We start from the raw sequence: 72,089 nt of genomic DNA, 5'->3' as shown, positions 1-72,089 counted from the left end.
TCAGTTTTATTGGCATAACGTCAGGGTTATTAGACTGTAGTCTTTAGGCAAACACACCCTCAGACTTTCCAATCAAATACATGTACATTATTTTACCTTAACTCAACAATTATTTGTATGAGGTTTGCATTTTCACTCTTCTGCTTTATCTATCATACCATATCTGCTCTATCGCCCAGGCCATGGCTGTAATCTGACCCAACGCCCAGACCATGGCTCTAATCTGACCTAACACCCAAGTTGTGATTAAAACTTTTCAGAAGTGAGAGTAAACCTTATCTGCTTTTTTGTAAGGGTTTGCAAAAACACTCATTTCTACATGAAGCTGAGATAGACAGTTTTGTTAGTGTGCACACATCTCATATACATATATTAAACTAGCATCTTGTATTAGTGTATACAAAATGGATTCAGCTATATTCCATTTAATCCTTTCAGTCCCCTCTTTTATCACATAGTGATAACACTTTTCATTGACTTACTCTCCCTATCATCTCAATCCCATGCATTTCCTCATATTGTTGAAGCAAAAACATTTCCTCCCTTTCCTTCTCATTAATTCTCATTTTGATACACATGATCATTCGGTATAACAGATATCCCATAAAAATCAATAAGAAAAACATAATCATGAGGGAGATCAATTTTCTAAAGCTGCTGAATATGTTCCTAAACCAAGAACCATCTCCTATGCCCTTAAAGGGATTCCACCCATCCTCAGCTATAGCTCTAGCTTCAGCTTGGAGATCCTCCACCTTTACCCTATGCTTATTAATCATTTCATAGTAATCTGGTATTTCAGCGGTTGTATTGTGTACCCAGGTACAGCACTTATAATCAGTGGTGGATTCACAAAGCCCAGTCAGTGCTGCACCAATTTGTTCTACCTTCATCTCATTAATAAGCACTTGTTTTCTTAAGGCCCGTAATTCTACATTAATAAGACTTATTTCAGCTTGTGTTTCATTTATTATTTGATCCATAATAAGTGAGTAGTTATTAAGTCTCCTCATTAATTCTATTCCCCATCCAGTCCATGTAGGAAACCATGACCAAGCCTGGTCTTCTACCTTGAACAAATCTCTCTTATATCTATGTTTCAGAGGATACCAGGGATGATTACTGGCCAATAGGGCATCACTATGTTTTCCTCCTATAACATCCATCACTGGTACCAAAGTGGCCAAATAGCACCAACCCTCCTGATCCCGGGGAATCCATGGGTAACAAACTTTCCCACAGCACACCTGGACTCCCTGAGTAAAAGCTACTGATTGGCTTTTCCATCCTTTGCTTACATTGGAGTCAGGGTAACCCACTAGGGCTAAATTAATAAAAACTCGTCCTAATCCGTAATGTTTCGGGTGATCTTTTTGGTCAATTATTTTTTTAATATAATTCTCCCATTCTCCCTCAGTTGTATTTATTTGTATAAAATGACCACCTGTAGGTTCCTTCCCAGTAATATTTAATTCAGATTTACTGCAAAACTCTTCCCCTTCTCTCGACCCCTTACCCAGATGAAAACACCATTTGGGTTTCATAACAACCCCCAATACCTCAAATTTAGGTTGGGTGGTAACATTAGTTAATATAATACTCAGGTTACCCTCCAACATAGTTGTGACATTTAGGGGTACTGCATATATGGGTATGCTCATAGTTTCAGGGTGGAGCATGCTACAAACCCAACAACTTTTAAACCCTGAGAATTTAGCATACTTATATTTAAACTTCAGTAATGACATATTTTCAGTTGTAGACCTCTTCTGTCTTTTTACAGGCATGGTACACTCAAAATTAGCAACCACTTTGCTTCCCTTCTGAACATATAACAGAAAACCTTCATTCCATTTACAAGTTAGTGCCTGACTACACTCATCCATAACGCAACATGTAAAGTTATGTGTAGTACTAATGTCTATTTTACATTGACCTTTAAAAGGTATCAGATGGGTATATGTTTGGTTAGCTCCTTTTACCATATGTGATTCAGATGGGCTATTCCATATTAATGTAGTACATGACTTATTCTCATTTGGTTGTGATAAGGTACAATCCCCCACCCATCCTGAACTCCCAGAGGGTTTTTGAACCACTGGCCCCTTTCTATCATATGAATTCTCCAATAGAAACCAGAGTGGGACGATGATAATAGTCACTATTGATAAGATAATAATCAAGTTCATCCAGTCCTCATGGGGATCCAATAGGTTGGGTAGCAAAGTTCTTGGCTCCTTCTTCTGTTGGTTGATCAGCTTGCTTGTGTCTCTCATCTTGGGAAATCCTTTTGACTCTTGATGCATGGATCCAGGTGCCTGATCCTTCAGTAAGAACAGCTGTACGTGTAATGGCCACGATCACTGTAGGTTCTCTAAACCGGGGTCTCACCCTTGGATCCAGTCTTCGGATCACCACTTGATCACCTACCTCGAAGGGGTGGGTTGGTTGATCTGCAGGTAAAGGAAAAGAGGCGGCAACATCACAATATTCCCTATTCAGCTTTTCACACAATGCTTTTACATATTCTGCCTGTATCACCTCTAAATCTCCTTTCTGCCACAGAGGGGGTTGCTGTCTAGTCCAAGGGGTAGGGAATGGTCTGCCCATTAGTATCTCAAAGGGAGACAACTTACTCCGTTTATGAGGTGTCATCCTTATTTCAGCTAGTATAGCAGGTAACACAGCTGGCCAATTCTTCAGAGTCCCTCCTGTGGCTTTCACTAATTTATCCTTAAGTGTTCTATTCATTCTTTCCACTACTCCAGAACTCTGAGGGTGATAAGGAATATGGAGCTTCCATTGAATACTCAAAGCCTTTGAGACTCCCTGAGTCACTGCTGCAGTAAAAGCTGGTCCCTGATCGCTTTCTATGAACAAAGGACAACCCCATCTAGGGATGATTTCCTTACACAAAACCTTGACCACTGTCTCTGCTGTTTCATTCCTACATGGGAAAGCTTCTGGCCAACCTGAAAATCTGTCTACTACCACCAACAACTTATCTCCTTCTTTTGATTTAGGGAGATGTGTAAAATCTATCTGTAGATGTGTGAATGGTGCCTCAGGGGGTGTTAAATGTTCATGTTTCCCATGCTGGCCATGCCCAGGGTTGTTTTGTAAACAAGTAAGGCACCTTCCCAATGTTTCCTCCACCAAATCATGGAGAAACCATACACAAAACTGTTTGCGCATTTCTTTCTCCACTAACTGTTTTCCCTTATGACCTACATCATGAAAATTTTGAATGAATAATACAGCAGCTGCCTGTGGAAGTCCTACAATCCCCTCTTTTGACATAAGACCATGTTTGTCTTGTGTCAAACCTCTGCTAGCCCAAAAATCAACTTCACTCTCAGAGGCTTGTGCCTGCAGTGTACCTAAAAGCTCATTTGACAGTAGGGATGGAGTGGACAACATTACCATAGATAGATCTGCTCGATTATGCAGTTGCCCTGCAGTTTTTGCAGCTGCATCTGCCATAGCATTGCCTTTTGTGACTGGGTCTTTGGCATTAGTATGTGCCCGCACTTTAATGACCGCTATCCTTCTTGGAAGTTGGAGTGCAGCAAGCAAATCCTGGATCAAAGAATGATGGGATATTGACTTGCCATCGGCCGTAGTAAAACCACGGCGTTGCCAAATACGGCCAAAATCATGTACAACCCCAAAGACATACTTAGAATCTGTGTATATGTTAACATCTCGATCTTGATAAAGAGTGCAAGCTCGTGTTAGGGCCACTAATTCAGCTGCTTGTGCACTGGGGTAGGGGATGGAACCTGTTTCAATAATAAGAGGTGGTTCTACTACTGCATAGCCTGTGATATATGTAGCATCACTAGGGCGTGTACAAGATCCATCGACAAACACATCAGGGGCTCCAGGAATCGGAGTCTCCAACATATCTAGTCGCGGAGAAGTGTCAGCTTGGATAACATCCAGGCAATTGTGTTCCTCCTGCAATTCTAGTGACCTTGTGTTGTGAAGATTAAGCAGGGAGGACAATAAAAGAGATGGTCCTGATGTAGATGGGCTGTATTTAACTGTGAGATTATTGGTGGATGTCAAAATTACTTCACATCCCGCCAGGCGTTGTGCTGACATGTGTTGAGTGTTAATGTTTTTCAGTACATGTAGGACATGATGAGATGTGTGTAATATCAATGGGTTTCCCAAAACTATGATAGATGCCATTTCCACAGCCAAGGCACACACAGACAAAGCTTGGAGACACCCCGGCATGCCCTGGACCGGGATGGGCATTGTTTTTGATAAATATGCTACCGGCCTCATGGCACCTCCGTGCTCTTGAGCTAGTACTGCAGCCATGGTTTTACATGCAGATTGACAATACAAATGAAAGGATTTAGTATAATCCGGTAACCCTAATGCGGCAGACGAGACCAGTGCTGTCTTCAAATATTCAAATGCCTGCACCAATGGCAGCGTCCATTCAATACGGTCTGGCTGATCTTTCAGTGTCACTTGGCGTAATACATTGTCATAATAAGAACAGTCAGGAATCCACTGTCTACAATAGTTTACCATACCTAAGAAGGATTGCATCTGAACCTTAGTTTCTGGTTTTGGTTGTTGACATATTGCTGCCACTCTCCTTGGGCTCAGCCCCCTCTGGCCCTCAGACAATACAAATCCTAGGTACTCAACTTGTGGTGCCACAAACTGCATCTTTTTGCGAGAGACTTTCTGTCCCTGATCAGCCAGAAACCGTAACAATGATAATGAATCAGCCTGACACGCCTTCTCGCTCACAGAACTAATCAGTAAATCATCCACGTATTGGATAAGTACTGAACCATGGGTGGGTACCCAGTCATTGAGCATGGATCTACTGGCCATGGTATATGCTGCCGGCGAGTCTACATAGCCCTGAGGGAGACGGGTCCAGGTGAGCCTCTCCCCTTGAAAACAAAAAGTAAACAATACCTGTGTCTCCGGGTCAACTGGGACACTAAAAAATGCATTAGACAGATCAATTACTGTAAAATGTGTGGCGTTGGCAGGTATAGCATTTACCAAAGTTGTTATATCTGGGACTACAGGGGCAATAGGAATGACCAGATCGTTAATCGCCCTGAGATCTTGTACTATTCTCCACTCACCATTGGGCTTTTTTACCGGATTAATGGGAGTATTGTAGGGGGATGCTACCAGCTTCAGTATTCCCCTCCTTTTAAAATCCTCCACAATAGGTTTAAGTCCGTCTATTTTTTCTTTGGACAGTGGGTATTGTTTATGATAAACAGGGTTCCTGGTTTTAAGGGTGGCTTTATACGGTGTGCAGTCAATGAGGCCTGCATCCGTTGTGTTCTTAGTCCATAGGTTTTCAGGGAGCTTATTTAAATCATGATCCATAGCTGGACAGATTAAGAAAGGTGTGTCCAATAGCATACCTTCCTCCGTGATAGACATCACGACTTTAAGGTCAGCTAACAAATCTCGGCCCAATAGGGACACAGGACAATGCGGGAGCACATGAAATTTATGATACCAGACCTGTCCATCTTTTGCTTGTACCGGGAGGGGAGGTGTAATGCAAGTGGGGGTTTCCTTTCCCTCGATCCCTATTGATCGAGTGTTACTCGAGTAAATATCCAGGGGGGTCCCATACTTACAATGCCATTGTTTTAAAAATTCCTTATTTAATGTTGAGGCAGTAGCCCCTGTATCTACTAAAAAAGTGCAGGGGACTTCACCTACTGTAAGTGTAATCATGGGATTTTCCGAAAATGAATCGGAACAACTAAAAGATGGAAACAAAGGCACTGTTGAAGAAGCATGCTCGAGCGGACCCTGGCCTCCCTATTTATTTTTATTAGTCCAGTCCACATTGTACCTGGGGCGTTGTCCCTGAGGATACTGTTGTTGACCTCGCCTATTGGCGGCTGCCTGTTCCCTTCTCACCTCATCAAACTGTCTCTCCTCATCCGTGGGCTCCCTTCTCTGAAACTGTACTCCTGGAGCAGTACACTCCCGACGGAAGTGCCCCTCCTCCCCACAATTGTAACATCGTAGGACCCGTTTAAAGGGCCGGCGCTGGTACTGACGCCGCTCCCTGGGTCTGTCCTCCCAGTCATCCCTATGTGCCAGTGCCTGTACTTGGGGCTTCTTTGTTCCCTTCTCAAAAATTCCTGCTGCATCTTTACTAAGAATCCATTTTTCAAAATCTAGTGCAGATTTATCTTCCCAACCATCATACAATTGTCTAATTGCTAAACTAACATATGGTAGTGCCCCATTCATCCAAGATTGGATAAAAAGTGATCCACACTTTCTACCAATCAGATCCATTCCCCCTTCCTCCAACCAGACTTTCTTAAACCTTTTAATAAAGTCAGTAGCAGTCTCCGTGACATTTTGTCGACATGCTACTATTGGAGCAAATGATTTCCTTTGTTTGTATAGCCTAAACAATTCACATGTCACCTCCTCCCATGCAGCATCCCATTGTGCTCTAGTACGTAAAGGATACTGATCTACTCCCTGTGATGGGTCCCACTTTTTGTAACCAGCTCCATCTTCATTATTAAAAATTTTACAATTTTCCCATTCAAACTCTCCTGTAATATCTCCCAATACTTTCTCAATTATCAACCTGCAATCTTCCATTGTATAGTTCCTTCCTACACATGTCCTTTTTAGCCAGGATACCGCCCCACCCGGGGATTTCCTTGGATTAGGGCATCCCTGTACTATAGCATCCAGCTCCTTGGGATCTATTGCCTTTAAAATCAGCTGCTCCCCAATCATCATGAATGGAAAGGCTGAATTCATCATATCTAGCTCAGCTGTCTCATCTTTAACTTCCCCCTTGTTACTTTCTGCTGACCTAAGAATTCTATCACTCTTTTCTACCTTCTTTGTCTTCCTCTTTACTTTCCCTTTACCCCTCTCAGTATCCCTTTGACTAACACTCCCAGTTTCCCCATCTGAGCTAGATTCTTCTGACTCCCCTGTATATATCTGGGAAGCAGCAATAAGAACCTCTTCATCTTCATCTACTTGTTTTACCTGTGGGAGTGCTGGGTATAATGGGGCTGCATGTGGAGCTGTAGGGGCAGGACGTGCCTCGCTGTGTTTGTATGGCGGTGGTGGTGTGAAATCATTTGCTACAATTAGAGTCTTATAGCCTGGTGCATACTTCAACCAATTCTTACCCCCTTCATACATATAATTCTTGTCCCAATCTGGATTTCCAGTCCCCCAGATACCTACCTGAGGCTGTTCATGCAAACACATTCCTCTAATCATATCCATACACATAGTGTCATTTCCCCCTTCACAAGGAAAACTAGCTCCACCCAGTCTTTTTGACCATCCCACTAAATTATCCACCCAGGGATTAACATAATAAATATCATAAGGGGATACCCTTGCTACATATTCTTTACAAGTTTCATTTAAGGTAGATGTGTTCTTTCCCCTCAGCTTTCTAGTTTTTCTGAACAACTTAATCAACTTTTGTGGCGGCACATGATGAGGTCCTTCCTCCTTACCTGAGGAATTACCCATAGCAGTAAATTAGTAAACTAACAAACAAGACAAAAAAAACAACAATAACACACTTTTTACAAATAATACAAAGTGCTGTGCCAGGTGTGTCCTGGTATTATTCCCCGAGCCGAGAATCCCTTAGTCTCGCTCCTAAAATTCCAACCACCAAATTTCCCTGAAGTTCAGAATAATTACCTCGGTAAAGAAAGCATTAAAAAATAAAACTCTCACTTACCTTGGCAATTATCCCACTTCTGACACCACTGAAAGTAGGTAGGTGGTCTTTTTCCTGTTCCGTGGGGGCCCCCTCAAGATACCAACGGTCACACCTGGACACAGCTACGAGATCTCGGAAAGTGAATGCACTCAAGTCACCTCAGTTGCGATTGCAAACACTTCAGTTTTATTGGCATAACGTCAGGGTTATTAGACTGTAGTCTTTAGGCAAACACACCCTCAGACTTTCCAATCAAATACATGTACATTATTTTACCTTAACTCAACAATTATTTGTATGAGGTTTGCATTTTCACTCTTCTGCTTTATCTATCATACCATATCTGCTCTATCGCCCAGGCCATGGCTGTAATCTGACCCAACGCCCAGACCATGGCTCTAATCTGACCTAACACCCAAGTTGTGATTAAAACTTTTCAGAAGTGAGAGTAAACCTTATCTGCTTTTCTGTAAGGGTTTGCAAAAACACTCATTTCTACATGAAGCTGAGATAGACAGTTTTGTTAGTGTGCACACATCTCATATACATATATATAACTCGCATCTTGTATTAGTGTATACAAAATGGATTCAGCTATATTCCATTTAATCCTTTCAGGGGTGTCCAATTTTTGAGTTGCCTAGGGCAGCACGAAACCTAAATACACCACTGGGTCATGCCAGATCTTTGTGTAATATTAGAATTTTTTTGATTATATGAATCATTTAAGTGTGCCAAATATGCGAAAAAACTTTTTCACAGCACTGTATATATGCATTGACCATCGATAAGCAAACTTAAAAGTCAGAAATATGTACAACTTTACATTCATATAAAGGTTTCTGTCCAGCATAGTAGAAAGGTCAGTTTCTAAATTGATATTTTGTATAAACTTTATTTGAATTAGATCCATATTTTAAAAATAATACATAGGACTTCCATGCTTCAAAATATATATTTACAAGAAATGTTCCTAAATATGGGTCCAAAGTATGACCTGGATGTTAAGATTTTTCTTAAGATTTATTGAATCCAATATAGATATACTGTTGTTGATTCAACTTTTCTGTAGCTAGTAAGAAGTACGCTGGAGCCTGCAGAAAAGGTCTACAAATGCCAACACTTAAGTTTGCTTTATAAATCTGCAATATATTGTTAAAATTTAGAGAAAAAAATATCTGCATCATTACCAGTCAGAAGAATAAGACAGATCAGGATGTTCAAAGGACTTTTGTAGTAGATGAGAACAATCTTCATCTTGTCACAGAGCAGAATATGGGTGGAAAGATATGTTCAATGATGACCTTTCTCTTTTAAGTGCTAGGACTGCCCATTACTGGCTGTCTTTACTGAAAAGGGTTATAAAGGTGGTCTGACAATTTCCGGATGTTTTTGTTCTTTTACAGTAGAATTAGTAGCAAAGAATTATTTAAAGGACGTTCTGGTCATTAAATTACGGTAAGAACTATTAGACAAGCAGCCATTTACAAATTAGTTAGGATTTAATAGAATTCAAGTCAAACAGCTAAATACTGAAAATTTATTTTGGACCCATTCACACCAGTGTGGTGTGGTATGGCATGTTGTTATTCTGAATGGCACCCGATTGCAGCTTTACAGTGCACCTGCATTGCAGCTCAACATGGGATAATGAACTGCCATGCATTGTGGCGCACTGCCATAAGTGCTGGGTGGACAATGTTTAGTCTGTCCAAATAAATGTTTGCGCTGAAGACTGCGCTGGACTTACTGGATCAGTCACATCGTAGGTGGGTGGTTAAGTGGGTGGGTAGGGAGTCAGTTGAACCCAATGGATATTGGTGGTAAACCCACTTAGGGTTTGGGCTGCCGCCTTTCATGTACTGCCTTGAAGTCGTTTCCACATGTAGACTTGGAATAGTAGAAAAGAAGGAGCACCCAATGTCCAAAAGAATGCACTATTGATGGTAGATTAGGAGGCATTTATGGAGAGTAACGACAAGTACATCAAGCCAACGTGTTCCGAAGAGAAAAGACTCTCCCTTCTTCAGGGTTGTTGCTGCATGCTATTAAATGGGAAAAATTCCCACGCTGGTTATATATTTTCCAGGTTTTGGAAGAAAAAATGTCATGCCAGGGGATGCCCCTCTGAAGGAACAGCTGGTTATGATGGATCCTCTCTTTCAGGACTCGACCTTCTCAAAGACCTCAGCCCCTCTGAGACACGAGCCTTTTCTCCCAAAACACGTTGGCTTGATGTACTTGTCGTTACTCTCAATAAATGCCTCCTAATCTAACATCAGAAGTGCATTCTTTTGGACATCGGGGGCTCCATTTCTATTTGTTCAGATAAATGCCCTCTTGCAATGCACGTTAATGCCTGTGCTTTTAATGCACACAATGGACCAGGCTAGTCAGAATTGGTCTCATAGCTTTACTGTCATAAACACTAAAAGATTTGTCATTTTGCATTCTGGGGTTGCAGGTGCAGTGAACACATTAGAATGCATTGGATTATTATAATGCTTCCACAATGAAGGTTTGTCATTCTATGAACACTTTAAACCAGTCTCAGTGTTAAATGTGTTCAGAAAATACTGTACATGATCATACATGCCAAGATTTTAGCAAACTGATTGCCACAGGCACTATGCGCCTCATAGTTTTGAAGAACGCTGTGCCACTTTCAACTGGTGTCCTTAGCATCAATGTATTACCAGCAGGGCTTTGTTTCAGCGAAAACGCAGGGAAGTGCAGTTCCGGCACCTCCAGGAAGCACAGAATTCACATAATGGCAAAGGGGGCTGGGGTGTGCTGAAGGGTCTATTGATGTTGATTTCTGGTGATCTATTGTAGCTGGGGTGTAGTGCTAATGGGGGAGTCAAATGTTTTGGTGGATCTATTGTTGCTGGTGGGGGATCTATTGTTGGGCTGGGGTTCTTATGTTGTTGGGGGAATCTGATGTTGAGGGGGGAGGGTCTATTGATGCTGGCTGCTGAGGTATCTATTGTTGCTCTGGGGTTCTTATGTTGTTGGGGATCTGGTGTTGAGAGGGAGGTTCTATTGATGCTGGCTGCTGGGGTATCTATTGTTGGGCTGGGGTTCTTATGTAGTTGGGGAATCTGCTGTTGAGGGGGAGATTCTATTGATGATGGCTGCTGAGGTATCTATTGTTGCTCTGGGGTTCTTATGTTGTTGGGGGATCTGCTGTTGAGGGGGAGATTCTATTGATGCTGGCTGCTGGGATATCTATTGTTGCTCTGGGGTTCTTATGTTGTTGGGCGATCTACTGTTGAGTTGGGTCTATTGATACTGGCTTCTGGGGGATCAATTGTTGCAAGCAGGCGTTTATTGTTGCTGGGGCAGATCTATTTTCTTTCTGGGTAGGGAGTCTATTGTTGCTGTAAAGGATCTGTTGTTGCTGGGGGTCTATTTTCATTAATCAATTCCATACAAATTACTTAACACCACAAAATGATACTTGGCTCTAGTCTCTAAGGAGCAGTACTAGGATGGTGGATAGAGGGCAGAGACAAGGGGCAGTGCTCAGTGGTAGGTCAGGGGTGGAGACAAGGGGGAAACTGGAGTACCCGCACCTATTCTCTGAGAAAAAAAGCCCTGATTACAAGTAGACCATGACTGACATCACCAAAGCCAATTCCTGCCCTGGATGATCAAAATGTTAGACACTCACTCCAAGAACCACAGGACTGAGCCCATGCCGAGTTCCATACCTATGTGCACGCGCTGCTATAAGGTGCAAAGATCGTCCTGTGCATGCGCAGGTTTGGTTTTTAGCAGGCTCAGTCCTGTGCTGCTGGGATCTAACCTTTGGATCTTCCTCAAATTTGGGCAGGACATTGCTGACCACTTCAGTAGGAGTTTTTGTGGAGGACCTTGGGAATGTCGGTCATGGACTACTCGCACGGCATTACAAATCAGGACACTACTTGAAAACTGCACTGCATTTGTTAACAAACTTGATCAAGTACAATATTCCCATTGCACACGTTCCTGAAAAATTGCTGTAAATGTAAGTGGAACCAAAGACATCCAAAGCAGAAAGTATGTCTCCAGCACACCAAGGATCTCCAAAGCAGGTGCAAAGCTTTATTCAGTGATCACATCGTAATGACAACGTTTCAGAGCCTTGCAGGACCCCTTCATCAGGCAGGTGTTCTGGTGACATGCTCTCTGCTTTATGAACACACTTGAGCCCCTAGATGACATGGTGTATTTAATTCAGCCCTAAATGCATATATAAACCCATAAACATCAATTACAGTTTACCAGTCCTTAGATGAGATGGAGTGCAGTCCTTTTCTTCAAAAAGACTACAAATATGTCTGCCGTCTCCATTGCATGGGGAATGGGGAGACTAGTAGCTAACAAAGTTAGGGTTATTTTTGCCTTCACTGCTTTTTTAGCATGATCTGCATTTTAGAAAGGTCTATAGGTATTTACTGTACTTACTTCATAATTCACCTATTACATACTTCATTTTTAGTAAGTCTAGTATCCCCACTCAGGGCCAGTAGCCCAACATGTTTTATTAGTGCTGGCCCAAGGGATGAATGCCCCCCTACCACAGCCCACTCCTTCCCTGTTCAAGTAGGTAGCATCAGCATGATCTATATCAATCCCGATAAAGACTTTAAAATGTAATAAAGAATTTTTTATACTGCATTGACCCATTGCTTATCCGTTTTCTTTTCCTTTCATGTCTATACCCAAAGCTTCCAAAGTGTACTTAAAATGTTACTAAACCCACAACAGTAAAATCAGTCTGTATATGCAGTAAAGCATGCCTTATATACTGTACTCACTGTGCACCCTAAAGGGTTAATCCTCTGCATTGTGTAAAAACGCTGTTTGATCCTGACTCTCTGATTCTCTCCTTCTCCCAGTGCCCCCCTCTTATCTCCTGATAAGACATATTGTGTGGCGTCACTCTGCACATGCTCAGTTGTGTATTGCTAGAGAGGTCTTTTTTTTTCTTGGGGGAGTGCATGTGATCAGCACTGGGCCAATCAGCACTGTCCAGACCAGGAGCGGACTGACAACTCATGGAGCCCCTGGGCAATAGGGGATCATGGGGCCCCTGTGTCCTTGCCCACACTCGAAGCACACCCAAAGCAGCCTATAAAAAGGTATCGGGGGCATTTAATGGGGCCCGCTACTGACCCGGGGCCCTCGGGGCAGTGCCCGAGTGCTCGAATGATCAGTCCGCCCCTGGTCCAGACAGAGGTCAGGGGTCCTGCATCCTCCTAGAGCATAAAGAAAACTCTTCCTACAATTTAACCAGTGCTCTGCTGGACACTGTTAGAAGCCACAAGACTGCTATATACTGCTGATGATAAAAGGTATTTACTAAAATAATAGTGTACTGTTGGAGACCAGATATAGTGAATGCAGGGTCCAGGGAGACCAGATATAGTGAATGCAGGGTGCGGGGAGACCAGATATAGTGAATGCAGAGCCCAGGGAGACCGGATATAGTGAAAGCAGGGTCCGGGGAGACCGGATATAGTGAGTGCAGGGTCCGGGGAGACCGGATATAGTGAATGCGGAGTCCTGGGAGACCAGATATAGTGAATGCAGGGTCCTGGAAGAATAGATATAGTGAATGCAGGGTCCTGGGAGAACAGATATAGTGAATGCGGGGTCTGGGGAGACCAGATATAGTGAATGCAAGGTCCTGGGAGGACAGATATAGTGAATGCGGGGTCCGGGCAGACCAGACATAGTGAATGTGGGGTCCTGGGAGAACAGATATAGTGAATGCGGGGTCCTGGGAGAACAGATATAGTGAATGCAGGGTCCTGGGAGACCAGATATAGTGAATGCAGGGTCTGGGGAGACCAGATATAGTGAATGCAGGTTCCGGGGAGACCAGATATAGTGAATGCAGGGTCCGGGGAGACCAGATATAGTGAATGCAGGGTCCTGGGAGACCAGATATAGTGAATGCAGGTTCCGGGGAGACCAGATATAGTGAATGCAGGGTCCGGAGAGACCAGATATAGTGAATGCAGGATCTGAGGAGACCGGATATAGTGAATGTGGGGTCCTGGGAGAAAAGATATAGTAAATGCAGGGTCCGGGGAGACCAGATATAGTGAATGCAGGGTCTGGGGAGATCAGATATAGTGATTGCAGGGTCTGGGGAGACCAGATATAGTGAATGCAGGTTCCGGGGAGACCAGATATAGTGAATGCAGGGTCCGGGGAGACCAGATATAGTGAATGCAGGGTCCTGGGAGACCAGATATAGTGAATGCGGGGTCCTGGGAGACCAGATATAGTGAATGCAGGGTCCTGGGAGACCATATATAGTGAATGCAGGGTCCTGGGAGAACAGATATAGTGAATGCAGGGTCCTGGGTTTAGCAACAAATTAATGCTGCTATAGCTTAGCGGGAAGCCAATTCTTAGGATTCAACACTTCAGCAGAATACATTGCAAGATCCAGCATCTCCTCTTTTAGCAGATTTCTAAGTGTTGTATATTTTGCATAGTTACATTGCTCCAGATTGGACCAATGTAATATGCATAGACAATACCTGTTGGATCCCTTTTAGAAGCTGGAAATCACTGCAGTAGAGCCCGCTAGTACAGTGATTTTCACCAACATGCTGAGTGGCTGTCCTGCTGCATTCTGAACACAGGAGGTTACCTGATCAGCACGGCGCCATTCAGAGAATACCTTGGATTTTCACACTGAATGCAAACTGTTGTGTACGAAGTGGAAAGAGGCTGTGGTGAAATAAAATTCTGTACCTCATTCATTTAGAGTATATTTTGCATTCATTAGGTAAATGCAAAGCATTCTCTGAATGGCGTCCATGCTGAGTGGGTGTCAGAGCCTGGAATTGAACCTGGGCCTTCTGCAGTGAGAGACAGTGTTTCTTCTCACTGAGCCACCTGGAATGCTAGACAGCTCTCTTGACAATTCTTTGGATGATCCTGCCTTTGCCCTGTTTTGAACCTTGAACTCCTTGCTCCTCCCATGAACTTCCTATAAAAGCCATGTCTCTGCACTTCCTGGTTGCCAGATTATTGTGCCTTACCAGCCAATATCCCGCTTACTGTTCCTGCTGCTGTCTTCATCTACGCTACCGACCTTTGGCTTGCTACTGACTACGATTCTGCCTCATCCTATCTACTACAATTGGTGACTGACCCTTGGCTTGTGACTGACTCCGCTTCTCTTTGATCCCTGAACTGTTTGATCCGCTTTGGTTTCCAGCCTACTCATTCCCTGGTGGGGTGATCCTGAGATCTGCGACCTGGCATTCACACGCAGCCAAATCCATCTCCACCATTAGGAGCTCTGGGGAAGATCGGTGGATGCTTAGACCCCGCACCTCAGGTGAGCCTGCGTTATTCCCAGGGTGGGCCGCTGGTGTACCAATCCTGCTGGTTTCAGGTAAGCCTTACAACTGCTGTAGCAACTGGTCTCTGAACCTGACCCTGATCGTGACAGAATAATCTGGCCTAAAACATGGAGGCCACTATAGCAAATGCCATGGCTCCTGTCAGGCAGCAAATTTCAGAGCTGCAATCGTTTGGTGTTACCTACCAAGAAAAATTTTCTGAACTGCAAGGTATAGTAAAAAGGCAACAGGGAGAGATTCAGGCTCTGCAGAGACAACTGCTGAACCGAGATGATCCTAGCTCACATATGCCCCAACCATCTAAGTTTAATGGAGACCGCCGCCACTACAGGGGTTTCTTTAATCAATGTCGTGTATATTTCCAAATGTACCCTGCTGCGTTCCCTTCAGAGAAAAAGAAGGTAATGTTTATTATTGGGCTTCTGACTGGGGAAGCTCTAGCTTGGGCCTCCCCTTATATAGAGCAGAACCATAGCATTCTGAATAATTTTGATACCTTTTTGACCGCAATGAATTTTTGATGATCCCAACCGTTGTGCTACTGCCGAAGCAAAATTGCATAGTCTGCGGCAGGGTAGACGCTCGGTCACTGAATATACAGCCGAATTCAGAAGTTGGATGGCAGATACCACTTGGAACCCTGCAGCACAAAAGAGCCAGCTCCGCCAAGGGCTTTCTGAACAGGTAAAGGATGAGCTTGCCAGAGTAGATATTCCTAATGATCTTGAGGAATTTATCCAATTGTGTATCCGAATCGATCAAAGGCTTACAGAAAGGATGAAGGAGAGGTTGGGAATGTTTGGAAGTAATAGGGGCATGCATTTCTCTGCTAGTCCATTTGTTCAGCAGGATTCAAGAGTCTCTCTGGGTTCCAACACTCCTGAGCCTATGCAGGTTGATGCGATCAAGAGATCCATTTCCATCCAGGAGAAAGAGAGAAGACGTTCAGAGAACTTATGTCTTTATTGTGGGGATTCTGTTCATTATGCAATCGATTGTCCTAACAAGGTTAAAATAACTATTGCTGTGACTGATGTGATTGAGCCTGAACACATAAACTCTATAAGCCAGTCTCTCTCCCCACTGATTTCTGAAGAGAATAAAGTGAACTCACTACTTTCTCACTTTGTTATCCCTATTAAACTTGTATCTGAGGGCCGTGAAATCTCCTGCTCAGCTATGCTGGACTCCGGGGCGGGGGGTAACTTTATGGATATAGAGTTTGCCAACAGCAATAATATTGAAGCAAGAGACACATTTACCCCTATTGATATGGAGACAGTTGATGGGTCACCCTTATCTTCAGGACCTGTTACCCATAAAACGGTCCCCCTGAAACTGTTGTTTGAGGCTGACCATTGTGAGACCATCAGCTTTCAGCTGATTACATCACCCAAGTTTCCCATCATCCTGAGCATTCCTTGGTTCTCCACTCACAATCCTTCCATCAACTGGGGAGCACGGACTATAGATTTTACGTCCTACCACTGTGAAAAACATTGCAAAAAACCTTGCCGACCAAGTTCATCACCGACCAAGGAAGCGCAAGGTGATATAGTGGCTACCCAGTCATATGACAACTTGCCCACACATTACCATGAGTTCCGGGACGTCTGTGACAAGAAGAATGCAGATTTATTACCCCCTTATCGCCCATATGATTGCCCCATTGAGCTGCTCCCAGGGGCAGAAATACCTTTTGGCCGCCTCTTCAATCTGTCGGAACCTGAATTAAAAGTACTCAGGGTGTGGATCGATGAGAATTTGGAGAAGGGCTTTATTAGATACTCAACTTCTCCAGCGGGGGCAGCCCTGTTCTTCGTTGAAAAGAGAGACTCCACCTTGCGTCCATGCATTGACTACAGAGACATGAATAAAATTACTATTAAAAACCGCTATCCATTACCTTTGATCTCTGAAATGTTGGAAAGACTTCGCTCTGTCAAGATCTTTACCAAGCTTGATCTACGAGGGGCATATAACCTTGTCCGCATTCGTCAAGGAGACGAATGGAAGACTGCCTTCAGAACTAGGTATGGGCATTTCGAGTCCTTGGTGATGCCGTTTGGACTTTGCGACGCCCCTGCAACATTTCAACACTTTGTCAACGATGTTTTTCGTGATCTGTTGGACCAATTTGTGATTGCCTATCTAGATGATATCCTTATCTTTTCCAATAATTGGGAGGAGCACCGCAAACATGTTTGCACAGTCTTTGAAAGATTAAGGAAGAATAGACTCTACATTAAATTGGAAAAATGTGAGTTTGAACAAACCCAGATCCAGTTCTTAGGCTATATCATTTCTCCAGAGGGCGTGAGCATGGATCCCAAGAAAATCAAAGCAGTGGTAGATTGGTCAGCACCTGGAAATGTTAAGGAAATTCAACGTTTCGTTGGGTTTGCCAACTTTTACAGAAAATTTATAAGAAACTTTTCTAAAGTGATAGCTCCAATCACACAGCTTACAAAGAAAGGGGTACCCTTTGTGTGGACCTCTGAGGCACAAGCTGCATTTGAAAAACTAAAAACTCTTTTCACTTCTGCCCCAATTTTGGTACATCCAGATCCTGAACTACCCTTTACAGTGGACGTGGATGCCTCCAATTCTGCCGTGGGAGCGATCCTGTCTCAGCGAAGTGGTGAAAAGATGCAGCTTCATCCTTGTGCCTTCTTCTCCCGTTTTGATGTCCTCAGCCGAAAGAAATTACGACATTGGGATTAAAGAGCTACTGGCAATTAAGGAAGCCTTTTCTGAATGGAGGCATCTGCTAGAAGGGGCTAATCATCCTGTAACTGTTCTCACGGACCATAAAAATCTGGAATTTATTCTTTCGGCCAAGAGATTGTCTTCTAGACAAGCTCGCTGGTCTCTATTCTTTTCCAGATTTAATTTTGTTATATCATATCGACCGGGATGGAGGAATGGTAAGGCCGATGCCTTATCAAGGATGCTGTCTGAGCCTCCCCTGGAGGGCAACTCCGAATGTTCCATCCTAACACAAAAGAACATCCTAGGTGCCACAAGTGCAAAGACATTCTTGAGTCTTCTCAAAGAGGGGTATGAGAATGACCCACTTCTCAATGATCCTCCTAGGGACATGAACCTGGTGTACAAAAATGGCTTTTGGCTTCAAGGACATCATCTTTATGTACCTGAATCTGTTCGGGTGGAAGCTCTCAAGTTGGTTCATGATTCCAAACTTGCTGGGCATTTTGGCGTTACTAAGACCGAAGAACTGTTGTCACGTTCCTTTTGGTGGCCGGGGTACAAGAAGGATGTCAAATGCTATGTGGCCTCATGCTTGACCTGTGCACGCAATAAAACTCTCCGAGCCTCTCCTTTGGGTCTGCTTCAGCCACTCCCTGTTCCATCGAGACCATGGGGGTCTATTTCTATGGATTTTGTGGTAGATTTACTTCCCACAAAAGAAATGACCACCATTTTGGTGGTGGTTGACCGTCTCACAAAGATGGCCCATTTTGTTCCAGTGAAGGGGGTGCCCACTGCTGAACAGACTGCAGAACTAATGGTTCGAGAAGTGTTTAAACTGCATGGAATCCCTGATGATGTGGTGTCTGACAGAGGTGTGCAGTTTACTTAGAAATTTTGGAAAAGCTTTTGCTCAGCCTTGGGTGTTACAATCAATCTGTCCTCTGCTTTTCATCCCCAGTCTAATGGTCAGACTGAGAGAACTAATCAAACAATGGAGCAGTATCTTTGATGCTTTGTCACTTATCTTCAGGATGACTGGGTGGACTGTCTTCCCACTGCAGAGTTTGCATACAACAATTCTAAACATAGTTCCACCTCTCAAAGTCCCTTTTACTTAAACAACGGTTATCATCCAGTTTTTATTCCTGGTCTCCCTATCACCACTCCAATTCCTGCTGTTACCAACAGACTAACTACATTGCAGGAGATTCAGGAGAAATTGATTGAGACTTTTAGGGAAACTCAGGAATATTACAAAAAGGCTGCTGACAGACACTGGAGAGCACTTCCTACGTTTCATGTGGGTGACAAAGTTTGGTTATCAACAAAGAATCTGAAGGTGCATGTGCCATCTGCTAAGTTGGGTCAAAAGTTTGTTGGTCCTTTTCAGATTTCTGCTCAGATCAACCCAGTTACCTTTCGCTTAAAACTTCCTGACAGTATGAAGATTCACCCGGTTTTTCATGTATCGCTTTTCAAACCATTTCATGAAAATCCTTTCTCTGGAAGAATTCTTCCACCTCCTCCACCTGTTGAGGTACAGGGCGAAGAAGAATATGTGGTGAAGATTCTTGATTCTAGGATGTTTAGAGGAAAATTGCAATATCTGGTCCAATGGGAAGGATATGGGCTAGAAGAAAATTCTTGGGAGCCTGAGGAAAATGTTCATGCTCCTAGACTAACAAGAGAATTCCACCAAAGGTTTCCCCACAAGCCTGGTCCTAAGACATCCAAGGGACGTCCTGTGAGGAGGGGAGTACTGTCAGAGCCTGGAATCGAACCTGGGCCTTCTGCAGTGAGAGACAGTGTTTCTTCTCACTGAGCCACCTGGAATGCTGGACAGCTCCCTTGACAATTCTTTGGATGATCCTGCCTTTGCCCTGTTTTGTCTTGAACCTTGAACTCCTTGCTCCTCCCATGAACTTCCTATAAAAGCCATGTCTCTGCACTTCCTGGTTGCCAGATTATTGTGCCTTACCAGCCAATATCCCGCTTACTGTTCCTGCTGCTGTCTTCATCTACGCTACCGACCTTTGGCTTGCTACTGACTACGATTCTGCCTCATCCTATCTACTACAATTGGTGACTGACCCTTGGCTTGTGACTGACTCCGCTTCTCTTTGATCCCTGAACTGTTTGATCCGCTTTGGTTTCCAGCCTACTCATTCCCTGGTGGGGACCTGGCATTCACACGCAGCCAAATCCATCTCCACCATTAGGAGCTCTGGGGAAGACCGGTGGATGCTTAGACCCCGCACCTCAGGTGAGCCTGCGTTATTCCCAGGGTGGGCCGCTGGTGTACCAATCCTGCTGGTTTCAGGTAAGCCTTACAACTGCTGTAGCAACTGGTCTCTGAACCTGACCCTGATCGTGACAGTGGGTGACCTCCTGTCTTCAGAATGCAGAAAGACAGCCGCTCGGCACGGTGCCCAGAAGCTACTGTAGGAGCTGTGTCTATTACAAGGACTTGCATCTCTTAGAACAGGGGTCTCCAAACTTTCTAAGCAAAGGGCCAGTTTATTGTCCTTTAGGTTTTGGGGGGCCGGACTGTGGGCAGTGTGAGTAGAAAATGCCCTGGCATCAGTGCCTCATCGTTGATTTTAATGGGAAGAATAGTGCCCCATTGTTGGTATCAAATGAAAGAATAGTGCCCCATTGATGGGGCACCATTCCCCCTACTGACACCAAGGGCCAAATGAAGGCAAGCAAAGAGCCACATCCAGCCTCTGGGATGCAGTTTGATGACCCCTGACCTACCTGGATGACATTTACTCTGTTGTGTTACTATGTAGTGGGAGTAGAAAATGTCCCGGCATCAGTGCCTCATCATTGGTTTTAATGGTAGGAATAGTGCCCCATTTTTGGTATCAGTGGGAAGAATAATGCCCCATTGATGGTGTCGGTAGGGGGAATGGTGATCCAAGGGTCAGATAAAGGCATGCAAAGGGACACATCTGGCCCCCGGGCCACAGTTTGGAGACCACTGTTTTAGAGGGATCTCACAAGGATGGTCTATGCATAGTTACATTGGCCAATTCTGGACTAATATGACTGTGTAAAATGATCCACACCTGGAATTCTGCTTTAAGAGAAATTTTAGTCTTTTTTGACAGATTTTAGGTATGTATGTATTTAATGTATTTGTAAAAGAAAATTGGTATTGGCTGTTGTTAATTACAAATTTGCTTTTATTTATAGTTTAAAACATATACTAATACATTATAACATGTCCTCATAGCACATCTCTTGTTAAATGCCTGCAAAAAATGTTAAGCTCCTCAGGTCCAAAGCACATACACACACACATATTATATACTATACATTTGGAGTCCAATAATGAAAGATTCATCTATTGGGCGGGATTAATTTTCCCCATGTGTTTCCTCTTCTTTCAAATTTAATCCTAAAGAAAGAGTTCAATTCCCATAATACCTAAGGAGCCACAATGATCATCACATCTAGCAGTAGCAACAGATTATGCCATCTGATTCCTTGTCTGTAATTTGTCAGCCCTCCTTACTCAACCTTTTGTAGAAATTCAATCTGCTGAAATATTGGCCTCTCTGATTTCTCCTTTCACCCTTCATAAACATGTTAATGAAATTATTACTATAAATCTTTTTTATTTTTAGACCTACTGTTAGCCCAAGTGAGATCATCACTAGGTCTTTGTACTTCTTTATGCAATGCCAGTAGGCCATGTCCAGTGGGAGGGTCCTACAGGGTGCTAAACAAAAAGGTTCAGTAACGCCCAGATGTGATGTTGTAGGTGGAAGCTGCAGCACAGAGAAACTGTGCTATATGTGCCACTACCCCACTACAACGGTAAAGATGTATGTAAGTGTACTACCCTCCCATGGCCATATGTTGAATTATCCTGCCAGGTCCCACACTAGAAGGATCTCACCTCCTCTCCAGCTAGTGTCTCTTCCTACATGTTCCAGCAGTAGACTACAGAGCATTTTGAGTTTAACAGTGAAGAACACCAAATACCCTCCACCATGTCTTAAGCACGGCAAAGTTTTCTTGTTCCAACCTATGGGTTTGAAAAGGAATCACCATAAATTTTCAAGGCTTAGCTTCTTCTGTGGTCCAGGTCCTGTCACTAGGAAAGCTTGGTATTGCAGTGGCCCTACCATAGGGTCACACTGCTGAAAAGAGCATGCTTAGACAGACAGCAAGCCAACCTTCGGACTAGAACCCTCCATCACTGGCCACCACGATCCCCTTCTCAAATTGGCTGCTCTTCTTTCTTTACACTGATGTTACCCAAGCACTTAAATTACTTTTTGTTCCTCTCATTACACACACTGTATTGGCCAAATAAATGAATCTTCATTAAATGATAAGACCAGACTTTGTGGAGTAAATTGACTGATCTACTGGAATTTCTCCTCACGGTACTGGTACATCAATCTTACATAGTTAAGTTTGTGGCTGGAGGTGTTGAATACTGAACAGCTACAGTAACAGTCTCCTTCAAGTAGCTTTGGGATACAGCAATAATAATGTTTAACTCAGGGGCAGACTGACCATTTGGAAACATTTGGGTCAGTAAGGGGCCCCATAAGATGCCCCTGGTACCTTTCATAGGCTTTTTTGGGTGTGGTTTGAGTGTGGGCGAGGACACAGGGGCCCCATGATCCCCTATTGCCCGGGGGCCCCATGAGTTGTCAGTCCCCTGGTTTAACTGGTGCAATGGTTTAAGGTGATGCAGTGGTGCGCATGTCTTTAGATTGATCTACCGCCACATACCCTCCAGGTCATGACTCGGGTAAACTACACCCAACATTGGAATTAAATAACGTAGAGTCCATAGAGATACGTTACTTCCCATGACCTTTTTCCTTGCGTGCTACTTCCTATGCTTATACCCCTCTAACAGGTTGTGACCGAGCCTCCAGCTGGAACACCACTACACACAGTGGACCCTGATGATCCTGGGCATTACCCCACATAAACTGTAGAAAAAGCTCACATTGTGCAGTGAAAATATAATATGCAATTTTAGTACTGTACAACTGAGCAAGATTGAAGGTAATGCTAAAGTTAAACTTTAAGAGCCTCTTGTTGGTCAAGGTATAACTTAAGGCGGCCTTTTTACCCAAGAGGAACCCTTAAAATAATTTTCAAGTCTCAGGGAACCCCTGCTTAAATAAACATATTAGATGTCAGTGGGAAAATGCCCTAACATTGGTGGTCAATGGAAAAAATGCCCCTTATATTGGTGTTCAGTGGGAACAATGCCCCTTACATTGGTGGTCAGTGGGAAGAATGCCACTAAAGAGATCATTGGTGTCATGCTGCTGGCCCTGCCAAATGTGGTTGGCCCCAGATCTATGCAGGCACCATCAGATGGGAGGCCAGTCAGCCTTAGCTCAAGGAACCCCTAGCAATCTCTTGGGGAACCCTAGGATTCCACAGAATCCTATTCAAGTATGGCTGCCTTAATGGGACACCTTAAAATGTATCAAAAGAGCAAAAGTACAATATATTGCAGTGTCTCAGTAATTAGATGTGGTTGCTGCATGTGTTTTTTGCAGGCTTTTTTCCTTTATGTTCACCTGGTAATCCTGCAAATAACACACTTCCTCTCGCAGGGTGACAACTACACTGAATTTACAAAGGGAGCCATGATTGTCATCTCAGGGCGTTCTCAAGATTTAAAAAAAGTGTGAAAAAGAATTCACATGAAGAAAGCAGTTGCATTATGGACAGAAAGCAATACCCAGGAAGTCCTCAAAAATTATGCTTTATTGCAACATTTTCACATATTAGACATTAAGGTAAAGACCACAGTTAGCCGTCACCACAAAATGAGACAATATGAAAAAAAACAACCTAAAACAAAAAATAATAAAATAAAGAAGTCATGACCGGCCATATACGTAGTTGTGCTGTAAAGACAATGACACAAAGTAGGTTCTCAAGATTTAGACTACATTTTCCGCTTTTCATCACTATTACATGGAAGTTAAGAGGATTTGTAGTTTATGGAAGATTGCTTGGAAAGTAGATAAGGTTGTTTGTGATTTCTGTAGGAAGTGACACGGACACTAAATTTCTTGTGAGATGAACAAGTATTTTTTGTACTAATTCTAAAAATGTTCTTAGCCTAGTGTTTAGAAGTCTTCCATAACCTAATATCTAAAATTTACTTATCCAGGGGCGGACTGACAACTCATGGGGCCCCAGGGCGATAGGGGATCTTGGGGCCCCTGTGTCCTTGCCCAAACTCAAAAAAGCCTATGAAAAAGGTACCAGGGGCATCTCATGGGGCCCCCTACTGACCCCGAGCCCTCGGGCACTGCCCGAGTTTCCAAATGGTTAGTCCGCCCCTGTACTTATCAACATTACTAACGTATGTATGAGTGTGTTGGATCTTAATAGAATAATTGAGTTGTTATACAGTTATGTTCAAAAAATAGCAGCCAGACATCACTAACCTGATCAATTACTTTTTTTGATAGAAATGATATTTCTACATGGGAAATAATTTACTAGCAGGTGTAGTAGAGTAATAGAAATCCTACAGACCCAACTGTTATGACATGCATGCTGCTGATTCTGTGTAATTGAATCACTAATTGAAAGGGGCATGTTCAAAATAATAGCAGTGTGGAGTTCTATTAGTGAGGTCATTCATTCTTTGAAAAACAGGTGGCAATTATTGCCCTTATTTAAGGAAGGAAGGCAGCAAATGTTGTACATGCTGGTTACAGTGCATTTCTCTCTGAAATTCTGAGGAAAATGGGTCGTTCCAGACATTGTTCAGAAGAACAGCGTACCTTGATTAAAAAGTTGATTGGAGAGGGGAAAACACATATAAAGAAGTGCAGAAAATGATAGGATGCTCAGCTAAAATGATCGCAAATGCTTTAAAATGGCAACCAAAACCTGAACGACGTGGAAGAAAGCGAAAAACTACCATTCGAATGGATAAAAGAATAGCCAAAATGGCAAGGACTCGGCCAACAATCAGCTCCAGGAAGATCAAAGAAGGTCTAAAGTTACCTGTGAGTACTGTTACAATTAGAAGACGCCTATGTGAAGCCAAGCTATCTGCAAGAAGCCCCCGCAAAGTCCCACTGTTGAAAAAAAGACGTGCTGAAGAGGTTACAATTTGCCAAAGAGCACATTGACTGGCCTAAAGAGAAATGGTGCAACATTTTGTGGACTGATGAAAGTAAGATTGTTCTTTTTGGGTCTAGTGGCCGGAGACAGTTTGTCAGACGACCCCCAAACACTGAATTCAAGCCACAGTTCACTGTGAAGACAGTGAAGCATGGTGGTGCAAGCATCATGATATGGGGATGTTTCTCATACTACGGTGTTGGGCCTATTTATCACATACCAGGGATCATGGATCAGTTTGAATACATCAGAATACTTGAAGAAGTCACGCTGCCTTATGCTGAAGAGGAAATGCCCTTGAAATGGGTGTTCCAACAAGACAACGACCCCAAACACACCAGTAAACGTGCAACATCTTGGTTCCAGACCAACAAGATTGACGTTATGGAGTGGCCAGCCCAATCCCCGAATCTTAATCCAATAGAAAACTTGTGGGGTGACATCAAAAATGCAGTTTCTGAGGCAAAACCAAGAAATAGAGAAGAACTGTGGAATGTCATCCAATCATCCTGGGCTGGAATACCTGTTCACAGGTGCCAGAAGTTGGGTGACTCCATGCAACACAGATGTACAGCAGTTCTCAGAAACAGTGCTTATACAACCAAATATTCATGAAGTGATTCAAAGGAAAGCAAAATCTTCAAACATTTTTCAGTTTATATAGTGAATGTTTGAGTTTGTAAAGAAGAATACAAACACTGCTATTTTTTTGAACAGTCTAATATTCACTTTTCTTCAATTTTTGTAGAGAAACAACACAAATTTGATCTATTTTTCTTCATGTTTTGATTTGGAATAGAATGTGTAGTGTTCCCAATGCATTTGTGTGTATGGAAATAAAAGCTATTAGAAGGATTTTGAGCTTTATTCACTTTTTTCAACACACTGCTATTATTTTGAACACAACTGTATGTGTGTGTGTGTGTATATATATATATATATATATATATATATACTGTGTGTATATATATATGTGTGTGTGTGTGTATATATAGTATTTTTGTTCTTGGGTTAGATATCCTTTAATTTTTAACTTAAATTTAATAGGGTCTGTATAGCCAGGGGGCAGGAAGGATCGACAATCATGTGACCACTGTGATTGGCTGTCAGCTGACTACCGATTATTAGTGCTGGATGAGAACTGCCTTTGACAGCTCAGTCCCTGTGATGTGAGCATACTCTCAAGGCAGAAACACTGTCTGCCTATTGACACATACTGTATGTGCTGCATGTGGGAGATAAAGCTCTCCCTTTTGCGACCGTACATTTGTGTTAAACGGGTGGCAAGAGGTTGAAAATCTTGGTGATAACTAATTAACTTTTTTTTTAACCCTTGCAGTTCTCCTTTGATAAAATGAACAATGTAAGCTCTACTTGTTTCTTCTTATAGGAGCATAAGTAATCCTCTCCTCTGTCTGTATGATCCTTGGGTGGGAAGGCATATTTGTGCTGAAGATTTCAGCATATTGAAGATCTTCTGTATCCTGCAACAGTGACATGGTTACATATTCAGGTTGAAAAAAGACACAAGTCCATCAAGTTTAACCAATAGAAAAAATAAATAAATAGAAAAAATACTGTATACAGAACACTATACCCACAGCTGATCCAGTGGAAAGGTCCAATTTGCTCCAGTGGGGGAAAAATCTTTCCCAATTGTCTATTTTGTGCATTTTGTTTACTCCCTGTATTCTTCTAATTTGATTAAAGTTTTTCTGTATGTGAAGGTTTTACCTCTTTTCCTTGACACGTAAAGATTACTAGTAAAAGAATACCAGACACACAGTACGTAATTAAACTGGTTGTAAACCTGAGATGAAAAATTAACGTAAAAATGAAAGGATATCTTTCTATAGTGCATACTTCCCTCAATCCAAAGCACCGTGTGTTTTCTGTCTCCTTCCACTCTTCCACTGCTATCTGAATGAGTCACTTGTTACAGTCTATGCTGACACCAGACAATCCCAGGAACCACCCACCTGCATACAGCATAGGATTGAAATCCTCAACTATGTATGTTTCCCTATGAGAATGTGTAGAGAGGGGTGTGTCCTTTCCCTCCACTCAGGTCTCAGATTACACTCAACTCTCCTCTCTGAGGTCTGTGCTGGGCAGTGTGTGACATCAGATTCCTACCCCCTGCCTTCTGAAGCTAAGAAATGCTGTGTAAATTTTGGACTTTGAACAGATATAGAAGAGAGAGGACTCAGATAAACAGGTACAAGGTATGCAGAAGGATTTGCTTAATCTCTGTGTACCAATTGGTACTAGTGGCACGTCACGGGGTATATGTAGGGGTTTACAACCACTTTAAACTATACTGTATTTCTAAAGACAAAACTGTCTGTTTTAGTGTAGGATAATTTAGGGAACGGTTAAAACCCCTGTTGACTTGTACAGTATCTGCATATTTTTCAGCTGCTGCACCACAGCAGTATTTGCTAGATTTCTACATGCATCACTGTTGAATTTCCATATTAAACTGTGTTATTCAAATTAGGGAATTGCAGCTTAGCGATGCAGATTTTATAAAAAGCTATTTTACATCTAAAATTACATTTTTAATTTTTCAAGCAATTTGAAAGATTGTGTGAAATAAAACAAATACTTACAATTTGTTCCGGGACTTGTTTCTGAAAGCCAGATGTTGAAGCTGTAAAGTCAGCAATGAGAACAAATATGCTATTATTGTATACAGCGGAGCAAAATGAAATGCATAAATAAAAAAATATTCAGGATATTTCATCAATATGTGCTCATTTCATAGCGTTTTACCTGTTGATCTAAAAATCCTCCTGTTTAAGCTGACAATATAGAGACTTTCTGTTTGGACTGACAACTCTGCTGCACTTAAATCTTGTATACACGCATGCAGATAAGGGGGGGGGATCAAAAAATACCCCTACTACCCAATCTGTCCTGCCCCCACACACCTCAGATTCGGTACATCAAGAACTCCCCCCTTACCTGCATGTGTGTATACAGTATCACTCTCATTGTATCCCATTCACAAGTTTGCTTCCTGAAGAAGCCAAGTAGGCGAAACATGTAGAAGAGCCTGTGTTTGAGGATCTCAATTCAAATGGCATATATTGGATATGAATTATGAAAACAAAATAGTTTCTTTTTAAAATTTCCAATGTATTTGTATAAAAAATTTTTTTATATTTTAACTCATTTTTTGTTGTTGTTGTTGTAACATACGCACCTAAAAAAAAAACCCACTTTTACCCAGGGGCACATTTACCACAAGGCATTTGCCTAGGGCGCCAATTTTTTTTAGGAGGGCAGCACTGCCCCTGGAAGAAGGGACATATGCGGCATGGGGACCAGGTGGGATCTGAGGGAGGCTGTGAGCTGCTTGATGGTGTATGCAGAGCCCGATTGTCGCTCCTAGGGATGTCCAAAGAGTGTATTTTTCTTTCACAGGGGGTGTGTGTGTTAGTGGAAAGCTCTCTTGGGTGGGGGCTGGTGTTGGTTGATGTCAGGCTCCCTCCGCCTAGGGCAGCACAAAACCTAAATACACCACTGCTCCTACCTATTCTACCATCTTATACGTTTTATAAGGGTTAGGTACAATCTACTCACATCTCCCACTCTCATCCAGAGCTTACAACATGGTTCTCATCAGCATCCCCCTTATATCAGGATCCCCATCAGAGGTCCCACCATGCATCAAGGTGCCCATCTAAGATCCACCCTTGCATCAGGATCCTCCCAATACATGAGGAGTCCCGCCTTACATCAGCGTCCCCATCAGAGTCCTCCCTTTACACCAGGGTCCTCTTTGATACCCCCCTTACATCTGGGACCCCAACAGAGTCCCCCCTTACATCAGGATCTCCATCAGCGAAGACCAAGTGATCTGGATCCTCAATCTGTGGACATCAGATGTGGGCAGGATAAAATCTTATAGCGGTCCACATCTGACACGTGGGTCATAGTGTGGAGATCCCTGATCTAGAGGAAGTTGGGAGGCTTTTGATAACTTTGGGTCTTACCTAGACATGCTCTTTAAGGTATTGCTATGATTTTGAAAATTGACGACCTATTTGGTTGCTTTTGACAGAAAAATGTCATCTTCTCTATTATTTATGTATGAGGTCCATTGTAATGATGTGTTCTTAACATTTATATTTTAGGCTAAGTATAGGATGACATTTTTTTAGTGTTTGGATAGAATGTGGAAGGGCAGGGGCGGACTGACCATTTGGAAACTTGGGCACTGCCCGAAGGCCCAGGGTCAGTAAGGGGCCCCATAAGATGCCCCTGGTACCTTTTTCATAGGCTTTTTTGAGTTTGGGCAAGGACACAGGGGCCCCATGATCCCCTATTGCCCGGGGGCCCCATGAGTTGTCAGTCCGCCCCTGGGGAAGGGTCATATTGTTTGTCATAATGTTATTGCTGTCTCTGACCACACCGGAGGTTATTTCTTTATGTGTGGTCCCCGAGACAGGAAGTAAAGGGAATCTCCCCAACAGGGACACAGAGAGCAATCAAAGTATTTGATGGCAATAGAGTTGGGAAAGGTTCGAATCTCCATCAGGTTCTTGCTGTTTGCTTCACCTTTGAGGTGTGAGGTTTCCCTTACTTTCTGTGTGGTCACTGGGACAGGAAGTGAGTACATTTCTCTCTAAGAAGATGCAGCCAGGTTTCTCACACCATTCAAAACTAATAAAAAAATATGTTTTCACTGTAAATTAACTTTATCAACCTTGAATCTCTTGTATGTGAAATTATTATGAAGACTAATGGAGTGTACTTGCAGCTTGATTAGAACCAGGGGCGGACTGACCATTTGGGAACTCGGGCACTGCCCGGGGGCCCGGGGTCAGTAGGGGGCCCCATGAGATGCCCCTGGTACCTTTCATAGACTTTTTTGAGTGTGGTTTAAGTGTGGCCGAGGACACAGGGGCCCCATGATCCCCTATTGCCCGGGGGCCCCATGAGTTGTCAGTCCACCCCTGATTAGAACCAAGTCTGATATGAAGCTGCAAATTTTCTCTTAACTCTGGATCACATTTCTGCGTTTTGCGCGGGCACGAGAGCCCATTAATTTGAATGGACTCCCGTGCCCCGGGACACACAGGGAAGAAGTCCCTGCACGTCTTTGGATACCACAGCCCACACGGGAACCTCGGTTCCCAGTACGGTTGCGATTTCCAGTGCGGGCGGTGTGCCTATAGAATTAATTGTACCTGCCCGCTGGTTCCGCATTGCTCTGTACAGAATGTGCGGATCCACAGCCGCACCACCCGCACATATGTGAACCTAGCCTTAACCACTTACCCCCCGGAGGATTTCATCCCCCCCCCCTTCCTGACCAGGACATTTTTTTGATATACGGCGCTGAGTTATTTTAACTGACAATTGCGCAGTCATGTAACGCTGCAGCAATGAAATTGGCGTCCTTTTTTTTTCCCCCCACAAATAGAGCGGTGGTATTTGATCGCCTGTGCGTTATTTTTATTTTTTGCGCTATAAATAAAAAAAAAAGACCAACAATTTTGAGAAAAAAAACAATATTTTTGACTTTTTGCTATTAAAGATTTCCAGTAAAAAAATGTTAAAAATAAAATGTCCCCATAAATTTAGGCCAAAATGTATTCTTCTACATGTCTTTGCTAAAAAAGATCCCAATATGTGTAAATTAATTGGTGTAAGTGAAAGTTATAAATTTACAAATGATCAGCGACTTATTGCTGGACTGCATTCTTGCACTGGGGGAACTGACTTCATCCCCAGTGACACCAATACAGTGATCAGTGCTAATAAAAAGCACTGACACTGTACTAATGGCACTGGGCAGCAAGGGGTTAACATCTGGGGCGATCAAAGGGGTAACTGTGTGCTGTTTAACTAATAGGGGCTGTGTTTGTGCTTCACTGGAAGCACACTGCTTTGTATGGCTCTGCTCTGCTATGCATACAAATCAGTGTGCAGGAGCTGACAGGGTAGAGATATGTATTGTTTACGTCCGAGATACTCGGCGATCACCGGGTGCCGGCGAGTAATCACTTGCTGGGTCCCGGAGATTGACAGTCGAAGCCACGTATGGCGGCGCAAGTAGGGTGCGCACCCTTACCCGTAACTGCAAAACCACGTATTTATACGTGATTTTGCACACCCCTGCCGCCCTTTAGCAGTATTTCTGGTATAGGAAGCTGTTAAAATACTGTATATAATTCTTCAGTGTAGAATACACTGAGGGGAAGCTGTTTAAATACTGTATATAATTCTTCAGTGTAGAATACACATACCTGCACGAGAACGCCTGAAAGTCATTACAAGAAGGGCAAAGATGCTGCAAGTCTGAAACACTATAACGCCATACAGGATGTATGATTTTGTATCTTCTTGAGTTTCCAGTTTAGCCACATCTGTCATAAAAAAGAATATTTTTATTTTACTCAGGCAAATCTAAATGTCATATATGTTTGTGAAATTTGTTTTTCTCCTTCAAATGCAATAGGTCATTTGGGACCCTTAAAGAATTCAAGTGTAATAAACCCCGGACCCTGCATTCACTATATCTGGTCACCCACAGTACACAGAACATGGAAATGCAATTATTTTAGTAAATATAAACTGCTAAATACCTTTTCTCATCAGCAGTATATAGTATAGCAGTCTTGTAACTTCTATCAGTGTCCAGCCGAGCACTGGTTAAAGCTTGTAGGAGGAGTTTTCATTCTCCTCTGATTGTCCTATGAGGCTGCATAACCCCTGACCCTCTGTCTGGACAGTGCTGATTGGCCCTGTGTTGATCACATGCACTCTCCCAAGAAAATAAAAAACTCTCTAGCAATACACACCAAACTGAGCATATGTAGAGTGACTCCTAGAGCTCAGTACTATCAGCAGATAGATTGGGGACAGTAGAAGAAGGGGAGGATCAGAGAAGTCAGGATCAACAGCCTATTTACACAATGTGGAGGATTAACCCCTAAGGTTCTACAGTGAGTATAACAAGCACGCTTTACTGCATATACAGACTGATTTTACTGTTGTGGGTTTAGTAACACTTTAATTTATCTTTAGGCACATTAGCCCCCCATTGCAATGCAGCACCCCAAGCACAATACAATCAACTTTTCAGCTTTTAAAAAAGGTTTCTCTTTGTCATTCCATACCTGTAGGCAGTGCACGGCCTGTCCACAAACACTGAGTAGGCGACCCCCCCCCCCACACTTTCAGCCTGCCTAAATGGCAGGACACTTGATCTCCAGAAAGTTTTACCCCTTTAATGACCAGGCCACTGCACTACTTTAAATGGTAATTGCACGTCTATGCAACACTGTACCCAAACGGAATTTGTATCTTTTTTTTCATACAAGTAGAGCTTTCTTTTGGTGGTATTTGATCACTACTGTGGGTTTTATTTTTTGCGATTTAAATGAAAAAAGACAGAAAATTTGGAGAAAAAAAAAAATATATATGTGTATATATATAATAATAATAATAATAATAATAATAATATATATATATATACATATATTTTTTTTTTTTACTTTCTGCTATGGAAACATTTCCAATAAAAAAAAAATAAAATCTAATTCATAAATTTAGGCCATAATGTATTCTGCTACATGTCTTTGGTAAAAAAAAAAAGGTGTATATTGATTTTTCTTTTTGCTTAAAAGTTCTATCGTCTCCAAACTATGGTATATACAGTGTGCTTCAAAAAGAATGACCCAATTTTAAAACTTTATATTTGTGCAACCGCGCACCGCCAATGAATGAAACCTGTACTACTTGAACGGGCATGGCCTAGAATTTCAAATGACGCCTGCTAGATACCACTACGAGTGCCCAAACTGATGCCAACCTCAGTCGCTAGCAAGATGGCGTCTATGCAACAGAAGGCGTTTTGTGTTCTCCAATTTAGCAAAACCAAGTCTGTAATGACGGTACAGCATGCGTTTCGAGAGTGTTTTGGGATTGATCCACCAGTGACAAAGAACATTCATCATTGATATAAACAATGTGAAAAATTGGGGTGTTTATGTAAAGGGAAGAGTCCAAGGTGATCACACACTTCAGAGGAAAGTCTGCAATGAATTTAGGAGGCTTTTCAGCGAAGCCCACACAAGTCCGCTCATCATGCTAGCTGAGAACTTGCGCCCCCTCATACCACTGTCTGGCTTGTGTTAAGACAATGTTTGCTTCTGAGGCCATCCCACGTGGAGGAAAAATGTATTTGAAATATATTTTTAAAATATTCTTCCCAAATATATTGACTTATGTATATTTGAAATGCTAGAATTTTGGCCATTTTCAATATATTTCAATATATATATATATATATATATACTGTATGTTGCAATTTTATTTTTTTATTTATATTTCTTTTTATTACAAAGTATATGAAAAATATTTCCCTTCTCTATGCAGCTTTGAATAGACGCTTGTCGCATAGTTCTCTTTCATATGTCATTCAGTGGGAGCGCGACCTGGGAGTGGCTGTGGATCCGGAGGACTGGAATAGGGCCTGGTCACTCATAGCTAAATGCTCATTTAATACGACCACGCTGGAGGCGGCTTACAAGGTATTGTTTCGTTGGTACTGGGTTTCCGGCTCGTTTGGCCCAGGCGAACCCTGCCTGCAGTGATCGATGCTTTCGGGGTTGTGGCCATCGTGGTGATGTATTGCATATCTGGTGGTCATGCCCGAGGCTGTTTCGTTTTTGGTCTCGTGTGTTTGGTCTCCTTTTCACCTTGTTCCATCTCTCCATACGCCGGGATGCTCGGTATGCTTTGCTTCATTGTCCCATACCGGGCCTCTTGGCTCATCAGCAGAAGTTGGCTTCCTATTTGTTTTCGTCGGCCTCTAGAACAATTGCTCGGGCCTGGAAGAGCCCGTTTGTCCCTCTGCAATGACTCCCAATGTAAATTCTTGAAAATATGGGAGCCGTGGTTGCAATAAACCTTTCCCACGCTCCCCCCCGCTAGTCTGAGGATGTGATGTTGTTCGGATTTGGCGTTCTTGGATCCCTGCTCTTGGTTTGGTTATCATTTTTCTTTCGTACTTCTCCTTCCTTCCCCCCCCCCCCCCCTTTTTTTTTTTTTTTTGTTTGCTTTTGCTGTAGCAGTGGATAGCTGCCTTTAGTCTGAGTTATTATCAGTGTTATATTTATGTTTTGTTATTTAAGTGCCATTGATAGCCCCTGCGTGGGCGATCTTTTGCCTTGTTAGTGTTAGAGCACTGATTTCTTTAATTTTCTACTTCTTTTATGTGCAATTGATAGCCCCTGCGTGAGCGTGATTTGTTGCTCCTGTGTTAATTGTTATTAATTAATAAAAACCATTGAAATACAAAAAATACATTTTCAAATATACTGTATGTCTTTAAAAATATAAATCTACATTTTTGGAATGCATTTACAAATATATGTAAAAACATATGTTAACATGACTTTTTTATATGTTAAAAAAATCTGAGGAATATATTTAAAAAATATATATTTTTAAAAATATTTCTCATATATTTTGTAACATATAAAAAACGCATTTCAACATGCAGTGTGTGTGTGTGTGTGTGTGTGTGTATATATATATATTGAATATGGCCAAAATTGTAGCATTTCAAATATATGTCAATATATTTGGGAAGAATATTTTTTTTTTTTTTTTTTTTGTGGGATACCATTTGCAACTGGTGCACGTTTTTCATGTAAGCGACAGAAGAAAACATTTCGATTTCTGTCATATGCTCTTAGACGACATGGAGGATGACAGATTCTCACCGCAGTTTATTTTTTAGTGATGAAGCAACCTTCCATCTAAGTGGTAAAGTTTTGCATCACAATGTCTGCATATAGGGACTTGAGAAGCCACACAAACTTGTACCGCATGAACGAGAGTCACCAAAATTGAATGTGTTTTGTGTTCTTTTGTTGGCAAAGATTTATGGCCCTTTCTTTTTTTTTAGGGAAACACTGTTACAGGACATTCCTATCTTGAAGTGCTGAAGGACTGGTTTTTCCCACAATTTAACCACTTGCCCTCTAGAGGATTTACCCCCCCATCTGGATTTACCCCCTCTGCTGTGCAGAGCAATACAAAGCAGCCTGTTCGTGCTGACAGGGGAGAGATCTGTGCTGTTTACATATAGACCTCTCCCCGTCTGCTCCATTGACGATCACTGAGTGGCCAAGACCCGGTGATTGACATGCCGAGAAACCAGCAGTGGTATTGGTAGGGAGCGTGCACCCCCTCCCCGGAAATGCTAAATCACATATATACACATGATTTTGCGCATCCCTGCCACCCTGTAGCAGTACTTCTATAGGGCGGTCAGGAAGCAGTTTATGAAGACTCTGAAGATTTCTTTTTTTCAGCAAGACAGAGCAATGCCACATTGGTACTACCACGTTGGGATGCTGCAGTGCAGGGGGGGGGGGTATGGGAAATGTCCCAAAAATTGAATTAATCCTTTAATTTACAAGAGAGGTCATGCTGCAAGGCGTCTGTCAATCATGTAGGTCCAAATCATGTTGCTGTCAGTCATGCGAAGCTTAAAGTATGTAAAAATCACATTTACTCTTTAAATTCATTACCAATTAGTGGAAACCTGTAATTTGGTGATTTATTTTAAAAAAACTACTCAATAGCAAAAAACAGTATGTGAGACCACCTTACAGATAAACAATACCATTACAGTCAAAGAAATTAGATATTTCAGTCTAGACCAGGGGTCTTCAAACTTTCTAAACAAAAGGCAATTTTATTATCCTTCAGACTTCAGAAGGGCCAGACCATGGCCAGTGGGAGTAGAAAATGCCCTGGCCTTGGTAACAATGCCCATCACTGGTGTCAGTAAGAGAAATAGTGCCCCGTCATTGGTGTTAGCGGGAGGAATAGTGCCCCATCATCAGTGTCAGTGGGAGAAATAATGCCACATCATTGGTGTTAGCGGGAAGAATAGTGCCTCCTCAATGGTGTCAGTGGGAGGAATAGTGCCCCATCATTGGTGTTAGCAGGAGGAATAATGCCCCCTCATTGGTGTCAGTGGGAGGAATAGTGCCCCATCATTGCAGTCCGTGGGAGGAATAGTGCCCCATCATCAGTGTCAGTGGGAGGAACAGTGCCCCATCATCGGTGTTAGCGGGAGGAACAGTGCCCCCTCATTGGTGTCAGCGGGAGGAACAGTGCCCCATCATTGGTGTCAGTGGGAGGAATAGTGCCCCATCGTTGGTGTCAGTGGGAGGAATATTATTATTATTATTATACAGTATTTATATAGCGCCAAAGGGTTTGCTCAGCGCTGTACAGTAGCAAGGGGGACAGAACATGAGACAAGACAGTAACAATACAATACACGAGGGGTTCGACGGCCCTGCTCTTTTGAGCTTACAATCTAGGAGGGAGGGGAAGGTGGTACAGGAGGAGATGGCTGTGAAGGATGGAGTGGTGGGTGGAGTGGAGGAGGTTAGTTGTTAGGTGAGGTCAGGTGTTAGGTGATTTTGGGGTAGGCTTCCCTGAAGAGGAGGGTTTTCAGGGTGAGCCTGAAGGTGAGGAGGGTAGGTGACATTCTGAAGGATTGGGGTAGGGAGTTCCAGAGGATGGGGGAAGTCCTGGAGAAGTCCTGCAATCGGGCGTGGGAGGAGGAGACCAGGGAGCTAGAGAGTAGGATGTCCTGTGATGAGCGGAGGGCACGAGTAGGGTAGTATCTGGGTATCAGGTCAGTTATGTAGTTTGGGGCGGCATTGTGAATGGCTTTGTAGGTCAGGGTTAACAGTTTGAATTTGATGCGTTGGGCAATCGGGAGCCAATGAAGGGATTGGCAGAGGCAGATGTGGAGCGCTTGGTGAGGTGGATGAGTCTAGCCGCTGAGTTTAGGATCGACTGGAGTGGGGATAGCGTTTGTAGGCCAGTGAGAAGGGAATTGCAATAGTCCAGGCGTGAGATGATGAGGGAGTGTACGAGTTGTTTGGTGGTGTCTGGGGTGAAGAATGTGCGTATCTTGGAGATGTTGCGGAGGTGGAGCCTGCAAGATCTAGATAGCAGTTAAATGTGGGGTAGGAAGGAGAGGTGGGAGTCCAGGGTGACACCCAGGACTTTGGCGTGTGGGGTGGGAGAGATGGTGGCGTTGTTAGTAGTGATGGAGAGGATGGGGGGGCACGGGGTGGGGGGAAGACCAGGAGCTCGGTTTTGGATAGGTTAAGTTTGAGGAAATGGAGCGACATCCAGTCTGATATGTTGTTTAGGAGGTGGGCGATGCGGGCAGAGAGTGAGGGGGTGAGGTGGGGGGTGGAGAGGTAAATTTGGGTGTCGTCGGCATGGAGGTGGTAATTGAAACCGTGGGAGTGAATACGTTTGCCAAGGGAGGAGGTATAGATGGAGAAGAGGAGGGGCCCGAGGACAGAGCCTTGGGGGACCCCGACAGAGAGGGGGAGGGAGGGGGAGTAGTGCCTCATCATTGGTGTTAGCGGGAGGAATAGTGCCCCATCATTGGCGTCAGTAGGAGCAATAGTGCCCTATCATTGGTGTCAGTAGGAGGAATAGTGCCCCATCATCAGTGTTAGCGGGAGGAATAGTGCCCCCTCATTGGTGTCAGTGGGAGTAATAGTGCCTTGTCATTGGTATCAATGGGAGGAATAGCGCCTCATCATTGGAGTCAGTGGAAGGAATGGTGCTCCATAGTTGGTATCAGTGGGAGGAATAGTGCCCCATCATTGGTGTCAGTGTGAGGAATAGTGGCCCATAGTTGGTGTCAGTGGGAGGAATATTGCTCCAAGGGCCAGATAAAGGCAAGCAAAGGACCACATCTGGCCCTTGGGCTACAGTTTGGAGACCACTGGTCTAGACAATGATGTCCACAAAAATAAAGGTCACTGATACTTAGATTTCAAGACTAAACTTAGTATCATCAGTATGCGTTGGCTAACCATAGCACGCTCCTAGCTCCAGATTAAAATGTAAATTATTATTTTTGTACGGGGCACTGTGATGAGAGACTTCAATCTACAAATTGTGATTGGGAGTCATTTCTCGGTTTAAAGGTGCTACATAGGTAGTGAGACATTACCTTCACAAGTATTTGGCTCTGTAACCACAAGCATTATCATCCGCTTTACTGTTTTATTCACAGTTGTCACAGCACAGGAGTAAACCCGAGAGTCTTCCTTTGTCAAGTTTGTAATAATGACCTCCAGGTCGCTGTTGATGAACTTCAATCTGTCTTTGTAATGCTTGTGGGAGGTGAGGCTCTCATTCCCCGGGAACACGGTCCATGCCGCAGAGAAAGAACTGCCTTTTGGATTATCGCAGCTTAACGTCACAGACTGCCCAACTCCAGCAGTAATATTCTGTACCTCTTCCTCAATGTTATCTGTTACAGAAGAACCACATTTAAAATAAATCTCAAAGTATAACTTCCTAAAAATGCTGTAATGTTTAATTTTTTTTTAAATAGCATGTTATACTTGCCTGCTTTGTGGAATAGTTTTGCACAGAGCAGTCCCGATCCTCCTGTTCTCGGGTCCCCCGCCAGCACTCCTGGCCCCTCATTCCTGCCTAGTGCTCCCAGAATAGCAACAAAAAATTCAAAAGAAATGGATGTCTAAAAATGATGCACTGATTTGCATGTTCATGAGGGAAATAAGTATTTGATACCCTATCATTCAGCAGGATTTCTGGCTACCAGGTATCTTTCATACAGGTAACAAGCTGAGATTACAAGCAGTCTCAAAGGTGCATAATGTTTTAGACATGCATTTCTTTTGAATTTTTTGTTGCTATTCTGTCTCTCAGTGTTACATTACACCTACCATTCGATTTTTAGATTGATCATTTCTTTGTGAGTGGGCAAACATTAGCAGGGGATCAAATGCTTAATTCATTCAAGACCATGTTGCAAAAATTAATACACCTCAATGAAAGTCTTAGGAGCAAAGCAAAATTTTAGACTACAAAATCCTAATTATAAAGAATTCAACTATAGACAAGTCTAATTATTCATTAAACAGGTGTCCAGCAGACAGTTGATTATAAAAGGGTGTGTGAGGGACCGCCGAGCGGCACCACTAGCACTCCACTGGTCAGGCGTGCCCAGAGCGCGGAGTCTAAGCCCCAGGGTACTTGTTCACCAGGGCCCCTGATGGTGGGGATGGACTTGTAGTACCCCGAGACCAGGTCGCCTCTACTGAGCACACCTGTCAGTGGTAGTGGTGTTCGCCAGGGGCTCCAACCAGGGAGAGCCAGATGTGAGGAGGTCGGGTGACCCCGATGGGATGGATGGATGGATGGCTGAGCAAGTGCGTAGTCAGACAGGCCGAGTCGGTATTGTAGAGGACGGTAAGGTACAAGGGAGCAGGCAGAGAATCGTCGGGTCACACGCCAGGTCAGCAGCAGGAGGTCAGATCTAATAAGGGGCATCCAGGGAGAGAGGTCAGGCAAGCAAGGGTCTGGGCAGGAGAAATCAGCAAGGTCAAAGGTAATCCGGGTCAATAACTTACTAGGCACAGGTACAGGAACACAGGAAGCAGGTAAGACCAGAAGGCAACGAAATGACAGCTCAGGGACCTTTAAATATCCCGCCCCCTGCGCTGCCATTGGTGCCCAGCGGGCGGCCGCGGCTTCTACTGCGCATGCGCGAACTCGAACGCCGCGGCCGGCCCGGACCTAGTGCCCGTGCGCTGGGTGGAGCAGTGCGCCTGCGCCGAGCCCATCGCGGCGGGGATCGAGGAGATCCCTGACAGGGTGTTACTATCAAAGAAAACCCCTTCCCATTTCATGCTGTCAGCAATGGCACCACATGGAATAGAAATGTCACAAGGCCTGAGAAAGAAAGTTTCTTTACACAAGAAAGGTGAAAGCTACAAGAAGATCTGCAAAGCTTTACTTATCAATCAGAATACTGTAACAAAAGTGGTACAAACATTTAACAAAGATGAAACTGCAACCATCTCACAGAGACATCCAGGCCGTCCACAGAAATTTACACCTTGACAGGAGCGTCTTCTGATGAGAAGGGTTGAGGAAAACCGCCATGCAAGTTCACAGCAGTTAGCTAAAGAAATAGAAAGCCAAACTGGGGTGATTGTTTCCCGTGACACAATATGGCGTACACTGCAGAGGAATGGCATGCATGGACGTCATCCACGCAGGAAGCCTCTCCTAAAGCCCATGCACAAAAAAGCCCGCCAAGGATTTTCCAGGGCTCATGCTGAGGAAGACTACTGGGACTCTGTACTCTGGAGTGATGAGACCAAGATAAATGTTTTTGGAACTGATGGCTTCAAACTGTATGGCATCGCAAAGGTGAGGAGTACAAAGAATGGTGCCTACAAAGAAACATGGTGGTGGCAGTGTCCTTCTGTGGGGTTGCATGAGTGCTGCTGGTGTCGGGGAGCTGCATTTCATTGATGGTATCATGAATTCAGATGTACTGCTCTATATTCAAAGAGAAGATGCTACCATCACTCCGTGCCCTTGGTCGTTGTGCACTCTTCCAACATGTCAATTATCCAAAACACACATCTGAGGCCACTGTTGCATTTCTAAAGAAGAACAGGGTGAAAGTGATTCAGTGGCCAAGTACTGTATGTCTCCTGACCTGAATTCAATCAAACACCTATGGGGAATTCTGCAGAGACAAGTTGAGCATCACTTTCCATTAAGCATCCAGGCTCTAAAAGAGATTGTTCTTAAAGAATGGAAAAAGATCGATGTTGCAATATGTCGCCAACTTGTTCATTCCATGCCTAGAAGACTTGGTGCGGTCCTTACAACTCATGCAGGTCATACAAAATACTAGATGGAATGTTTTTTGTTGTGGGGTGTATTCATTTTTGCATCAACTAATTTGAGTAAAACTGAAGATTTTTGTATCTAAGTTATATTATTAACCTTACTTTGAAGTAATGAGCTAAACAAATGTTCTAGAATACTCAGTTTTGTCAAAATTTTAGAAATTTTCTTGCGTTCATTGAGATATTGATTAAAATCTTACTTTTCAAAAGGGGTGTACTCATTTATGCTGAGCACTGTATATGTAGATTAAGCCATCCAGCCCGCGTAACAGTAAATGGGAGAAGCTATTCCATTTGTAACCCGAATTAGCCCAATATCATTCATGACTTATACCCCATTAATGGCATTGTACCATCATCAATACTATTAAGATATGTATATATTGAAGAGATTTTGATACTGGGATTTTAAAGGTACAGAGATAAAAATTGTATTTAACAATAAAGTTGATTTTATGAAATGCTTGTCTCTGTAACTTTATAGTCAATATCAAATACTCTGCAATATACATTATATCTGAGTAAATAGGAGAACTATTATAGGTTTTCCCAATTTCTGTCAATTGACTGAACAGCTTGATCTGCATGTAAATGAAAATAAAAATAGGGGCATGTGAAATAAAAAAGAAGCTCATGTACTGAATATTATCATATATTAACCCCATGCAGTTATCAGACTACAATATTTTTCATGACAGGTGTCCTTTAGGTAACTTTTGTTTATTTTTGTGGCTGTTTCAGAAGATGCTTCAGAAGTAGATCCAGGAAAAATGCCTGCTATGCTTCTTAAAATTGACACAGTTCCTCTTTAGGCTGATGGAAACCAAATAATTATAATTGATCCACAGTGTTTGTGTCTCTGTAGCTACAGATATATTGGAAAGCTTCTAACCCAAAACAAGACTTAATATATTGAAGTGTTCCAACAAACCACCTCTCCAGCACTCAAAAGGAATAGATACCAGTTGGAATTGTGTTGTGAAGTGGATGTTTCTCGGGAAAAAGTATTGGCGGTGCAGCCCTTCTCAGACAGGATAATCCAAGCATAGACTGAAAGAACACGCCGGGGCCACAAACACCTAGAGCATTACCCAAGATTTATTGACAGAAATATAAAAAGCCAGTTTCATACTCACAAATGGCAGAAGTAGTAGTGCATGTGTAAAACAACTGATGCTGAAGTTCTAAGGAAGGGGACACGTCCCCGAAACACGTCAGCTTGCCGACATGACCAACAGTTGGAAACTGCTACCATGTTGGTTGACCATTGGTCAAGCTGAAGCTCTGAGGAAGGGTACAAGTCCTCGACATCACCAACAGTTGGAAACTAAAATAAAAGTGCAGCGCTAAAAGAATATATAAATGTGTCACAATAGATAAAAGTGATCAAAAAAAGTCCCAACAACGGTGACCTAGGGTAAAAATGCACACTAACCAGAAGTGCACATTAAAAGTGCAATGTAGAAGTCATGGAGTTCATAGAGTAGTCATCAACATGGAAAGGGTAGATGCATTCCCTTGGTCAGAGAAGATCCTCATGATGGTACAGAGCTGGGCAGAAGAAATCCACTGGATGGTAGAAAACGATCACTGCTCCACCAAAAGAGCACAGTTCCTCCACTATGCAAAAACGATATCTGGGAGAAAGGTGCTCCCCACAGGGTATCAAGAAAAAATGCCCATAGTGAAGTGAAGTTTAAAACTAATTTATTATGATTAACAGGATGCATCCAATAAAAATAGCAAATAGCATAGATAGACAGGACTAACCATCCTGTCAGATGTAGTGGTCGCCGGAGCTCCATGATGCTCTGACGGCGTGACGTCACGGCGTGCGTAGGCTCCTCCTTACGCGTTACGTGCCAAGCACATCTTCAGAGAAAGAACCAGTGGGAACCCTTCACTATGGGCATTTTTTCTTGATCCCCTGTGGGGAGCACCTTTCTCCCAGATATCTTTTATAATCTATCCTCATTGGCTCACTGGCTGTGATTGACAGTAGCAGTAGCCAATGGCTACTGCTGCTGTCTCAGTCAATGAAGACGGAGATTGCCGGGAGCGCTGCTGCTTTTGTGCACATCATTGAATGAAGAGGGGGCTCAGGCAAGTAATAGAGGGGGCTGCGGGTGCTTCTGCTCAAAGAAGAATTTTTCCCTTTATGCACAGAATGCCTTTACAGCCAATTTAAGAACAGAAAATGCTTGTTGATGTTGCCAGAAATGCCACATCCTCATCACGCAGGAAGTCTTGAAATAACTTTAGGGCTGCAGGGAACCCTTGCTAATAGTTAGCATTGCCAAATAAACAATAGGATTGATTTACTAAACCTAGAGAATGCAAAATCTGGTGCAGCTGTGCATGGCAGCCAATCAACTTCTACCTGCAGCTTGTTCAATTAAGATTTGACAAAAAAATCTGGAAGCTGATTGGTTTCAAAGCAGAGCTGCACCAGATTTTGCACTCTCCAGTTTTAGTAAATCAACCCCAATGTGACCGTATAACACTATATGGACCAAAAGTATTTCAGTAGTTATAATGAAAGAAAACAAATAATATTGATGGCAAGAAAAAAAATGTAGAGAGTGGGAATTGTAGAGTTCCCTTATCAGGTCATTGGACACGGGTCCCTTTAGTTGGTGGTCAGTGGGAGAAGGGCTACCTTAACCACTTCCCGTCTGTCCCATGTATATAAACGGCCTCCCCGCACCCTGCTTGTGCGCTCTCCCTGGGAGCGTGCAGCACCGCGATCCGGTGCCCGCTGTGTCCTGCAGACACAGTGGAACACCGATCGTCGGACGGAACCTCTGTGCAGAGTCCCGATCATGTGATCACTGATTAGCCAATCAGTGATCACATGCAGAGTAGTAAGCAAGATGTCACTTCTGACATCATTGCTTACTACGTGTGAAATCTGTGAATGATCACAGAGGTCACATGCTACAAGGCTATTCACAACAGCCTTGTACCATGTGACAAGCTGTGACCAATCACAGCTCACACAGTAGTTCTCAATGGCTGCAGGTATGCAGCCATAGAGGAGAAATGACTGCTTTTACAGCCTTTATGGGTGTAAAAGCAATCAGTGTATTAAAAAAAAACAAAAAAAACAATCTTCACCACCCCCCACAAGTAGTACAGTGTCACTGTACTGCTAGGGTGACAGTATCTAAAATAAAAAAAATTAATAAATAAATAAATAATAATATAAAAAAATTTAAAAAATGTAAATAAAATTTAAAAATTATGTTTTTTGGTTATAAACAAATTTGGGTTTTTTTTTTTAACTAAAAAGATAACGGAATAAATTTTGGCAAAGATTTATGATGAAATACTATTTATTTGCAAAATTTTATAAGAAAAACACTTTTTTTCTAAATTTTTTGTTTTTTCATTTACATAACAAAAAAAAATAAAAATCCCAGTGGCGAATAAATACCACCAAAATAAAGCTTTATCTGTCTCAAAAAAATGCTAAAAAATTCATATGGGTACAGTGTTGCATGACCGCGCAATTGTCATTCAAATTGTGATAGCAATGAAAGCTGAAAACTGGCCTGGACAGGAAGGGGGTGAAAGTGTCTAGACTAGACGTGGGTAAATTAGTGACCATTGAGAGATGGGACCTATTGGGTGGTCACATGAAGAATGCTCCCCTTACTTATAGCTAAAAAGATTGCCGGTGTCAGGAGTTGGAAAGACAGAAATTGATTCGTTCTCAAGGAATTCCTAGCAACCTCTGGAGGAACCAAAGGGTCCACGTCACCCTGGTTGAGAGGCTACACTAGACAATTGTGAAATGTCTTCCAATATTGATGATAAAGGAACTCCCAAAGCAACAATTATCCCTCCTACTGTTTAGGAAGCTTCAGTGCCCTGGTGCCTTACAGAACATACCCAGAACCCAATCAGAAACTAATACTCCTAATACACATTCTTAATTGTGGACGTTGTATGGGTTCCTACCTTTTTGTAGGGCAAGGCAGCAACAGAGTAAAGGAAATTTGTAGACAAACAGAAAGAACTTCATTTTCCCAGACAGAGTAGTGAGAACTGTTAGATTTTTACTCTGGTCTCATTTCCCTTAAACGTTTCTTGTTAATTCCCACCCTAAACCCTTCCACTTCTAACAAATGATGCACTGATTTGCATGTTCATGAGGGAAATAAGTATTTGATCCCCTATCATTCAGCAGGATTTCTGGCTACCAGGTATCTTTCATACAGGTAACATGCTGAGATTAGAAACAGTTTCAAAGGTGCATAATTTGTTAGACATGCATTTCTTTTGAATTTTTTGTTGCTATTCTGTCTCTCAGTGTTACAATACACATACCATTCGATTTTTAGATTGATCATTTCTTTGTGAGTGGGCAAACATTCAAAATCAGCAGAGGATCAAATACGTAATTCATTCAAGACCATGTTGCAAAAATGAATACACCTCAATGAAAGTCTTAGGAGCAAAGCAAAAGTTTAGACTACAAAATCCTAATTATAAAGAATTCAACTACAAGTGAGTCTAATTATTCATTAAACAGGTGTCCAGCAGACAGTTGATTATAAAAGGGTGTTACTATCAAACCCCTTCCCATTTCATGCTGTCAGCAATGGCACCACATGGAATAGAAATGATTGGCGGTGCAGCCCTTCTCAGACAGGATAATCCAAGCACAGACTGAAAAAGAATACAGTTGGAAACTGCTACCATGTTGTTTGACCATTGGTCAAGCTGAAGCTCTGAGGAAGAGGACACGTTCCCGAAACATGTCAGTGTACCAACATCACCAACAGTTGGAAACTGCTACCATTTTGGTTGACCATTGGTCAAGCTGAAGCTCTGAAGAAGGGTAGAAGTCCCCAAAGTCCCCAAAATGCGTCAGTGTGCCGACATCACCAACAGTTGGAAACTGCTACCATGTTGGTTGACCATCGTCTGTTTCATACTGCCGTTTGTAAGTATGAAATTGTCTTTTTCTCTTTATCTCAATAAATCTTGGGTAATCCACTAGGTATTTGCGCCCCCTCTGTGTTCTTTTTCATTGAAGTGTTGGAATGGTTGCATTAGATTTTTTTCTTTAATAATATATTACAGCGTATGAGTCCATAGATGTGATGGCTGCATTCGTTTTCAAGAAATATTATTTTTAAAGCAATATTAAAGGCAATTTAAAAAAATAAATAAACATGTTATTACTTACCTGCTCTGTGCAGTGGTTTTGCACAGAGCTGCCTTGATCCTCCTCTTCTCGGGTCCCCCGCCGGTACTCCTGGCCCCTCCCTCCTGCTGAGTACCCCCATAGCAAGCAGTTTGCTACTGGGGCACCAAGCAGGCTTGCTCCCGAGCTGCTGTTCTGCATGTCCATTCACACACAGAGTGTGGCTTGGCCCCGTCGACAGCTATATCCTCATTGGCTCACTGGCTGTATTTGACAGTAGCAGTAGCCAATGGCTCCTGCTGCTGTCTCAGTCAATGAAGACGGAGATTGCTGGGAGCACTGCTGCTTTTGTTCACATCATTGAATGAAGAGAAGGCTCAGGCAGGTATTGGGGGGGCTGGGGGTACTGCTGCTCAAAGAAGGATTTTTACCTTCATGCACAGAATGCCTTTACAACCAATTTAAGTACAGATAATAGCTGTTTATCTTGCCAGAAATGCCACGTCTGCATCATGCAGGAATTCTTGAAATAACTTTAGGGCTGCAGGGAACCCTTGCCAATAGTTAGCATTGCCAAATAAACAATAGGATTGATTTACTAAACCTAGAGAATACAAAATTTGGTGCATCTGTGCATGGCAGCCAATCAAGGTCTACCTGCAGCTTGTTCAATTAAGCTTTGACAAAAAAATCTGGAAGCTGATTGGTTTCTAGGCAAAGCTGCACCAGATTTTGCACTCTCCAGTTTTAGTAAATCAACCCCAATGCGACATATTAGAACCATGTAACACTATATAGACCAAAAGTATTTTCAGTAGTTATAATGAAAGAAAACAAGTAATATTTATGGCAATAAAAGAAGTGTAGAGAGTGGGAACTGTAGAGTTCCCTTATCAGGTCATTGGACACGGGTCCCTTTAGTTGGTGGTCAGTGGGAGAAGGACTACCTTAAATTAGTGACCATTGAGAGATGGGACCTACTAGGTGGTCACATGAAGAATGCTCCCCTTACTTAGAGCTAAAAAGATTGCCGGTGTCAGGAGTTACTTATTGGAAAGACAGAAATTGATTCGTTCTCAAGGATCCCCTAGCAACCTCTGGAGGAACCAAAGGGTCCACGTCACCCTGGTTGAGAAAGGCTACACTAGACAATTGTGAAATGTCTTCCAATATTGATGATAAAGGAACTCCCAAAGCAACAATTATCCCTCCTACTGTTTAGGTAGCTTCATTGCCCTAACAGAACATACCCAGAACCCAATCAGAAACTAATACTCCTAATACACATTCTTAATTGTGGAAGTTGTATGGGTTCCTACCTTTTTGTAGGGCAAGGCAGCAACAGAGTAAAGGAAATTTGTAGACAAACAGAAAGAGCTTCATTTTCCGAAACAGAATGGTGAGGACTGTTAGATTTTTACTCTGGTCTCATTTCCCTTTATTGTTTTTGTCAATCGACACCCTAAACCCTTCCGCTTCTACACTCATCCTTTGCTACGATGGTGACATCATGGAAAGTGTGGTAAAAGTAATATAACACTAAGCCTTTAAGGCCAATATAATAAAATAAATGAAGACTGAGCTCAATGCAAGCTGCTAAAGACACATTTGAAATACATAAATATGCTTTACCTGCAATGATGTGTCATCAATCAGCCTTGTTATATGGACACACCTATGAGACAGCACAGCCTGGTCCTTGACCTGCTCTGCAGTCCTTAAACTCCAGATGGTCCAGGATATGCCCCCAGCCAGAAGATTGAATAGAGAAAACCTGCTGATCCTTGCAGAAATCCAGTGAGCTCCTAACATCTAATTTTTAGCTGTCAACTTAATGCCTCTGCTGCCCAAAAAATCCTAATCCATTTTATCAACCCTTCCCAGTGCTCCTCTGTGGGTTGCAGAACATCTCCATCTAACGATATGAAGATGAGGACAGGGTGAAGTGTTCTGTTGTCCTGTCCTGGAGTGACAACACTGCTCCCCCTAGATACAGAGCAGTGTACCCTACAAAGGAAATTGGCAGAATCACAATGTTAAAATATAAAAAAAAGAAAACTAATGCAGCCATTACATCTAAGGACTGATAAGCTGCAATATTTTGGGGGTTATTTACAAAAACTTGAGCATGCAAAATCTGGTGCAGTTCTGCACAGAATGGGGCGCTGGTGCAATATACTATACTCTGTTGCCCCAGTGATGACGTTCCATTGGACGAAATGCATCAGGTGGACCTACAGCGGTTACATCATCGCGACCCTCATGGAGATGATCGGCATAATGTAGCTTATTTATCTTAATACAAATGATTCTAAATACTAAACTATGAAAAGACCTTCTCCCTCTTGCTTGCTATTAATATAACCCGAATTCGGTTTATCCCACTGGATTGTTGATGTTGGCTTGAGAAGTTTCATTTGATATACCATGAGCAGGGGCAGACTGACCATTTGGAAACTCGGGCACTGCCCGAGGGCCCGGGGTCAGTAGGGGGCCCCATGAGATGCCCCTGGTAGCTTTTTCATAGGTTTTTTTGAGTTTGGGCAAGGACACAGGGGCCCCATGATCCCCTATTGCCCGGGGGCCCCATGAGTTGTCAGTCCGCCCCTGACCATGAGTATAGGTTGAAGGCCTAGTTTGACAAGAGGGCTTCCCTTGCGGTTCTGGTCCGAACACCCCTGAATGTGATGACAGAGGTACAAGGCTCAAAGAAGCACAGGTGCCGATAGTTTGATAGCAAGTGACTGCCATGGTCAGGGATGTAGTCAAGGTGAGCCAGGGATGGGGGTCTGTATGAGGCTAGACTGCCAAAAAGTCTCTCACATGTGGTATCCCCATACTCAGGAGAAGTAGCAGAATGTATTTTGGGGTGTAACTCCATATATACCCATGGTATGTGTGAGTAATATATCATTTAACCTCCCTGGCGGTATTCCCGAGTGTAGCTCGGGGTAAAATGTCAGTACCAAAAGCGGTAACCTCGAGCTACACTCGGGCTTACCATGCGGCGCTGCATAGGGAGTCCCTGCAGAGCTTACCTTGTACTTCGCTCCCGCGATGTGTCTCCTGCAGCATCCCCGGCCATCTCCTCCGGCTGATGCCGGCATTCGGCTTCTGTGTTCCGGTCCCTGTGACGTTGAGATGTACGGGTGCCGGCGGCGGCGGGAAATTTTAAAATGAAAAAAAAAGTAGTTTTTTTCAAAACGAATTTTACATAGTAAACATTGCTGTTTCAAAGCATTTCACATACATTTTGTCCCGAGTGCTTTGTCCTGTCCCCTGTCTGCATTTTGACTGTTCTTTCTGCCTGGAAACTTAGAAAAGTCCATGGCGTCCAAAAAGCGTCCTTTTAGGTCAAAAGCAGTTTAAGATCAGCTAGAGAACAGCGATAGTAAATCAGAACCACTTGCAGAATTGAGTGATAATGATTCGTGGAGAAATTCGTCATCAGACACTGAAAACAATTTTGCGACTTTGCTCAGTGATGTGCGAACTTGGCGCTATATTTAAAATTTCAATGTTTTTGGTTTGATTATATTATTAAATTAAATGTATTATTATTATATTATTATTTTTTATGATTATTTATTAAATTATGATTTTGTGTTTCAAATTTTATTATACCCGGAATGTTTACTAGACACTTGTTCGGACAGATTTCAGTGAGTTATTCCTAAATATTACAGCCTACAATAAAAAAAACTACATATTTCCATGTAAAATAATGGAACCGCTTTCAGCACCAAAAATCTGAAATAATCAGACCGCCAGGGAGGTTAAATGACAACTTTGTGTAAAAAAAATGTGGAATTTTCCAAAAACTTAGGTTAAAAAATGCAATCTTCCATTGAGTCAACATGCCTCTCAGCATATAGTTTGGGGTGTCTACTGTCCAAAAAAGGGGGTCATTTGAGGGGTGTTCCTATCATCTTGGCATTTCAGGACCAACATTAGAAGCTTTTGCCACAAATAACTCACTCTTCCAAAGTTGAGAGTAGGAGGGCTCCATGATCTCCTTGTGATTGGCTTAGTAACAGTAAAGATATACATGATCAGAGTTTATTAGTACTGGCTCATATCTGGTATAACTTTGTGTAGTAAAGCTTCTCATGAGTTTGTGACCAGGGTGCATGAGAGTACAGATTTAAGACATTTGGATCCAAAGTTCGCATCATTTTTCTTAACCACTTGCCCTCCAGAGGATTTACCCCCCCTTCCTGACCAGGACATTTTTTGCGATACGGCACTGTGTTACTTCAACTGATAATTGCGCGGTCTTGCAACGCTGCACCCAAATAAAATTTATGTCCTTTTTCCCACAAATGGAGCTTTATTTCGATAGTATTTGATCCCCTCTGTATTATTCTTTGCGCTATAAACAAAAAAAGGAAGACAATTTTGAGAAAAAAACAATAATTTGACTTTTTGCTATTAAATGTACAGTAAAAAAATTTTAAAATTTGCTATTACTGTCCAGTAAAAAAAATTTTAAAACGCAAATTTTGTCATAAATTTAGGCTATGCAGAGCAATACAAAGCAGTGTGCAGGAGTTGACATGGGAAGAGATCTGTATTGTTTACATACAGACCTCTCCCATGTCAGTGATACTCAGCAATCGCCGGGTGCCGGCGGAGAATTAACGGCTGGGACCCGGTGAGCGACAGCTGAGGCCGCCAATGGCGTTACGGGTAGGGTGCACGCCCCCTACCTGGAACTGCAAAATCACGTATATACACATGATTTTGCGCAGCCCTGCCACCCAGTAGCAGTATTTCTGCTATAGGATGGATGGCAAGTGGTTAATACTACTGTAAGCCAACTTTAAAACTGAAGGTCACAGCTCTTGAAAAACATAGGGGTTGATAAAGGCAAATAGACTGTGCACTCTAAAAGTGCAGTTGCTCCAGAGCTTAGTAAATGGGGGAAAGTTTCACTTTGCAAAGATTACCCAATCACGTGCAAGGAAAATTTTAAAACAGCAGTTTTCCTTGTACATGATTGGATGATGGAATTCAGCAGAGCTTCTGTTCATTTATGAAGCCCCGGAGAAATTGCACTTGCAGAGTGCACAGTCTATTTGCCTTTAGTAAATCAACCCCATATTATCTGCAGAAAACATGAATTCTAAAAATAAAATAACCACAAAGATGCAAGCTGTACGTCTCAAAAGAAAAGTACGAATACCACAACAGCAACCAAGTCCGTATCTCAGTATTAACCAAGAATTATTGTCACAAACTAAATATTGACAAGCTTTTACAGCACAAATTTTAAAGTGGTATTAAAGCCAAAACCAAAAATGTAATATATTGCAGCTTGCCAATCATTAGATGTAGCGACCGCATTAGTTTTCTTTTTTTAGGCTTTTTTCCTTCTGTTTTCACCTGGTGATCTGGTCAGTAACACACCTCCTGTATTAGGCTACTTTCACGCTGAGGAGTTTTTAAAGCGTTTTTGCGTTAAAAATAAGTGCCTGAAAAGCGCAAGAAAAACACTTACCTGTGTATGTGAATGTATATCTATGTTTGTTTTCACACTGCGGTGTTGCATATGCGGTGCGGTGTAAAAACTCCTGCTTGCAGCATCTTTGGGGCATGTTTGGTGAGTTAAAAAAAAAGCCTTTTCAATGGAAAACACCTGAAAAACTCCTGAAAAGCTCCTATAAAGCTCCTCAAAAACTCCCGAAAAGAAATTCAAAAAGCGTTATTGGTGCAGTTTTTAGGTCACGTGCCCTTTAAAAACGCTCAGAAAGCGCGGCAAAAGCGCGGTAAAAATGCCTATGCGTTTTTGCTCTGTTTTTGCGGTGGAGCAGTGCGAAAGTAGCCTAGAATGCCTCCACTCTGAATGAAAGAGCAACAGAGAGACCTTTGGACAGTAGTATTGTCAGTCTGGAGAGTGTTAGGTATACTAGCAGATTTAGATACACTAGCAAATTGAAGCCAAACTGCTAACACAAAGCAGTTGTTCCTTTTGGGATGAAGGTTTTACATAAATGAATAAAAAGCTGATCACTGTAAGCAATCCGGTCAGTGTTAAATGGTTTGACTTAACCCTCCAACTGCTACTTCTGCAGGACAGCCTATTGTAGGATGATGGTCCAGCGGGATCCATATTATCTTGGGAGGATACCAGGGGCGGACTGACCATTTGGAAACTCGAGCATTGCCCGAGGGCCCGGGGTCAGTAGGGGGCCCCATGAGATGCCCCTGGTACCTTTTTCATAGGCTTTTTTGAGTTTGGGCAAGGACACAGGGGCCCCATGATCCCCTATTGCCCGGAGGCCCCATGAGTTGTCAGTCCACCCCTGGAGGATACCACATGACGTCCCAACAGAATTGCGCCTCCCACGCCCTGAAGGACACTCTCCCGTGCGATCTGTCACCAGCTGTATCCACCAGACATGTCGGATCACTGCACTGGCCCGCTGCCAGTGTCATGTGATCACTGTGACCAATCACAGAAGATCACATGACAGTTGTAAACAATGAGTGGCTTCCTTTCATGCCATTTGTTACTTACAACTGTACTGCTAGCTGTGATTGGTCACAGTGGTCATGTGTACAGACTAGGCCAATCACGCCTGAGCACAACAAAAACTACTGAATGAATCAATTTCATTCAGTAAAAATGCTTGCTTATACCAATGAAATTCATGAAATTCATTGGTATAAGCACTCATAATGTGAAAAAAAAAGAATCCTGATCACTTGCCCAAGGTAGTACAATGTTACTATGGTAACATTGTATTGCTATGGTCAGAGGAGTAGAAAAAAATCATTAAAAAATGTTAAATAATGTAATAAAAAAAAATGTATAAAATTTTTTAAAATTATTATTATTTTTATTTTTTTCACATACTGCCGCTAATCAGTGTCCCTGATCTCCCCTGCACCAGTTATATGATGACGCTGTACTTCATTGGTGACAGTGTGTAGATAAAAATAATTGTGAAACTTATGCTATGCTTACCCTGTCCTCCGATCCTCTGGAAAACCGCGTTCCCCTATGGCGAGCTGTCCTCACGCCCGGAGAAGGTCTATGAGCATGATGACGTCAGGAACAGTCCACTTGCAAGACTGCTAGTGTGCAGGAGGCAGAAGCGGCAGGAATCGGTCTTGAGCTCCAAGGATTGGCAGATTCAGTAAATGTATCTTCACTGTTATCACCCCTAGACAAAAACGAGCAGTTAGCCCATGCAGTGCAGACTGTAGCCCCACTGCATGGCTCATAAAAAGTTTTGTTTTGATTTCTGCTTTTAAGTCCTTGGAAATGTAACGTCTTGTGTAATCACTGCAGCCAATTGATAAAGGACTGAGGATTGGGCAACTTTTTTTCTAACCAGTAATATGAAAGCTGCTCCTGTACTCCTGCTCTCTTCAGTCATTCCTCACCTGTATGTATTCTCATTCTCAGTCCACTAAAAAATGTCACATAAAGGATCATACAGCTGTACCTCCAGTGTACCCCATCCAGTGCAAGCAAGGATCTTATGTTATAAACCACAATGCGATAAAGTCAGTGATATTAATATCAATAGCTGCGTGCAATTAATATTATTATTATTATACAGGATTTATATAGCGCCAACAGTTTGCTCAGCGCTTTACAATATAATGGGAGACAATACAGCAACAATACAGTTCAATACAAGAGGGATAGGAGGGCCCTGCTCCTTGAAGCGTGCAATAGGCATAGATATATAATACACCCACAAGAAAAATGAAATAAAAATGATTGCAGTAATATATTTTGTGAATATTTATATTCCACCATAAAAAAAAGTATGCAAAATTAAACTGGGTCCATTAATCAGGTTGTACTTGTTTCCTCCACTAGGGGTCAGTACCAACATTCGCATCTACAAGGAACCACCAAACACAAAGCATTTAATGGTGACTCAAAGGGTATAGACAGATTAAAAAACATTCAGAAAAGCAGAAATGCAAGTGCCGCTTATCACACTTACATACAGTGCATCCAGAAAGTATTCCCAGAGCTTAACTTTTGCCACATTTTATTATGTTACAGCCTTATTCCAAACTAGTTTAAATTAATTTTTTCCACAATATTCTACAAACAATACCTCATAATGACAACGTGAAAGAAGTTCGTTTTGAATCTCTGCAATTTATTAAAAATAAAAAACAAAAAAAACCACATGCTCAAAATTGAGCTCTGGTGCATCTGGTTCCCACTGATCATCCTTGAGATGTTTCCACAACTTGATTGGACTCCACCTGTGGGAAATTCAGTTTATTGGACATGATTAGGAAAGGCATAAATCTGTCTATATAAGGTCCCACAGTTAACAGTGCATGTCAGAGCACAAACCAAGCCATGAAGTCCAAGGAATTGTACGTAGACCTCCAAGACAGGATTGTATCAAGACCCAGATCTGGGGAAGGGTACAGAGAAATTTCTGCAGCATTGAAGGTCCCAATGAGCACAGTGGCCACCATCATTTGTAAATGGAAGAGGTTTGGAATGATCAGGAATCTTCCTAGAGTGGGCAGTCCAGCCAAAATGAGCAATCGAGGGAGAAGTGCCTTAGCCAGGGAGGTAACCAAGCACCTGATGGTCACTCTGAAAGAGCTCCAGTGTTTCTCTGCGGAGAGAGGAGAACCTTCCAGAAGAACAACCATCTCTGCAGCACTCCACCAATCAGGCCTGTATGGTAGAGTGGCCAGACGGAAGCCACTCCTCAGTAAGAGGCAAATGGCAGCCTGTCTGGAGTTTGCCGAAAAGCACCTGAGGGACTCTCAGACCATGAGAAACAAAACTCTCTGGTCTGATGAAACAAAGATTGAACTCTTTGACCTGAGTGCCAAGTGTCATGTCTGGAGGAAACCAGGCACTGCTCACCACCTGGCCAATATCATCTCTACAGTGAAGCATGGTGGTGGCAGCATCATGCTGTGGGGATGTTTTTCAGAGGCAGGAACTGGGAGACTAGTCAGGATCAAAGGAAAGATGAATGCAGCAACTTACAGAGACATCCCTGATGAAAACCTGTTCCAGAGCGCTCTGGACCTTAGACTGGGGTGATGGTTCATCTTTCAACAGGACAACGACCCTAAGCACACAGCCCACATAACAAATGAGTGGCTATGGGCCAACTCTGTGAATGTACTGGAGTGGCCCAGCTAGAGTCCATACTTTAACCCGATTGAACATCTCTGGAGAGATCTGAAAATGGCTGTGCACCGACGCTCCCCATCCAACCTGATGGAGCTTGAGAGGTACTGCAAAGAAGAATGGGAGAAATTGCCCAAAAATAGGTGTGCCAAGCTTGTAGCATCATACTCAAAATGACTTGAGGCTGTAATTGGTGCTAAAGGGGCTTCAACAAAGTATTGAACAAAGTCTGTGAATATATAGGGTATACTTTTATATAATATGCCCCTCTTCTCCTCTTCATATTACTATCCCCTGTTCCCAAATCTCATTTCTTTACCCCTCTGCTCCACCCCAAAACTTGTACATCTCCCCCTCATTGCTATCATCTCCCTACTACTGCTCTCATCACCCCCCCAAAATGCCTCTTCTACTCCTCCTTCTCATTTTCCTCTCCTCCATTCCCAAAATCCATTCACTATATCCCTCTGCTCCTCCTAAACCTTTGTATATTGTGTCCTCACTGCTTCCTTTGTCCCTCTACGGCACCCACCACCTCCTCCTATTACTCCGCTCTCCCACTGACCCGAACACCTCCACTAGGAATTTCTTACGCTCCTGCACATCCCGCTCCCATGCCACCTTTCTCACCCTTCTCCTCCTCCTAGCCGCGGGGGACATCTCCCCGAATCCTGGCCCTCCACCACCTCCCTCACCCGCACAACACCCTCCCGACTCCACGTCCTACCGCAACCCCCGAAACCTAGTATCTGTCCCCCTGCTCCCTAAAATCTCCCTCCCGTTTTCATGTGCACTCCTGAACGCCCGATCGGTGTGCAACAAGCTTACCGCCATCCACGACCTCTTTGTTTCCCGCTCCCTCAACCTCCTAGTGATCACGGAAACCTGGATCCAGCCCACTGACTCTACCTCCCCTGCTGCACTCTCCTATGGAGGACTCACCTGGACCCACTCACCCAGACCGAACGGTCGTAAAGGTGGTGGGGTTGGTCTGCTCCTGTCACCGCAGAGCACCTTCCGAGTCCTCCCTAACCCCCCCTCCCTATCCTTCTCCTCCTTCGAGGCCCACTGCGTCAGACTATTCTCCCCAACCCCTCTGAAGATTGCTGTGATATACCGGCCTCCTGGATCCATACCCCGCTTCCTGGATGACTTTTCCTCCTGGCTACCCTTCTTCCTCTCCTCTGAGCTACCCACCATCATTCTTGGGGATTTCAACATCCCTGTCAACCTCGACAACCCAGACACAGCCCGTCTCCTCCACTTAACCTCCTCCTTTGCACTTGCACAGTGCATACAATCCACCACCCACTCCAACGGTAATATTCTTGATCTTGTCTTCTCCAACCACTGCGCTCCCCACAACCTCACTAACACCCCCTTTCCTCTCTCTGACCACAACCTGATTACCTTCTCTATCTCCTCGTCCTCCAACGCCTACCCCTCCAAATGTCACACTACTACCAGCCGCAACCTCCGCAACCTTAACCCTGCCCCCCTCCACTCTGCAGCTGGTCAACTCCATGACAGCATCCTCCCCCTGTCCTGCCCCGACTTGACTATGACTGCCTACAACGCGCTGTCAACAGCCCTTGACTCACTAGCGCCTTTAACCACACGCAACATCAGACCCCGACCACTCCAGCCCTGGCAGACTGATCACACCAAAACCCTCAAACGACACAGTCGTGCCCTGGAGCGACTATGGCGCAAAACACAATCCCAACAAGCCTTCGCCCACTACAAATCTGCCTTCCGTACCTACACCTCCTCCCTCCACGCAGCCAAACAAGCCTACTTCCTGACCCTCATCAAGACCCTCTCCTCCAACCCTCGCCGACTCTTCTCCACCTTCAACTCTCTACTCTCTCCACCCCCACCTCCACCCAGCACCTCACTCACCGCCCTTGAGATTGCCAATCACTTCAAAAACAAGATTGACACAATTCGCAAGGACATTGCCGCAACTCACAAGCCCTCTCAACCCGTCCCCTCTCACACAGCTACCCCCTCATCCCCCCTCCCCCTCGACATTACCCGCAGGGACTTCGTCACTGCTCAAACTCCCTCCAACCCCGTTCCCCCTCACTCAGCTACCCCCTCATCACCCCTCTCCCACGGCCCCACCACTGCTCTGACCTCCTCTTCCACCCCACCCTACATTCCTCATACTGAAGCTTCCCCAACACTCCACACCTTTGACCTTACTACCATCGAGGAAGTCTCCAAGATCCTCTCTGATGCCCGCCTCACCACCTGCCCCCTCGACCCTATCCCCTCACAATTCCTACGACCTCCCTCCCCCTCCATCCTAAGCTCCCTCACCCACATCTTTAATCTCTCCCTCTCCTCCGGCACTTTCCCCTCCCCACTGAAGCATGCACACATCACCCCCATACTTAAAAAGCTCTCCCTGGACCCCAATGACCCGAACAACCTCAGACCCATCTCCCTGCTTCCACTTACATCTAAACTCCTCGAGCGCCTCGTCTACACCCGCCTATGCTCTCACCTCAACGACAACAACCTCCTCGATCCCCTACAGTCTGGCTTCCGTCCCCTACACTCCACCGAAACCGCCTTACTCAAACTCTCCAACGACCTTCTAACCGCCAAAGCTAATGGCCACTATTCAGTGCTCCTACTCCTTGACCTCTCTGCGGCCTTCGACACAGTTGACCACCCCCTTCTCCTCAAAATACTGCACTCCCTTGGCTTCAGAGATTCTGCTCTCTCCTGGCTCTCATCCTACCTGTCACAACGCTCTTTCAGTGTTACCTATAATGCTACCACCTTCCCCTCACTCCCCCTCTCTGTTGGGGTCCCTCAAGGCTCTGTCCTTGGGCCCCTTCTCTTCTCCATCTACACCTCCTCCCTTGGCCAACTCATACACTCTCACGGCTTCAACTACCACCTCTATGCCGACGACACACAAATCTATCTCTCAACCCCCCACCTCACCCCCTCGGTCTCTGCCCGAATCACACACCTACTGAGCGACATATCAGATTGGATGTCGCTCCACTTCCTTAAACTGAATCTCTCCAAAACCGAGTTTCTTGTCTTCCCCCCAGCCCGAACCCCACCCCCCATTGACTTCTCCATCACATCCAACAACGCCAATATCAAACCCGCCCTGCAGGCCAGAGTACTTGGTGTCATTCTGGATTCCAACCTATCCTTCCAGCCCCAAGTCCAATCTTTAACAAACTCGTGCAGACTCCACCTCCGCAACATCGCCAAAATCCGCACGTTCCTAACCCCAGAAACCACTAATCAGCTCATCCACTCCCTCATCATATCACGACTCGACTACTGCAACTCCCTCCTCACTGGCCTGCCTCGCCGCTGGCTATCCCCGCTTCAGTCCATCCTGAATACGGCTGCCAGACTCATTCACCTATCCAACCGCTCCGTTTCCGCCACCCCCCTCTGCCAATCCCTCCACTGGCTTCCGATTGCGCAACGGATCAAATTCAAAATCCTAACACTGACGTACAAAGCTGTCCACCATACTGCCCCGAACTACATCACTGACCTAATATCCAAGTACCGCCCAGCACGCACACTCCGCTCCTCACAAGACCTCCTTCTCTCTAGTTCCCTGGTCTCCTCCTCCCATGCCCGCCTCCAGGACTTCTCCAGGGTGTCACCCATCCTCTGGAACTCCCTTCCCCAACCCATCAGATTATTACCTACTCTCCTCTCCTTTAGGCACACCCTGAAAACCCATCTCTTCAGGGAAGCCTACCCCCTGCTAACTTGACCGACCTCCTCCACTCTTCCTACCACTCCATCCCCCACAGCTATCTCCTCCTGTACCATTATTCCGTCCCTTCTAGATTGTAAGCTCGAAAGAGCAGGGCCCTCAATCCCCTCATGTTTTGCATTGTATTGGTATTGTTCTGTCACATGTTCTGTCCCCCTTTGTAATGTACAGCGCTGAGTGAACTATCGGCGCTTTATAAATACTGTATAATAATAATAATAATATATATGTGTTTTTTTAATTTTTATTTTTAATAAATTACAAAGGACTTCAAAAGTAACTTCTTTCACGTTGTCATTATGGGATATGGTTTGTAGAATGTTGAGGAAAAAAATGTATTTAATCCATTTTGGAATAAGGCTGTAACATAACAAGATGGGGCAAAAGTTAAGCTCTGTGAATACTTTCTGGATGCACTGTAAGGGGCCACCAGTCTATCTTGGAGAGACAGCACAACCTCTAGCAATTTTGCTTAACCCAACACCATTTCGCACAATCATGCGTCTTCAGGAGCCATAGTAAGGATGTTACATAGATGAAACAGGACAGAAATTACCAAGAAATAATGAATTTACAAAGACACAAGGTTAAAGAGCATAAGGAAGATGATTTCAGCACACCTGTGGGACATCATTTTTCACAACCAGACCACACTATGGAAGACATGAATGTTTGCATTCTTAAAGGGAACTTAAAAAAAATGTATCAAAGAGTGATAATTCTATTTGATACAAAGGATAATGGACTAAATGTGGACCTTTTCTAAATCACTATCCTACAATTCAATGACCACTCTCAATTCTGTGATTATTTCTCCCTCCCAATCTATACTCTTCTCCTTTCCGCTTTCCTTCCCCCCTTCCTTTCCTTTCCTCTTTCCCCCTTTCTTTTCCCTTTCCTTTCCTCTTTCCTTTCCTTTTCTTTCCTCTCCTCTCCTTCCTTTTCTCTTTCCTTTCTTTTCCCCTTTCCTTTCCTTTCCCTTTCCTCTTCTTTCCCCTTTCCCCTTTCCTCTCCTCTCCTTTCCCCTTTCCTCTTTCCTCTTTCCTTTCCCCTTTCCTTTCCTCTCCTTTCCCCTTTCCTTTCCTCTCCTTTCCTTTCCCATTTCCTCTCCTTTCCCCTTTCCTCTTTCCTTTCCCCTTTTCTTTCCTCTTGTAATAAAAAATGCTGGGTGCAATAACTAATAACAAGTCATATACACGCACACAATCAACATTTAGTCATGCAAGTACCTTTTAATTAGCATTTAAACCATTACATGTTCTATGCATGTGAAAGTCCAACTACTAAATGAGCACCTGCCCTGACACAGCATAGCATTCACCCGGCACTCCAAGAAATAACAGGATCCAACTGCAATATTCTTGCACTGTCAAAACCTCCACTTTTATTATCACACGACCCACAGGAGGATATATCTTATAGTTCTCACAATCTGCATAACAGCATACACCAGTAAGAGTGTGAGCATTACAGCATGACAGCATAGAATTAATACATTACCAAAGCTATGTGGAAGTGGCAAGGAACAAATCCCATCAGAACCAAACTGCCCAAGGGGACACGGAGAAGCTGTAGACGCGACCAGTCGATGAGCCCATATAGCCTTGGCAAAAATTCCAGCGTCAGAGCGTCCTCTGGCCACTAAGGGGGGCTTCTACTAGACTTGCCCGGACTTACGCCTTATAAACCCTTTTTCTGGAAGCTGTCCAATAGTAGGCAGTGCTACACCCTGTTGTGGGCTTTTGAATCATGTCTCAAGAATATGACTTTTATCAAGACATAATGTTATATAGCAAACAGCTCAGCAGAACCGGATGTTAAGAGTTAATTTTGTCTTGGTTAAACCTTCAAGAATTCTAGTTAAAGAACTGAAGAGAACAGGGAATTAAGACTTTTCCAAGACAATGGGATTGTTTAAACTGTCAACAAGGACTATTTGTATATGGAAGTGAGAAGAATGCATCTACAGAAAGTCAAACACATAGGACTCTGACTTGTAAACATTTCAACAATAATGAGACGGGAACTCAACTGTTTGGAAGCTTAACCAAAACCTGTAGAGTGTGATGAACCAACAAACCTCTGAAACTATTACTATCTACTATTGTTCACCAAGGGTGAAAGCATTAACAATTGTTTACCATGAGTCCGATACAAGGGCTAGGCAAACAGAGATTTTTTCCCTACACAGAGGAAATGTTGATGCTGAAACCAAGGGGTGAAATTCAGGACATTTAAGTTTAAAAGTTCACTGTATATCATTACAAAAATGTACTACAAAAACAGATTATAAATAAGATGTCATAGACTTTAAACACCACTAAATACTCAGCAATGGGAACTATATATCACTAACTTGAGTATTGAGATGATGGGAAGTAAGATGTATTATAAACTAGCATTAGTTACATGTCTTATCAGGAAACAAACAGGATGATACTTCAAGGAGGAATAACCGAATATACACCTATATTCCATGGTCCCTATTTAGAATATCATAGGTATGATCACTGCTATATCTGGATAGAGCCGTATATTTTATTCCTGAAATTACCTGAAGATTCCACCCAAGGTATGAGTCATCTCAAATACTCACATTGTTCTGTGATACATGACCGCCACCTGGCGGGCAGGTGAGAAATAGCTTATGTACACACATTTCTCAACTAGCCAATCAGGAAGCCTGGTGGGAAGGTATCTTAGAACAATGGACTAGTGGATATAAAAAGCCCATGTGCTGTAACATAAGAAAAACCTCATGAAAAGAAGAAAAACCCTCATAAAGACCTCATGGAAAGACCTGACATCTGAAGAAGATCTCTGCTGAATAACTACTCTTCCATCTTTTCAAACTTCCTAAAACTTTAAACCTCAAAACTTATAACTTCCTACATTCTCCCCTATTGAATCTATCACTTGCATATATATCAGTCTAAAGGTGTTCCACTGCCAGCTAAATCCACGGGAGAGTTGCCTAGTCTGACGTCCGGGTGTGGTGAGATGTTTATTTGATTTGTATTAATTACTTTCTCTGTTGTGTAGAATCATAAAAATTACCGTAGTGTATTACAACAATATTGGATAGTTAGATATATGTAGTCAGATACTGTGTTACTGTTAAAAAAAAAAATTGTTGATTGCCATATTATAAATTTTTCCATATTTCATAATTTATTGAATATTAATAACCAGAGTATCATATATCAAGGGCTTACTTCTTGCAAGCCTATGGCCACGGCATGTAAGAATATAACCTTTGAGATATTCGAAATTATTAATTATTAATAAATTTAATAAATATCATATCATTTAAATTTGTGATTGATGTAATTAGTTAGAGACATTATTAGTGTGTCTTACATTGGTAGGATATATTTTTGATTGTGTGTACCAATATTCATTTATCACCAGTCTTCTGTGTTTTGTGTTAATATATATATAATTTTTGTACATAAATAAATTTTTATATTTATCTATTATAAGGCAAATTTTGTGTGTATGGTACGAAATCATATTGGCTAAAAGAATTCAAGGTATAATAATAAGTGGTGATCGAATTATCAAGGTGTCAAAATTATTGGTTTACTAAATATTTGCCGTATTTTAACGGCTGGAGGCACTGTAATATTTCATCTAAGGGAAAGGGACACGCCCTTTATAAATAATATATATCCTTACATAAACCACCACAACATAAATTTGGAGGCGCTGCTGAGATCCATAGAAATCGTACCATAACACAAAACGCACTGGTGATTGTATATTTGTACACGTTATCAAACATATATTTTGTATCAAAATGGCATCCAGTAATCACGGATCCACCTCTTCCAAGCATAACGAGGAAAATATGGCGGCTCAAGGCATTGAGCAGGAAGTTATGAAGCCAGCTCGGAAAGCTGCCGGTGCTTGGCAGAAGTATGTTGAAAATGAAGTAATAAATTATCTCCGCAAGAGATTGAATTTGGGGGATAGTAATAATGAATTTGTGGATGAAGAGAAAGAGCAGGCCATGGGCACCTTTGAGGACCTGTTTAACCAAAAGGGCCAGGTTGTTGGGTTTTTAATGGCATTTGCTGGAGCAGAAAGTGATAGAGGCCGTGACAGACTTCTCCTAGAAGCTTGGCCCATGTTATGGTTCATGACCGCTGGAGCTGCCCAGCAGACCAGGATTCTAAGGGAAGAGTTGTCAGAGGCCCGCCTCTTGTTAGAAAGCAAAAATCAGGACATTGAGTCTTTGAAAGGGAAGCTTGGTCATGCCGGTGTTCGTTTAGACGAATCCGAGAAACATTATGATAGATTGGTCGGAGACTTTCGAAGTGCTCAGGACCTATATGAAAGAAACTTTCAGGAATTAAAACAACTTCAAGAGAAGTATCAGGACTTAAAAGATGAGGTGAAGTACTTCAGATCAGAGAGGTTATCTCCTGTCAAAATTAAAGTTCACCCAGGGGATAAGCATGACCAGTCAGAACTTACCTTGATAAAATCTGAGCAGAAAACTCTGGAGGAGCAGATTATAAGGTTGACGGCCCAAATAAATTCTGGGGTCCAAAGACGGACTAACCCAGTCAAGCCAGAGGCTGATGAGCGGAGATACCCGCATCACAGCGAAGTATCTGATAGTGAGTCAGGGTCAGAATATAGGTCACCTCCTAAGCTTTCAAGATACACTCCAGAGCGCTCTGAAGAAAGATATGAGGTTTCATATAGGCAGGAAGGGAAATCCCAGGGGTCATTCAGGAGATATGACACCCCAAAGGTTATTAAGTTCCTGAAGGACACTGTTCCTATGTTTTCTAAGAAAGGGTCCCTTGAAATCACCGGACACATGAAAACATATGAACAGACGTTAGAGATTCTGGGCATTAGAGATGACCACACCAAAATAGAATTGCTGCCATGGGTGTTTGAGGAGAAATACCGGCAATTCTTTGAGACCTTGAGGGCCTATTCCAATCAGTCCTGGAGAGAGGTTAAACATAAGTGCCACATGGAATTTGGGCCTTATAAAACTGTAACCTCTGCCAAGGCTGCGGCCTACAATTTAAAGTGTGGTCCTCACCAAAGCCCTGCAGAATTTCTGGCTGTCCTCAGAAATGCCTATTTCCTGGCTGAAAAGGATCCCAATCCTAACCAGCCAGAATTCAAGACACTATTCTATGAAGCATTACCTGCTTACATAAAATTGGGACTTGCAAAGGATTACAGAAAGGGATGCTCTCTTGATTGGTTGGTGAGAGAGAGTGACTATTTATTCTCGATCCAACAGTCCAGTGAGGGCGGGATAAAAAGAGAACCTAAAAATAGCCCCAAGATAGTAGCAGCCACTACCGTTTCCCCTCCAAATCCAAATGTGCAGGCAGAGAAGAAATCATATGCGGAAGTAGTCCGTGGGGGTAAAACCAATGGTTCCCCTAGATTTGCACCTCAAACCCAGCAAGTGAAGGAGGTCCATAACTTTGCACCCCAAAACCAGTGGGTGAGAAAGGATAGGCAAAAGCCAGGGAACTACGGTAGTGGAAGTGAGAAGAATAAAAAGTATGGTAAGGGCCAGTACAGTGATGAAAATCAAAGGAGGCAATGGTATCCTCAGAGGTTCTATTATCCTCGCCAAAACCAACATGGGAATTTTTATGGGAACCCCAATTTCAACAGGAACCATAATTACAATAAGAATCCCAATTTTAATAAAAACTCCGATTTCCAAAGATTTCCTCCACGCCAAGAACACCCTCAGGCTCAAAGGGGGGATACAGTACCCCAGGCTCCCTTTAATAACAGGGAGACCCCAAAACCTCAGAGAGAACAATGGCGTCGGGACCAGAGCAGTAGTTCTGACTCTGAGTCTCATTACCAGTCTCATCCAAAATACAAGCGCAAGTATAAGAAGAGGGAGAATCAACAGAATGACTCCTCTGAGCGTATTGGACAAATAGAGGCACAGGTCAGCAAAATGGCTGAACAGATGGACAGGCTTGTCACTCAATTTCCATCCAATCCTTTTTTAGGAGCAGCTCCTGTGACCAACCAAGGGTCACAGAATTAACAGGCAACCAAGCCTTAAACCAACAGGGGAGGACACTGAGTCAAATGACAGGAGATGTGTGCCCCGTCCCTGACACGCCTACTAATGGAGAAGCTAGTTCTCAGGCAAAGGGGGACCAGTTGTTGGTTATTAATGATTCTCCTGTTTTTCAGTGTCCATCTATTGCCCCTAATATAGTCGCGGCATCGGAAGTCGTCGGGATTGACAAGCCAGACGGAGCACCAACTTCTAGTTGTGCTTCTGTCTTGAGACAGTCCAAGAATCCCACCAGGGAGGATAAGGGTAATGTGTCCACCACATGCGGTGAGATAAGAGCCAGTCAGATGTTATTGAAGGGCCCACAGATCTTCAACCACACTAATTTCATGTGTGAGCTGACTGAATCTGATGGGAGATATTATGCCACGGTGCAGGTGCAGGATGCCAGTGATCTTTCGATTGTCGGCTTAATAGACACTGGATCCCAAGCAACCATCATGTCACAGGAGCATTTTGACAAAGTGGCGAATGTCATGCCCACCAAGCCAAGACTTAAAAGTTTTGACAGCTCATTGATTGGTGTAGGTGGAGACCCTTTACAAGTCATGGGTACCGCCTGGCTTAAACTGAAACTGGGTAATAAGGAACTGAGACACCCCATCATCATTGCTAGCATATCACAGCACCACATGATAATTGGGATGGACTTCCTAAAAAGGCTGAACACCATAGTTGATTGTGTGAACCAAGTCCTGTGGTCACAGGTAAATACCCCAATTAAATATGGGAAACTTAAAACTCCCCATTCCCGACAACACTGCCACCTGGTGGAAGAAAGGCCTGGATCATTAGAAATCCATTTCAGGAACAGCCAACTTCCTGATGTAACGGTTATCAAACCTGATGACTGTAACCCTATCAGAAGAGATGAGGAACACATTTTTAGAATTCCCCAAGATAAAATCAAAGATATTTCCCTCCAAGATGACATCCTTACGATATCTTTTCATCAGGAGGATAAACCAAGAAAAGGGGGAGATCACACCCAATTCTTGACAGGTATTGAAAGGGTTAACAGCGACTTGTTTATCCCCATCCGGATAAATGGTCTTAATAGGTCAAAATATGCCAAACTAGATTTGAGACAGGAACACAGCTTTGTAAGCCATGGGTTGATAAAACACCTGACCGAAATGGAAATGATCCGTTTCTCCACACCTCAGCGTCATTGGATTTCAGACTCCCTTGATGACTCTGATGATCACAATTCAATGGCTAGGTGTCTCTTAAACGTCACTGTAGGAAACAAAACAGCCACCCATGTGTTCCTAGTCTTGGATAATCCCCAAACTAAAATTTATTTTGGCAACGATGTATTACATCGCTTTGCAATGCAAGTCGACCTAATTAATGACTGTTTATGGAGTCGACTAAAGGGGGACCCCGAAAACTACCAAAATCTGGACTTAGCTTTAAAATCCCAGCAACAGATGCCTTATGCTGTTGAAGTCCAGGTAGCCCAAAAGATTACAATTCCTAAGGGCATAAATAATTTCATACTCCCCATCCAAGTTAAAAAGGGACATAGACTGAAGGGGTCAGATGCATTAGTATGCCTCTCCCATAAAATGCAGGGGGAGGGACTGAACATTACACACACGCCCCTAGTCAACACACATCAATCCCCGATGTACATTTACGTACATAATCTGTCCAATCAGGACATCGTCTTACCCAAAGAGACCCTTATTGGTCTAGCGGTAGAGACTGAATATTACACCTTTGGGGTCACTAACCAGGTGATTGGACTCATCCCCGATGAATATTTGTCGGAGGAACAATTAATTGAACAAACATTCCATTCATTACCAGAGGGTATTTTCACCATAGAGTCCATTTATCCATTCGATTCTAAAGATGGCACCTGTCGAATCGAAGAGACATCAATTGTCTTTGATCACCCAATCAAAGAACAAGAGTACCCCAAAGAACCTGGATGGCAGGAGAACACACACACACATCACATACCCAATGACCTCACCACGAAACTTGAAGAGGCATATGAGATAGGTCAGCCGGAAAGCTTTCCTGGATTCAAGGAGTTAGTGGAAGAGATGGTGGCCCTCGCCGACGCGTGTGCCAGTGATCTCGACCGACAATTGCTCCGAGAGCTTCTCCTTGAATTCCAAGAGATCTTTGCCAAGGATTCTTACGATTGTGGGACTACTGACCTACACATCGCTAGGATCCAAACAGATCCAGATGCCCCACCAGTATTCGTAAGACAGTATAGGTTACCATTAGCTTCCTATGAATCTCTAGCTGAGATTATCAGGAAGTTACATGAAAGGGGTATAATTAGGCCCATCCACAGCTCCTACAACCACCCGATCCTGGGTATCTTAAAACCCAATGGACAATGGCGTTTGTGCGCTGATCTCCGTCAGCTAAACAAACGTGTGTACATGTCAGGATGGCCTGTCCCATACATAGACCAGTGTCTCGCCCAGCTCCAAGGATCCCAAGTTTTCACAGCTTTAGATTGTGCACAGGGGTATTGGACCATAAAGGTGAGTGAGGAAGACCAATACAAACTGGCCTTCAGTTTTGGGAATCGACAATATTGTTGGGTACGAATGCCTTTCGGATTCATAAATTCCGGACATGAATTTGCTGTGTTCATGCACAAGGCCATGCCAGACGCCTTCGAAAGGGGGACGTTGGCATATGTGGACGATATCCTGATCAAAAGTACAGATATGACCAAACATATTACAGAACTTCGGCATGTCCTGGGCCAATTAAAAGCAGCAGGAGTTAAACTGTCCTTACAAAAAGCCCAGTGGTGTCGCACGAAGGTAAACTTCCTAGGCCATGAAGTTACTGCTGAAGGTTTGAACCCACAAAAGAAGAAAGTTGAGGCGGTTCTGAACTGTAAAGTCCCTACTAACCTTAAAGAATTGAGATCATTCCTAGGTATGGTAAACTACTCGCGTAAGTTTATTGACAATTACGCCGAGATAAGCAAGCCACTGCTTCACCTACTGAAGAAGGATGTCGAATGGTCGTGGGGTAAGAAACAGGAGGACGCCATGAAGGAATTAAAGGAACGTCTCACACAAGCGCCGTGTCTCGGATATCCCGAAGGGGGTAAAAATTTCTATCTAGAGACAGGGTTTACGCAGGTAAGTATGAGTTCTGTTCTTTACCAGAAACGTGATGATGTCAGTAAGGTGATTGCCTATGCCAGTAAAACTTTGTCCCCGGTTGAAGTAAAGTTCAGTGACTGTGAAAAAGCTCTATTGTCCACCGTGTGGGCATTACAGAATTTTCGCAGTTACATTCAGGGAGAGAGAATCATTGTTGAAACGGCACACCAGCCTTTACAGTATTTAAAGAGTGAACGTATCAAGGGAGGAAATGTGTCTAATAGCCGCATCACTGCTTGGACTTTGTCTTTGCAAGGGTGGCCTCTTGAAATTCGGTACAAACAGAACAAGGAAAGTCCAGTAGCCCAGGGCCTAGCCGAGCTCCATGATTGTTCCGCAACTACGCCTGTTATGGAGGCCCCGGACACTGACTTTCTGGAAGAACAACTGTTCTCTCCCTACAAGGTTTACGATGAAGAATACTGTAAACAGCTGCCGTGTGTATATGTGGATGGTTGTGCTTTTCATCACAAGGATGGGGAACAGCTCCAACTAGTGGCAGGTATTGGAATCGTTTGGACCCAAGGTGTCACCCCAATTTCTGTGGGATACAAACTTGGACCAAAAAGCAGTCAGGTTGCTGAACTTACTGCAATTCTTAGAGCAGTTGAGATGGCTATAGAGTTCAACATCAGAGAGTGTGCCATCATAACCGATTCCAATTATGTCAGGAATAGTTTTGTGGAGTATTTCCCTAGGTGGAAGCGAAACAACATGAACAAGAGTAATCACAAACCCGTGAAACATGGTAAGCTCTTTTGTCACATCGATGAACTGGTAAGGTCCAATGATCTCACCCTGCACTTCAAGAAGACCAAAGGCCACTCCAAGGTTCTAGGTGCCGAGAAAGAAGGGAACGATCTGGCCGATTCTCTAGTCAAGGAAGGGGCAATCACCGGTGAACTGATAGACATTGACCAATTTTTAGGTACCGTACAGATTGAAGCTGTCACCAGGCAACAGGCCAGAACAGCTGGTGATCCGAATGCATTACAGTGGAGTCACGATTCTCCTAGTGAGGATTTAATTACTGCCCAAAAAGAAGACCCAATAATTGGCTTGTTTTATAGTCATATAGAAGATCCCAACCAAAATCCCATAAATAAGGAAGTATATAGTGGGAAGGAGGATTTACGTATCTTAATGAAATCCAAATCCCAATTCTCTTTATACCAGGGATTGTTGATACGAACCTCAAAGGGTGGCGTACAACAATGGGTCGTCCCACTTAAATTTAGAGGTTTGATGCTACAGCATGCCCATGATGCTCCCACTTCCGGTCATCGTGGAGAGAAGATCACGTATGAGATCCTGCGGGATTATGCCTACTGGCCTCATATGTTACGTGATGTGAAGGAATACTGCCAAGGTTGCCTAATATGTCCCCAATTTCAACCTACCAAGCCAACTCACAGAGCACCTCTCCAGAAGAGGGGGATATGTATGCCTTGGTCAGACCTTCAGATGGATTTTATTGGGCCAGTAACAAAATCTTCACGAGGAAATCGGTATATGTTAACAGTTACATGTTTATTCACCAAGTATGTCGAATGTATACCAGCACCAAATAATAGCTCCGAGACATGTGCTGCATTGCTAATAAATCATGTATTTTCTCGTTTTGGTTTACCTCAGAGGATAGAGTCTGATAGAGGATCGCACTTCACTAGCGAAGTGATGGCCAAATTGTGGAAAATTTTGGGGGTTAAAAGGAAATTGCATATCGCCTATCGGCCAGCCTCTAGTGGTGGTGTAGAACGATACAATCAGACCATCGTTAATGTCCTTAAGAAATTTGTTAAGGAAACAGGTAAAGATTGGGATGTCAAACTCCCGCTGGTCCTGATGGCGTTGAGGGCTACTCCGAATACAGTTACAAAAATGTCATCTTTTGAACTGATGACAGGTAGACGGATGGTACTGCCCCAGCACTTATTGTATCGCACTACAGATCAAAATTTGATCAATGCTACCACCACACACCAGTACATAGAGGATTTACGTAAACATCTGCAATATGCTTTTGCCTTTGCCCAGCGAAATTTGGAAAGAGCTGCAACTAGTGCTAAGACATACTATGATCTCAAAACCTCCAAGAAGGAATATGAGATTGGTGACAAGGTCTATCTATACAACTTTGCAAGAGACCAGATCAAGGAACGGAAATTCCTTCCATCTTGGAAAGGTCCGTTCTCTATCATTGATAAAATCTCTCCGGTCGCATATAAATTGCAGGTGACACGGTATGGTGAAATCAGTGATAGATGGGTGCACATCAACCAATTACGTGCTTGCCATCCGAAGTCTCAATTGCAGTTGTTGGAAGACTAAACCCACCAATTCCTATCTGGAGATATTGAGATCATTCTTAAACTTCCTTTAAACATATAATTCATATTTTGCCTTACAGGATCCGGTAATATAATTTTATGTATATCCATTACTCAAACTGTTCATTTTAATAATTTAGAAAGGAAGGCCCAGACAATGACCAGACCGGCGATCGGAGGTGTCGATGACTGGACCCTAGAAGGAAGCTATGACGTCCTGTGGGAAAGACTAGATGACAAAAGTCGATCCGGAAATGACAACCTGACGTTCCAGGCCACCAAGGGTCAGTTCAGAAGAAGAAACCCGCTGATGAGACCATCCCAAGGACCCGTCGTGCGGAAGATCCTATGGACCCTGATGTGGATGTGGACGACCAGCCAGGCCAGCCTCATCGCAAGACCCGGGCCGTCGTCAGGAATACTCATCCAGGAAGCACCAGGATTCATCTTAACTGATAAACACATCATTACCCAGAAGGTCTGCGTTAGCGTCGATCCAAAGACTTCTACGGAGAAACGCTACCAACCACAAAGCATCCAATCCCCAGAAATTAAGGAGTGGTACCATCTGCACATCAGTACAGCACAGGCTCGAGTTAAGGAGATCCTAATCCAAGCTCGCAAGCCCTTTGTCCCGGTAACCACCGCTCAGGAGAAAAGACCAAAGAGATTCATCGGAGCGTTAATTGCCGGACTCATATTCACAGTCTTAGGAACCGTGGTCTCCACTACCATGTCGGCCGCTAATTCTGTCTCAGTAAAGACTCTCGCCACCGAAATTGAACATTTACAAATGAGCATCAAAGCAATTCACCACGAACTGGAACTGCAGAAAGCAGGGTTGATAGACTTGCTTGCTGTCATCAACGATACCGTAGTAACTGTCAACATGCATTCAGAGCTGATTGCCCGTTCCATAGATTTGCATCAGACTCACGAACTGTTCAAGAGAGAGCTACTGTTCATTCAGGAACCTATATTTTTCCACACCTTGGCCTTCCTGAATGAGATACAAAGCGGCATGAATGACCTTTCTCATGGATACATTCCACTATATTTTGTGTCCACTGAGATGGTCAAGAACTTACTCCAGCGGGTCAATGGGGATGGAGTGGAAGACTTCCAAGTTAACCTAGCCTTCGAGATGGGAAGTGCAATGCCCCTCTACATCAATCCAGATGATCTCGAAGTATGTTTCCTGTTGGCCATACCCTATGTCTCCTCTAAAAACGTGTTTCAAATAAAGACAATTCACAATGTGGGAACATGGAAAGGGGACATTCACATCAAGATAAAGACTCCTGATCTGATCACCTACCAGCCATGGGTACCAGATCTGTACGCCATCCCTATACTGGATGAATGCACCCGATTCAAAGACATTAATTACCAATGTAACGGAAATCCATTTGTATACGATGCTACCCATGCATTATGCGGACTAGAGTATAATAAACACGGTTCTGAGAGATGTGAGATCCAAATGAGAAAAGCTACTGACCCATCAGAAGTGCAAGCAATACTCGTGAAAGATGAATGGTTTGTTAGCACGGCGTTAAAAAATATGAGCATATTCTACGAAAAACAAATAATGAGCCGAGTGATAGCGTTACCCGCTTCAGTGTCCATCATTAAAGTACCATCCAATTCGAGAATAACCATCGGGAAAACCACACTTTATCCAATTGGAAATGAGGTATGGGAAGGGGAGATTGAAAGTGTTGATGCCTTTCAACATCAAGAAATA

At 43.3% G+C, this 72,089-nt stretch overlaps 1 protein-coding gene across 1 annotated transcript; it reads right to left on the bottom strand.

Moving 5' to 3' along the window:
- Nucleotides 1-25,942: 25,942 nt before the first annotated feature.
- On the bottom strand, nucleotides 25,943-44,755 carry LOC149439345 (uncharacterized). The gene is made up of 5 exons (XM_089659158.1): nucleotides 44,679-44,755; nucleotides 37,991-38,293; nucleotides 31,221-31,340; nucleotides 27,573-27,613; nucleotides 25,943-26,444 (listed from the first exon to the last, which is right to left on the bottom strand). The coding sequence occupies exons 1-5, from the start codon at nucleotides 44,740-44,742 to the stop codon at nucleotides 26,331-26,333; spliced, it is 642 nt and encodes a 213-aa protein (XP_089515284.1). The 5' UTR covers nucleotides 44,743-44,755; the 3' UTR covers nucleotides 25,943-26,330.
- Nucleotides 44,756-72,089: the final 27,334 nt, after the last annotated feature.

The sequence above is a fragment of the Staurois parvus genome, unplaced genomic scaffold (genome assembly GCF_062004578.1).
Source record: "Staurois parvus isolate SC_StPar_1 unplaced genomic scaffold, SC_StPar_1.0 ptg001133l, whole genome shotgun sequence".
Lineage (NCBI taxonomy): Eukaryota > Metazoa > Chordata > Amphibia > Anura > Ranidae > Staurois > Staurois parvus.
The sequence above is the reverse complement of the archived record's forward strand: the minus strand, read 5'-3'. Positions and strand labels throughout refer to the sequence as shown.

Excerpts from the sequence above, each read along its gene's own strand:
- LOC149439345 (XM_089659158.1), bottom strand. The coding sequence starts at position 44,742 with ATGAAGTTCTTTCTGTTTGTCTACAAATTTCCTTTACTCTGTTGCTGC. Across the intron at positions 38,294-44,678 it reads CTGCCTTGCCCTACAAAAAG|ATAACATTGAGGAAGAGGTA; the intron begins GTAGGAACCCAT and ends CTTCTGTAACAG. Across the intron at positions 31,341-37,990 it reads AGAGCCAAATACTTGTGAAG|ATGTGGCTAAACTGGAAACT; the intron begins GTAATGTCTCAC and ends TTTTTATGACAG.